This window comes from Xenopus laevis, chromosome 3L (assembly GCF_017654675.1).
Source record: "Xenopus laevis strain J_2021 chromosome 3L, Xenopus_laevis_v10.1, whole genome shotgun sequence".
Lineage (NCBI taxonomy): Eukaryota > Metazoa > Chordata > Amphibia > Anura > Pipidae > Xenopus > Xenopus laevis.
Window position 1 is genome coordinate 48,437,971 of NC_054375.1, and position 72,089 is coordinate 48,510,059.

Consider the following 72,089-nt stretch of genomic DNA (forward strand, 5'->3'; position numbering starts at 1 on the left):
GCAATTTTATACAGAAATGTATTTTTAAAAATAGTTTTGCTAACTTACTGTTGCTATTTAAAATTGTGTTGTTGTTCTTACATATAAACATTCTTAAAGGATCAGTATTGCAAAAAAAAAACAAAAAAAAAACCATATACACATATACATAGATTGTATTATGTACAGACATCAGACATCTGGAAAAAAGATTTCTTGGCATCAATAGATCTAAGAAAGTTATTTTTCCCAAGTGCTGTTATGGGAACCACAAATGACAAGTGATTCTTACTTGTCATTTGTGTTAATGTAATGAAAATGTTGTGTACTAAATAGTTTGCTTGTTATCTGCCCTGCATGGCTGCCTCCACTGCTACAACGAAGCGTATTTCTTTAAATGGTAGTAAAGGTTTAGTTTACCTTTATATTAATATTTAGTAGTGATGGGCGATTTTGCGCCATTTCGCTTCGCCGAAAAATTCCGAAATTCGCGAAACGGCGAAAAATTAGCGAATTGGCGCCGGCGTCTCGTTTTTGACGCCAGCGCCCGTTTTTTTGACGCCGGCGCCTGTTTTTGATGCCGGCGTCTGTTTTTCGAAAAAACTATTTTGACGCCAGCGAATATTTTGCCACAAATTTTCGCGGGCGTTTCGTGAATTTATTTGCTGGCGGCGAATCGCGCAAATTCGCCGTGAATTCGCGCCTGGCGAATAAATTCGCCCATCACTAATAATTAGTATAATGTCATATTGTCTTTATTTTTTGTGTGTATTTAGGCTTTGCTTAGCAGCTGTCCAGTTGGAAATTCAGCAGCTTCTGGTTGCTAGGGTGCAACCTAATATAGCAACCAGGCAGTGAAACTGTATAGGAAAGGGCCTGAACAGATAAATAAGTAATAAAAGGTAACTATAATGGTAAAACTGTAGCTTCATGAAACAATAGGTTTTTTTCAGCTGCAGGGTCCCCCATTTGTAAGCTGCAAAGAGTCAAAGGAGAATACAAATCATTCAAAAACTAAAATAAATTAATAATGAAGACAAATTTAAAAGTTGCTGACGTGTCAAATTTAACGTATATATAAAATGCATATAACGCATATAAAACTCCTGTAGCAAGAACAGTATTTTTACCAGTGTGAGATATTGTTTGTATTGTATGATAGTGTATGATATTTTCTTTCATTCTGCAAAAACAGATTTTGGGTGGAGATCCAGTGGATGCAGTACAGCTCCTATATGTGAAAAGCTTTTCCTTTATACAATGTTCTGTCTTAATTAGTTTTCATGCTTGTGAATATGAACACCAATTAAAGGAAACAAACTTGCAGGACATTTAATCAGGAGTTTCCTGAACAAAATCCACAGAGATCCTCAAATACTATAAATGAGCAGAAAATTTGTTTGTACAGGAGTTAAGTTCTCAAGGAAATTAGTCATAAATAACGTCATTGAGCCACCAACGGTAAGCAATATGGAACTTTTAAGAACCATTTACAACTGAATGAAATGAATTGCAGTAGAAAAACTTTCCAAATGGTTATAATAACCAGTGACCTATAATAATCCTGGTTATAATCCACCTCCTCTTTAGAACACAATGTATGTCTCACTAAGTGCACAACCAGTCCCATTACGTTAAAAACCATATGCCTTACATGAACTTTCTCATTGATAAATTTGCTGCTTTGCTGTTGCTATGGAAAAAATGGATCTATTTATCAAAATCTGAATTTTTCTGATGTTTTAAATAAAAAAAGTCTAAATAAAAAAAAGACCAAACTAGAATCCATGATTTGCCCTAGTTTTGGATTTGTGAAATCAGCCTGAAACGTTTGGATTATCGTATGAAACCCAGCGCAGACAGCAATATCTTTAAATTACAAATAGGACCTCTGCCATTGACTTCAACAGCACCTCGAAAGGTTGAAGATGGAGTATTTTCAAATTCTGACTTTTGGAATCATCGGGGTATAATAAATCTCGAAAAATTTGAGTTTATTTACCACTAAAAATTCTGATTTTATTTTATAAAAACTTAAACTCAGTTTTTATAATCCCGCTCTTGAACAGTTTGATCTGTGCAGACTCAGCCTATTGCATTCCCGTTAGGCATCACCCACTGGTCCATGATACCCTCTGTGTCATCATTGTGTACACATGGTACCAGATCTGGCAGCATAGGTGCAGGCGATCTTTTGGCCAGTTGGAGGCTACCGCAACCAACAATGTGAGGGCAGCTCTTGCTCAGCTGAGGGGAAATGAGGTCTTCCTCAAATCAGAACTTATGGCGAGGGATGCACCTTACTCCATCTTCTTCATAGAACATGCCCTCTTCTCAAGGCATTTACCACCTCTCTCTCTCTCTCTCTCTCTCTCTCTTTCTCTCTCTCTATCTCTCTCTCTCTCTCCCTCTCTCTCTCTCTCTCCCTCCTCTCTCTCTCTCTCTCTCTCTCTCTATATATATATAGGCTGGAGGAGCAGCTTTTATGTAGCCTGGGAGATTCTGCTAAGATTGGGAGAAAAATATGTGGATCTTTTTTATAGGCCATTTGTTGTGTTTTTGTTCGGGATGCAAACTCGAGGGGGTTGGGCCTGGAAAATACTTTTCTGGGGATGTTGGTTTGAGTTGGTGGTGGTGGGCAGGGCCGCCATTAAAAATCACGGGGGCCCCAAGCAACACAATTTTCAGCACTAAAAACGGTAAACCCCCCCACACATAAGTTAAAAAAATAGTTGGTGACCAGGGCCCCCCTATAAGTTAAAAAAAAAACATTGGCGCCAGGGCCCCCCATAAAGGTTTTTTTAAAAATCAGTGGTGGCCAGGACCTCCCATAAGTTAAAAATTTTGGCGCCAGGCCCCCCCCCCATAAAAGTTATTTAAAAAAAAATGACTCTTACAAGTTAAAAAAAATATTGGGGCCCCAGAGAATATTTAAAAAAAACCAATAGTGTCTAGGGGTTTAAAAAAAACACATTGGTGTTCAGTAGATATGAACTCGTGGCTTCAGAACTTTGGCTCCTTTCATGACTTTGGGTCTTTTCGCAGCTTTGTTTGGGACTTCAGCTTTTCGGCTCTTCATGACTCCAGGAAGAGACGACATGGCTTTGGTCAAGGGGGCACGGCTATTTAGAAAAGTGCAGCACAGCCAGGCCCCCCTTTAGACCCGGGCCCAGTACAGGAGTACTCCCTGTGCCCCCCCTAATGGCAGCCCTGGTATTGGGACTGTATAGCCAAAAACAGGTCTTTGCAAACCGGTCTTTGATTTGCTTTGATAGAAAGTTGCCAAAGGACAGAGGGATGGACTCTGCAGGCTGGAGGGTGTATAGGTGGGTTTGTGAGATGTTTGGTTATTTTTGTTTTGTTTCATGATTTATGAACTGTTTATGATATGTTGATTATTTCATGTGAAGTGATTTTATACATAAAAAAATCCTATTACAGAATGGCACTTGGGCACATTCATAAGGTGACCCTCTTTGTTTTAGGGCCAGCTCTGCTTCTAGCAGTAATTATCTTTTATTATGACAACATCATTCACTGTAGTTTCTTTTTCTGCCATAACTCAAAAGTTGAGCGAGCATCCCTCATCTGACCAACTGGCCTACGGGGAGTTTTTCATTTTGACTTAACAGTACTGATGTAATTTCCCCACACGGACTGACTAATAATAACAGGGCAGAGCTCTTCGAAATTTTTGGGCTGCAATCAAACAAGGACTGGGCCCCAGTTTAGCTCATAACAAGAGCAGTGGAAATGTAAGAGCAGTGTAAATAATGTGCCTCCAACATGTGCTCAATTGTGCCTGAATTATTGGCCATAGACCTATTTGAAGGATTTGTTTTCACAGAGCTAGTATATGAATTAATCCTATATATGGTCTATATGGCAAAACAGTGTTTTCTGTTCCCATAATAGTACTGTACACAGAGGTGTAACTACAGAGGAAGCAGACCAGGAGGTTTAGGGGCCCCATGAAGCCCTAATTCGTATACAATTTCAATAAATATCGGTAAAACAGGTCAATCTCTCGACATTTTGGGGGCCTGAAAAATTATTTGCTGTGGGGTCCAGTAATATCTAGTTATGCTATTGCCTGTACAAATTTTTCCTCTTCAATAGAAAACTCCATCTCACCATAATGAGCAGTAGAATATTGCGGATATGTTTTCTGTCTCCATGTTATCCTTTTAACAACACATGTTGATTAGCATGCCGTATAATATGCAACTAATGAGATTAATAATGTACTCACTGATATGATCTGTTTGGAGCAGCAGCGTATGCACTGCAATATCTCCATCACAGCTGAGCTATTTGTTGCATGTGTGCAATAACTATTTTCAGGTGCAATTCACAACATTTACTTTCTCCCACTATAGCTGTCCTAAAATCTTTGTAGCCTCATAGGTTTGTTCCTTTTGTTGCACCTCACAGAAATGAAATGTTGGGGTTTTTCTACGATGTACAGGTTTCGCTACATTGCCTCCTTTAAGCAGGCTTCTGAGAAACCGAAGACTCTAAGGGGCAGATATATCAAGGGTCGAATTTAGAGTTCATGGTACTTGAAATTCGACCAAAATTCGACCAACTGCAATTTTTTTTAAAAAAATTGAATTTTGCAAACTCAGATGAATGGGATCGACCCGCAAACTCAAATCGAATTCGAATCGAATGCGATTCAAGTTTTTTATCTGAAAGGAAGGCTGCAAGCAACTCCAAATCCCAGGACGACCACCATAGGCTAAAACAGCAATTCGGCAGATTTAAGGTGGCGAATAGTCTAATTTGAATTCTTAAAGGGCCAAACAAAATTCAAATCGAGTTTTTTTTTAAAAAATTTGAGTTTAAGTATTCCCTAGTTGGATTACACTAAAAAAACTCGAAAGTTCTAATTTCAGAATTTGAAATTCTAATTTTCTCTTTGACCCTTGATAAATCTTGATACTGACGTCTAGCTGATTTTGAGCAGTTTGAATTTCATTAGAGCTTTGCCTAAGAGATATGCCATTTAAAGTGTTAGTAAAGCTCAGATTTAAAAACACTTGTAGAGCATAGGTACTATGCAATTTCCCACTTACAATGGATCTTTGCATCTTACCTGTGACCCCCACTTACAGTCTACATTCCTTTAGTATGGCCCTCGTCCTCCTTCTATGTTCCGGGACATAGAGCAACTTGTCACTGGAGACTGACATTATGGATTATCCATTCTGTTGTACAGTACTTATGACAACAGGAGTAAATTTCCTCTAGGTGGCACATCAGAGCTTAAGCTGTCACAGGTTCTAAACTTGGATCTTTCTCAGCATTCAGCCATGCAGGCTGTGCTCCTTTATAGGCAATGTTCTAGCCTGTTCTGCAGAGTCTATTCACTGCCCGCAGCACCTGCATTGTACTTCAGGGGCCATTTATCTAAACAGCGCAGACTTTTATTGTCTCTGATATCTCAACTTGCTGTTTCCAAGGGGGAAGCTTTCCCAGAAAACAGTCACAGTTGAATTATTCATTGCTCAGAAACGGCTGTAAAACAAATCAAACCTCTGCGTGCATTTAACACACTATGAAGAGATGACCTTGCTGCAATCCCTACAACATGTTTTCTTGAACTGTTTTATTATTTTAATGGTTTCCACCGCTGCGGAGCGTTTTGTGCAACACGTAAATACCAGGAATCCCAGCAATTTTCCCGATACAAAGAATCTTACTTTTATTGCAGTGTTTTAATTAAAACATACTCTTTAAGTATTTTATTAAAGTCCCACTTATCTATCACCGGAAGTCTGTAGGTGGTGCAGGCACCAGCCTGATGTTTGTTTACTGCAGCGACACAGTGCAGTATATTGTACTCTGTGTGCCGGCAGCATCCAGTCTGTCTCATTCCCATTGCCACTAATGTGTGGCAATGGGTAATATGGTTTAAAATGCTTGTAGGGATTGTAATAGAGTCACAGTAGCCATGAGCTATATCAGCACTGTCCAAATTCCATGGGGTTTGAAAATTAAAACAGGTAGAAAGTGGAAGGGTCAATAATATATGAGGCTAAATAGGTAAAGGCAAAGCAAAGATCTGGGGTGTGTGACTACTGGACAAGGGAGCACATATGCCTCAATGGCAAAATCATAGTCCAGTAAAAGTCAGCTGCAGGCTGCACAGTTATTATAAGGATGGTATACCACCTGGGCTCCCCTGATCCCCCAATTCCCATCCCCAAGGACAACTTTTAAGATACCAGATATTGGTAGGTTATTCAGGAACATTTGTTCCTTTATAATGTAAAATTAAACAAAAAAGAATGCCACAGAACGCTTTCAGCTGAATATCTTGGGATACTCTTGTCAAGCAAGATATATATAGCAAATAAAATCTGATGGTGGCCCACTGCAAGCTGAGATGGTTATATAACAGAATATTGCCAAAAGACCATGCAACGCTGTGTTTAAAAGAAAACAGGATTAGAAAAGAATGTGATGATGATATATAACTATAACAACGATAATAGACTCATTGTTATAGAAACGTACCCATTCCTTGGTATAGTCTAATTGAGGTTTATAGCTAAATAGCCAGGTTGGAGCCTAGTTTGTATCTGTTTTCTTTCACACATGCAAGGCTGCTCAGTTCATTAACCTTCTATCCCTTCGTGTCTCAGTAACAAAATTGCTTTCATTTAGCTTAATGGCATATTTATTCTCCTCTAAGGAAAGGAAAAACAGTTGTGGCTCCTTATATTATATGCAGTAGTGCTACACTTTTTGGATAAATGTCAATTTAGTGCCACATCTATCTAATTTATGGTACGGCACTGTGCAACATGGTGCTTTGTAAATGTGCATTTATAGTAATAAGTATATAGGTTTTGTTTTTATGCTACAAATAACTCCTTGCACCACAGCATTAATACATGTGAGGATTCGGGTCTGCGTTCTTGCCGGCGCAGGCGCGGGCGCGTTAGCGCGCGTCGGCGCGTGACGCCGGGCGCTGGCGACGGTCGTGGAGGCGCCGGTCACCGACGCAAAGACGCGGACGCGAGCGCCTGAGATGGACGTGACGTCAGCACGGCGACGCCGGCAGAATGACGCCAGTTGGCACCAAATGGACATTATTTAAACCTGGTTCTGATAGAGATGCATTGCCTGGTTATTAGGTTATCTAACTGAAACCCTAGCATCTCTTCTCTTGTGATTTCCTGTTGTTGACCTTCGCCTGTTCCCGGATTACGATTTCTGCTGCCTGTCTCGACCCTTCGGCCTGTCTCTCCGTTTACGAACCTTGCTGCCTGCCTTTGACCTCGGACCTCCTGACCACGACTCTGCCTAATCCTCTTGTACCTTGCTAATCGTCTCATTGGCTACTCTCCACAACCCTGCTCCCTGTTCCACTCCAGGTGGGTAGCGGTTGTGTGAGACGCTTGTGGGTTCACTATCTACGGTTCAAGCTCCTTCTACGACTGGATTATACTGGTAAGCTTGACAGTATAACCAGGCCAAAGATGGATCCAGCTGAGGGAGCGTCTCCATTTGCCGTTTTGACCCAGCAGCTGTCCTCCCTTACGCAAGCAGTTCGGGAGTTGCAAAGTGGCTATTCACAGTTGCAGGAGCATATCAGAGCTCATCCGCCAGCTGTCCTTCCTTCCACGGCCGCTCCTCCTCCAGCTCCTACAGAGGTTCAGGTGATCACTTCGGAAATCTCCGAACCTAAAGTTGCCTTTCCGGAAAAGTTCGCTGGGGACCGGAAGGTGTTCCGGAACTTCAGGAGCAACTGTAAGTTATTATTTTCTCTAAAACCCCACACGTATCCCACTGAGCAAGTCCGGGTTGGGGTCATCATTTCTTTTCTCACCGGTGAACCACAGACCTGGGCGTTCCGCCTCATGGATCGCCAAAGTCCTGTGCTAACCTCGGTGGATTCCTTTTTTGATGCAATGGCGGTTATCTTCGACGATCCTCACAGAGCCACACTGCTGAGGCTGCCCTGCGCGCTCTGAAGCAAGGGGATCGTCCTGCGGAAGATTATACGCTGGAATTCCGGCAATGGGCGGATGATACGGAGTGGAACCCAGCTGCTTTAAAAAATCAGTTCCGTTTTGGACTTTCTTCTGAGCTAAAGAATGAGTTAGCTCGTACGGGCATCCCTGATAGCTTGGAAGATCTCATTCTCATCTCCATACAACTAGATCGAAGGCTCAGGGAACGCCGGGAAGAAGAAAAGGCTGAGAAAGCAGGTCTTCTTCCTCAGACTTGGTTGTTACCATCCGCTCCTCCTCCTGTCCGAATGCCCTCCATAAGTTCTCCGGTTGCTTCTTCGTCCACCTTCAACGTGGTTCCAGAGCCCATGCAGATTGGTGCTATCAGGTCTGCATTAACACCTGAGGAGCGCATTAGACGTCGCAGACTTAACCTCTGCCTCTATTGCGGACAAGCTGGTCATCTGCTTCGTGGTTGCCCGACCCGTCCAACGGGTAAGAGGATTTTTGAAAAAGACTTTTCTGGGTGTCATGTTCCTGTGCCTCTCCTGACTATCTCTTTGTCTTTACAGTGGGGAGACAAGAGGGTCGAACTCCAAGCAATCCTTGACTCTGGGGCAAGCGGTTGTTTCTTGGACAATAGAGTGGCGTTACAATTCCAGATTCCGCTCCAGTCTAAGAAGAACCCTATAGCTCTTCGTGTGGCAGATGGTTCTCTGATTACTTCTGGCCCTGTGGTGCAAGAGACTATCTCACTTTTCGTTTTGCTAAATAAAGGGCATGCTGAATTCATGAATTTCGATGTGGTTTCTTCTCCTTTGTTCCCTATCATCCTGGGATTACCGTGGTTGCAGAAACACAATCCGTCTATCAACTGGGCTACCGGTGAAGTAACTTTTCTTTCTAACTTTTGTCGTTCCCAATGCATCCTCCCTTCTAATGGTGTGTGCTCTTTATCTCCTGTATCCGAGACCCAAAATCTTCTTCCTCAGGCATATTGGGAATTTTTGGACGTCTTCAATAAAAAAGGGGCCGACAGGTTACCTCCTCATCGTATTTATGATTGTCCTATTAACCTTCTTCCAGGGGCTCAAATTCCTTTTGGACGAGTGTACCCATTATCTGAGTCTGAACTTTCGGAGCTTCATTCTTATTTGGATGAAAATTTGGCTAAAGGATTCATTAGGCAGTCTTCTTCTCCAGCAGGAGCTGGAATTTTCTTCGTTGAAAAGAAGGATCATTCTTTAAGGCAGTGTATTGACTACCGGGATCTGAACAAAATTACAGTCAAGAATCGGTACCCACTTCCTCTCATTCCAGAACTTTTCCAACGCCTGGATGAGGCTAAAATTTTTTCCAAATTGGATCTTCGGGGTGCATATAATCTAGTCAGAATAAGGGAAGGGGATGAATGGAAGACGGCCTTTTCGCACTCGTTACGGACACTTTGAATATTTGGTCATGCCCTTTGGTCTTTGTAACGCCCCTGCAACTTTTCAGCACTTCGTCAATGATGTCTTCAGGGACTTTCTTGATATTTTCGTCATTATTTATTTAGATGACATTCTCATTTTTTCTAATTCTTTGGAAGAGCACAGGGTACATTTGAAGAAGGTCCTGACTCGCCTACGCACTCATCAGCTTTATGCCAAGATCGAAAAATGTGTGTTTGAACAAACCTCTGTAGATTTTTTGGGTTTCTTCGTTTCTCCTCAGGGGATTCAGATGGACTCCAGGAAGATTTCTGCAATTCTTGATTGGCCGATTCCATCATCTAAAAAAGCTGTCCAACGTTTCATCGGTTTTGCAAATTTTTACAGGAAATTTATTAAGAACTTTTCTCAAGTCATTCTTCCAATCACTGAGCTGACTCGTAGTAATCAAAAGTTTTGTTGGTCATCTCAGGCTCAGGGGGCTTTTGAGGAACTGAAGAAACTTTTCACTTCTGGTCCAATTCTTCACCATCCAGATGTTTCTCTTCCTTTCACCTTGGAAGTTGACGCCTCGGAACTCGCAGTGGGTGCTGTCCTGTCACAGAGAACTGGGGTTCAAGACGATCTTCATCCTGTTGCTTTTTTTCCCCGTAAATTGGCCAAAAGCGAGTGTAACTATGATGTAGCTGACCGTGAATTACTTGCTATTAAGCTGGCGCTGGAAGAGTGGAGGTATCTTCTTGAAGGATCTAAACATCCGATTCTTATCTTTACAGATCATAGAAATCTGGAGTATCTACGCTCTGCTAAAAGGTTGAGACCTAGACAAGCAAGGTGGGCTTTGTTCTTCATGCGATTTAATTTTCATCTTACTTATCGACCTGGGTCAAAGAATGTTAAGGCAGATGCCTTATCCCGAATGTTCTCTCCTGAAGATGAGGTGCCTCTGGTTCCTGAGACGATTTTAAGCTCTGATAATTTCCTCTTGTTGCAGTCTACTTTGGTAGATGGAATTAAAGATGCATCTTTAACCGTTTCCGAATCGTCACTTGTTCTCAAGGATGGGTTTCTTCTTCATCAAGAAAGATTTTTGTTCCTGAACAAATGCGTCTAGAGGTCCTTAAGAACATTCATGACTCCAAGCTGGCGGGTCATCCAGGTGTCAAAAAGACTATCATTCTGGCCAAGAGATTGTTTTGGTGGCCTGGGATGGCTAAAGACTGTTTCAAGTTTGTCTCGTCATGTGAGGTTTGCACCAGATCCAAGGACTCTCATTCTAGACCTATTGGCCTTCTTCAACCTTTACCAGTGCCTTCTCGTCCGTGGGGGTCAGTTTCTTTGGACTTTATTTCAGAGTTACCATTATCATGTGATTGTTCCACCATTGCTGTTTTTGTTGACCGTCTAACCAAGATGGCTCATTTTAAGGCTTTACCAAGACTTCCTTCTGCCTCTGAGACTGCTGATACCTTTATTAAGGAAGTAGTAAGGCTCCATGGTCTTCCTGATGAGGTGGTGTCCGATCGAGGTCCACAGTTCACATCGCAGTTTTGGAAATCTTTGTGTGGAGCACTCAAGATTTCGGTGTCCCTGTCTTCCGCTTTTCATCCCCAATCCAATGGCCAGACCGAGCGAACCAACCAGACCCTGGAGCAGTATTTAAGATGTTATTCCTCGTACCTCCAAGATGACTGGGTTAATCTGCTTCCTCTTGCGGAGTTCGCTTACAACAATGCTCATCATTCTTCCATCCGACAATCCCCTTTCTTCGCAAACTATGGTCTTCATCCAGTCACCTTTCCCTCTGCCATTTTTTCTGATATTTTGGTTCCTGCAGTTAAGGACCGATTAACTTTCTTATCTAATAATTTTCAGAAACTTCAAGAGAACATGAAGCGGGCTCAACAAGGTTTCAAAGTTTATGCTGATCGAGGATGAAGAGGGGATCCAAAATTCAAGGTGGGTGACCTGGTGTGGTTGTCAACTATTAACCTCAAGCTTTCCTGTCCCAGTAGGAAGTTGGGTCAACGGTTCTTGGGCCCTTTTCCCATCATTCGTCAAATCAATGCCGTGGCGTTCCAGCTTAAACTTCCGGCATCCTGGCACATTCATCCAGTATTTCATACAGCACTTTTGAAACCGGCCTAAACGTTTCGATTTCCTGGACGTACGGCTCCTCCTCCGCTTCCTGTCGTGGTGGATGGTCAGGAAGAATTCGAGGTTGAAGAGATCCTGGATTCCAGGTTGAGAGGTAAACGTCTTCAGTACCTAGTTAAGTGGAAAGGCTTTGGTCCGGAAGAGAATTCGTGGGAACCAGTGTCTAACATTCACGCCTCTGATTTGTTGGAAAAATTCCATGGAACCTATCCTGGTAAACCTTCTGGTGGTCGCGTCCTGAGGCCGCTCCTTGATGGGGGGCAATGTGAGGATTCGGGTCTGCGTTCTTGCCGGCGCAGGCGCGGGCGCGTTAGTGCGCGTCGGTGCGTGACGCCGGGCGCTGGCGACGGTCGCGGACGCGGAGGCGCCGGTCGCCGACGCAAAGACGCGGACGCGAGCGCCTGAGATGGACGTGACGTCAGCACGGCGACGCCGGCGGAATGACGCCAGTTGGCGCCAAATGGACATTATTTAAACCTGGTTCTGATAGAGATGCATTGCCTGGTTATTAGGTTATCTAACTGAAACCCTAGCATCTCTTCTCTTGTGATTTCCTGTTGTTGACCTTCGCCTGTTCCCGGATTATGATTTCTGCTGCCTGTCTCGACCCTTCGGCCTGTCTCTCCGTTTACGAACCTTGCTGCCTGCCTTTGACCTCGGACCTCCTGACCACGAATCTGCCTAATCCTCTTGTACCTTGCTAATCGTCTCATTGGCTACTCTCCACAACCATGCTCCCTGTTCCACTCCAGGTGGGTAGCGGTTGTGTGAGGCGCTTGTGGGTTCACTATCTACGGTTCAAGCTCCTTCTACGACTGGATTATACTGGTAAGCTTGACAAATACATACATAACGTGTTATAGCCTAAAAAGGGAGAAAAAAAACCTTAAAAATTGGCCTGTCCTTTTAGCTCTTAATCTGAGACCTCCAACAATTGGCAGTAGCACTTGAACTGCATCTTTCACTTAGTGCTAATGACCTTTGACTATTACAGTTATACTATTTCCCCCACATATTTTGGTTGCAGGTTCTGCCATGCCAATACAATTGATCCACAGGTTACCAAAGTTGCGAACAAAGTTCAAGAGCAAATATCTCAGTTGGAAACTGATCATATATTGGGTCCCATAGAGAGATAATGGAAATGTTAAGGGCAACTTCCAGGCTGCAGTTCTTCAGGATCACACATTCGCCTTAAGTAAAATAAATAAGCAATGACCTTACATATAGATAGGATATGTATTCCCTTAGAGAGTAAAGAAAATGTTTTTTCTCTTCCTCTGCCTCTATAGTTTGTTTGGCTCTCTTAAGGCAGTTGGGTGAGTTACAGTTAAGGCAAAGTTAAACAGCAATAAACACTTCCTTTCCAGCTTCCTGAGGAAAGAATGCCCAGGGATGAAGGTGAATTGTGCCTGCGTGATATGAAAAGACACAGGCACTTCAAAGAATGCATATGATTCAAGGAGCAGGGACATGTTGATTGATATAAATGCATTTTGTGCTTGCTGCTAAGATCTTCTAGGGGGACTTTTACATCATGAAACTCATTTGTCTCAGACCTCACATAACACCTAACACCCTTTTTCCCTAATTATAATTATTCCCTAATGACATGTACATTTGAAATCAGTACAAGTTAATGGCATGAATCAGCACTAAAGATTTGTATAATGGCTTAAGATACTGTATGTTCATAAAAACTATGGCTCAGCTTTCATGTTTTTTTTTTTGCTTTGAAGCGATCAGTTTTGCCCCAATCCTCCAAAATATTTTCTGCCGGTTCATCTATTGTTCAACTGGCACAATTTTATTTCAATTTGCTTTTAATTTCTTTTTTTTTTCATATCCAAAGCTGTAGAGATATATGGAGAAATGTAGGAGGAGGAGATACATCAATCAGTGATAAATCTATGCAAACTTTACATAACCCTATATATCCTGTGTAACACAATAAACATTCCACTGTGAGTTTAAGGAATTCATTTCATATTTAGAATTGTGTTTTGATACTGAACTCCAGCATCTTAAATATTCAATAAACCGTCTCTGGTTGGAAACATCTGTCATTTTCTGTTTCTGTATGAATGCAAGGCAACTAACATATATGAATTTGACTATAGTTCATTTTATGTGATTTATATGTAATTATTATAAATGTGATTTTCTGGGAAATATCACAAGCATTCACTTATTTTATTTCGTAGTAAGATTGCCAGAGTTTGGTTTGCCCGTATCCTAACTGTGCTTTTTTTAAGAAAGTCTACACAGAGCTCATATAAATAGTTATTTAAAGGGGAACTCCACACAAACATAACAAGCCTTTTTTTGAAAAGTAAACATAAACAAACAACTTTACAATATACATCAATTTTAAAATATGCAGACTTTTCATGGTTTTTAATGGTTTGGAACAGTTCCAAAAGTCTAGACCCCTGCTCATCTGTCTGACTACTTTGCTGAGCTGGCTGACTACTATTACTTTGTATCAACAGCCACCTGTCCTTAGCCTGCATCCTCCAAACCCCACAATTCCCTGCACATGTGATTTCAATAAGGAATGGAACATCACTGTGCAATGTATTGTGGGTTATCTAGTTCCTGCATGCTGTCTGTAAGCTGTGGAAACAATTTGTAACATCAGTGTTTAGTCCATCCTTCCCTGCCAGGATTTTAAATGATACAGAAAGAGAAGAACTGTTAAACAGCTGGATTTCAGCATAGAAAATGTCATTTATTCATACTTTTTGAAGAAACAGGCAATTGTGATGAGTACATTAGGGGTTTCTGTGTTATGTGTGTAATTAAAAAATTATGGTTTGGAAGCCGGAGTTCCCCCTTTAAGCAACTGTGGCTCAAAATAATTGCTCTGACTCATCCAATTGGCCCATTTGGATCACTTGATGGAAGTACATGGAATGGAGGGGGGGTCTTTCATTTATAGTTTGGATGAAAATTCAATAAATACAACCCCCCCTATTTTTGTTTTCATTTTTTTGTTTTGTTTCCTTACTATTATGTCCTGGGGTTTCTTGCCTATATATTTCTTAGAAATAATCATTTTGCAGAAAAATACAAATCCAGACACCATAAGTTCAACTAGGTTTTTCATATAAGGAGGCTTTCTTTAAGGGCAGACTGTTCTAGAGACATTATATATTTCAGCTTGGGTTTCCAGCCTATCTATTTTTTATTTATTTATTTTTTTTTTTATTGTATTTATGAGCTAATCACTTAGCTCATAAGCTCTACTGGGCAAGGACCTTTTTCCTAATTCCCCTCTTATCACATGGCACTTTGGCTTTATGTCCTTACATAAGCTCTGTGTACTTTTTGCATTTTACTTTATTGCATTTTACTACTATTTCAGGATTCGGGCGAATCCCAAACCTTTATGAAAGATTAGGCCAAATACCACACCGAATCCAAACCCTATTTTGCATCTGTAAATTAGGGTAAAAGAGGGAAAAAGAACCACGTGTGCAGTGAGTGGGTAAACATTTGACTTTCTTGTGTGATGAAAAGTCATGTAATTTTTTGGATTCTGTTCAGCCAGGCACTTGGATTTGGCCAAATTCTGTTCAGAATCCAGGATTCTGTGCATCAATATTGCATTTATTATATTTCATGTCCTTTTATATATTGTATAACGCTGTGGGCCCATACAGTGCTTTACAAATAACGTTATACATACATACACACAAGACATTTCCATATATTTTGTCCAACTTTCCTGCCTGAAGAGCAATTACATGTTTCTTTTAGTTACAATTTTAACAGTCTCTTAGCCTCTCCATATTGATGCAGTCAAGCACTTCTGCTGTAGAGAGTAAGAATGTGACACAAAGCTGTACCTGTACTCCCCAGATTTATGTTTCTTTCCCTCATAAGCATTACAAGGCACTAAGTTGAGTATCCCATAGCAATAACATGTAGGTTTTTTGATAGGTGGCCAGTAAATGCAACCTGCTTGCTGGTTGCTATGGGCTACTGCACATGGACACATTTAGGGCCTTTATTAAATAACCCCTTGTGTCTCCCATATTCTTAAAAAACCTGCATTTGTATAAATCCAAATGAACTGGATAAAGCTAGATATTATAAATAAATATAATATTATGTGGAGCCATAGGATCTATTATCCAGAATGCTTGGTATGGAACCTAGAGCTTTCTGGATAAGGGATCTTTCTGTAATTTGGTTCACCATAATTGTCTGCTAAAAATAATTTAAACATAAAGTAAAAGGATTGTTTAGTTACCAGCAAGCACATGGTACTGTTTTATAAGTACAGGGAAAAAGGAAGTTATTTTTATAACGAAATTTTGAGTTTTTTTGAATAGCAGGTTTCCGGCTAAGGCTTCCCATACCTGTATTTAAAACAGCATTGTTTAAAGAGTTTGTCAGGGGAGCTCTGGCAAGGAGAGGGGTTAAACCTACATGAAGCATTCCACCAATTAATTGCTGGAGGAAGCTTTTTAGAGCCTCTGTTCTCTAGTTGCCTGAGCAGACAGGTTTTGTGTGTTAAAGTGGGGTGTTGTGGAAAGCTCATCTCAGTTTGTCAGTGCGTTCTCGCTATCAGTAATTTTTTGATCTTGGCCGGTCCAACTTTGATTGGTGCTGATCCTTGGATACTGTGTTATCTATCTTATTGGTTATGACCCGGCTCTGTTCTAGTTCTGCCTCTGTTTAATCCCTGGTACTCCGCTACCAGTTTCCCCATGTGCATGATCCAGCTAGCCTCCTGTCCCACTCCTTAAGGGCTCTTACTGACGATCGGTTGAAGCTGCGCTCCCCTGCGTTCCTTTTTTTCAGCGTTCAGCCGCAGGGGAGCGCAAGAATAGACGCATTTAGCTTTTTTCAATGGGGCTGTGCTCACACAGGCGCGTGTAGGCGCCGAACGCAGGTTGAGACGCAACATGCTGCATTTTTCCTGCGTTCGGAGCCTACACGCGCCTGTGTGAGTACAGCCCCATTGAAAAAAGCTAAATGCCTCTATTCCTGCGCTCCCCTGCGGCTGAACGTTGAAAAATGGAACGCAGGGGAGTGCAGCTTCAACCGCTCGTCAGTAAGAGCCCTAATACTGTGCCTCCCCCTTGTTTATGAACCTTTTCTCCACTCCCAGTATTCTCAGTAACGCCGCTCACTCCCTGCCTCTCTGGTTGTGGGTTATAATTCAGCATCCAGCTATACTCGCAAGCAATGAACTGGGGCTTGCTAATACAATTTCTGGCACTGTTGTAAGTTGTAGTTCAGCATCCAGCTATACTCACAAGCACAGAACTGGTGATGATTCATATAATTCCTGGTACTGTTGTGGGAATATAGTTCTAATAAGCACCTTGAGCCTCTAGAGTCTTACATTCTGTAATGGTATTACCAATTCAGCCACTGGGATTCAGCACTCTCTAACCCTTATAGAGTTACAGGCACCAAACCGATTTAATGTGTGGGATTTCTTGTTTACTTTGTAATGGTGTCCCTCATAATCGATGGTGACAAACTCTTTTGTTTCAGCTTTATAAATACAGGTATGGGACCTGTTATCCAGTTACAGGACCAGCTAAACTTTCCACCGTGTATAAATCTACTATTTGTGATACTGTTATCCAGAATGCTCGGGACCTGGGATTTTCCATATAATGGATCCTTCTGTAATTTGGTTCTTCATACCTTACGTCTACTAGAAACCCACATAAACATTAAATAAACCCAATAGGATGTTTTTGCTTCCAATAAGGATTCGTTATATAAAAGTAGGAATCAAGATACTGCTTTATTATTACAGAGAAAAAGGAAATTGGATTATGGATAAAATGGAGTCTATGGGTTACGGGTCCTCCCGTAATTTGGGGCTTTTTGGATAACGGGTTTCTGGATAACGTATCCCATACCTGTACTTGAATCCTGCAGATCTATGTGACCCTCCCTCAATCAGCACATATTTTGTTGAAAGCAGTACACTCCTGGGCCTTTTTAAAAATATTGCAAGTTTCCAGACCGTAAATAAAACCATTATTCTTTATTTAAACATCCGATTAATTAAAAACAGCGTCTGAGGTCTCTGGACTAAAATTCTTTCAATTGCAGCGGAACCCAGAAACGGTGCTGGCGATTTTTTGTGTAGTCTCCCTCAATCCAGGCCTAGACACCAGACCAGCAAAAAGAAGTTGCCTATTGATTTTAGCAAGTTATATGGGTTATGAGCTACATGAGTTGAACGATGCTGACCATGTTAGTTTCAGTAAAAAATGCTTATTGTAAACGATCCACTGGTTTAACAATAGTGTGTTTATTACAGAAAAGGTGGAAAGTGTTCTCTACCTCCCTGTTCTGCTTCCCCTTTAATATGTTGCAGCCACAGGTTTGAAGCAAAATACTTGCATATTCATTGCATCCTCCACTGGTAAAGCAGAGGAATAAATCCTGAATAAAAACATTACAACACATTTGATGTGAACTTCCATACCTTTTTAACATTCTGACCATTGAACTGTCATGTTTATATGTTAATTAATTGCTATCAGTGCATACCTCCCAAAATTTAGTAAATAAAAAGAGGGACAAAAACGTTGGCGTGACAATTTTGGACATGCCCATTTTGTGGCCACACCCCCTACTTACCATGTTCATTTTACAAAATTTGGCAGGTTATAAAAGTTTGAACATATTTCTGTGATTTTTTCAGTTATTACAGTTTTGCTAATGAAGGTGAACTGCCCTTTCAGCTGTGAGTCTAACTTTCCCAAGGGACCTGTTATCTTATATTGTTACAATTATTTATTTGCTTACCTAGAAATTGTTACAAAAGTATCTTATAATCAGCTGTGGCTGTTGTGAACTCTCAGCCAAAAGCCAATTACGTTAGAATCTTTGTTTCTTTTTCAGGCTGTTCAGTGCAGAGAAAAACAGGACTTTCCAGTACAAATGAGGGACTACAGGTTCAGCTGTCAAAAGAGGGACTGTCCCTCTAAAAACAGGACAGTTGGGAAGTATGCTGTCTGTGCATTCTTCAAACTGATTTTGTAGAAATATTCCAGTCATATGATCTGATAGAACTTCAAAACCTATTCCAGCAATGTAGACAGAAATGAGCAGCTAATATAGTGAAACCTCAATTTTATATCCCCTGATTTTAAGTTTTCACTCATTTCACATTGTTGTTTTGTGGTCCCACCTATATAATATGCATAATATATTTCCCTGATTTTACATTTTCCTGGATTTTAGACCATTTTTTTCTAGTCCCCTGAAAAATGTAAAATGGAGAATTGAGAAAGAGCATTAAAATAGTATAATGTTTTTGATGCACCTTAATTTTATACTGTTTTGATGATTATAGCATATTTGTTAGGTGAGCTGATACAGTTGGGTTTTTGTTTTTTTATTTCAATTGTTTTGCCAAAACCAAATGCTTCAGGGACCCATGGGAAATAACTGTTTATTCTAGTTGGAGAACAATTTCATTTACAGTTTCATTAAAATATCTGTTCATATTTTTCAATATGCTAAACCAAAAAGAGGAACATTAATTTCCTCTTTTAGCCCATACACTCTTTCTTATTCTATAGAAAATATTATTGCTATGCCTGGAGCGGAGAGCAAATCATAAGCTAAATTTTATGCTGTCATTCCAAAGTTTTCCCATTCAGGTATTTCTGTTTCTTGTGTAATGCTGGGCAGATTTAGGTTTCATTAAAGTACATAGTTTAAACCCACGTTACAGTTGTATTCCTTGCTTTTCTTACCCGAGTCTCTCTGCTAATTTATCGCTATATAATCTACAGTCTGGTCATTTCCCTATGGGACCAGACTGTAAATTATATCCTTATAAACGGCGCGTTCTTGCGTCAGAACGCGCCGTTTATAAACTAGAGAGAGAGCACTTGCCGCTGCTGCTCTTTTCCTCCACTCTGCCCCCCTTCCTTTTAATTCCCTGGCTCAGCTCTAGCTTAACACTGTCGCGCTGCTCTCACTAACTCTCGGCTGCTTCACTCTCAGGTCCTGCCCCCTCCGTGTCTCTTTAGTCTAGCTCCCCCCTCACATGATGGCTCAATGGGCTCCCTCATGTTTGCACAGTGACTCTCCGTCTCACTCTCAGTCCCCCTCCCTTCCACCCACCTTCTTAACATCCATTTTCATGCTCCTCCGTGTAACCTGTAACCGCGTCGGCTCCTTTAGCTCCCCTCACAATGCCATTTGTCTCCCTCACACAATCTCCGGTATTGCTCCGCCTCCACCCATCATTCTCCAGTCCTCTGACACTTCCCCTCCCTCACCTTCCCCCCTCCCCTGCAACTGACGTCACCCAGGGCAGGATTCAAGGCATATTGGGAAAAAAACATCGAATTCAAAAACAGGTACTTTCACACAAAAAAAGTAACTACGGGGATAAAATTAAGTGGGGGGCTGGGGTGGGGAAAGGAAAACAGCATTAAAAGTGTAATTTTACAGCACATAGGGCAAAGCCATTAAAAGACTACACATATATAGGAAGGAAGACACTGGACACAAAACTGTAGATTATAATACATAATGTACCCCCTACTTAAATTTATACAGATATTAGTAGTCACCTCGTAGTTATGTGACCTGTATAAAAGCACTCGGCCTGCGGCCTCGTGCTTTTATATGGTCACATAACTCCTCGGTGACTAATAATATCTTTATAAATTACAGTAGGGGGTACATTATCCACTATATTATGCACTGACCCTCATACTGGAGGGGAATGGGATAAGATAATTGGGTTGTAATGTCAGGGTGCTCTGCTGATCCAGACACTGGGAGCTGCTCTACAATTGAATTCATTTATTTATATAAGGAAACACTATTTGTTGGTAGCCTTATCTGGAGAAATGATACAGAGTTTTTCCTCTTGTTTTTCAGCTCTTAACTTATCACCCCTCTTGGCCCAGCATCCCTGCAACCACATGAGATTCTATTTACTGTGAGAGTTCAGTGATTACAGACTTGTTTCTAGAAATATAAAAGTACATGTAGGGAATTAGTGCAAAACCATTGCACTTATCCCTGTAAGAGATCAAGCACATAGCCTGTGTCTGTGTGCTGTAAGCTGTTACCTAGCAACCAGCTATTCAGTGATCTCAGTACACCAGGAAGTGACACAGCAGCTAGTGAGAGGCTGACAGGAAGAGGAAGTCACAGATTCTGGCAGAAGAGAAAAGCCTAGCAGAGAGAACCACATGGTGAGAGCTTAGAGGCTCCACCGAAAGCATTCATTTGGATCAGGCTGGCACAGGGAAACCAGGTACTGTGCTTGGAGGGACAAAGAGCATGAAAGAAAGCCAGATTGGAGAAACCAGCATCAGCAGGGGGTTTCCATCTGAGCATCCAAAGGGGCTGGTAGTCACACTGTATGCCTGAATGTGCTGGACTCGCCGGAAGAGAACTCTATAAAGCATCCAAAGAGGATTTGGAGTGAGTATCCTGTTTTAAAGGGACAGTGCCCTAAAGAAGTGCTCGAAGATGCAGAGACTTTTGTGGAAGGACATTAAAGGACTTTGCCTTCTTCAGTTAGGTAGATAGTCAGTGCAAGCAAATTAGTTAGTAAGGCCCTATTCCCATCTGGTTATGAGTGCTATTTGTACTAGCAGGCCAGTAAATAGATAGATAGATAGATAGAATTGTTCAGTGTAACAAATACTGTGTGTGTTTTATTACTGTATTCCTAGTGGGGCCATCTGTAGGTGCATTCCCGGATCCCACTAGGTGGAGGCACTGCGCTAGTAAGTACCAGGTACCCAGTCTCTCCCAATAGGTTTAGGTTTGTCCCGTGCCATCAGGTAAGCGACACACTTGTGGAGTGTAACACAGACAAAGGGGTGTCGAAAGGGTTACATACAGTTTTGCAGAATGGAGCTATGGATTGATGAAAGTTACCTTGTGGCCCTCTTGTCTGATCTTCTTCATATAGCACAGGGTCCCAAACTGTTTTGTACTGTGAGCCACATTCAAATGTAAAAAGTGTTGGGGAGCAACACAAGTGTGAAAAAGCCCCTGCGGGTGCCAAATAAGGGCTCTGAAAGGCTATCTGGTAGCCCCTATGTCAGCTGTCACACTACAGGAGGCTCAGTTTTGCAGTACCTCTTTTTATATGCAACCAAAACTTGCCTCCAAGCCATGAAAAAGATAAATTGTACCTGGCTTTAATATGTCTTTAATGGATAATGTTATCACGCAGTTACTCTTTTTTTCTATTTTTGTTTTGATAATTCATATTTAAGTCATAATAGCGTTTCAAATGTGCTATACTGGCATGCGATCTGTTATCCAGAATGCTTGGGAGTTGGTTTGGCATTTGTCTGTAAACAGTACCTTGTACTTGATCCAAAATAAGATATGATTAATCCTTATTGGAAGCAAAACCAGCCTATTCGTCTTACTTAATATGTACATGATTTTCTAGTAGACGTAAGGTACGAAGATCCAGATTACGGAAAGATCCATAATATGGAAAACCCCAGGTGCCAGGCATTAGGGATAACAGGTCCAATGCCTGTACTAACTGTTATATGGTTTTGCCATTATTAAGGCTTTATGATTTTTTCATAAATTAAAATCAAATCTATAAAAAATTAAGTGCAGAATTGCTTGCTTAAAGGAACAGTAACTTCAAAAAATAAGTGTTTTAAAGTAATAAAAATATAATGCAGTGTTGCCCTGCACTGGTAAAACTGCTGTGTTTGCTTCAGAAACACTACTATTGTTTATATAAATAAGCTGCTGTGTAGCAATGGGGGCAGCCATTCAAATGAGTAAGTAGTAAGCAGCTGTGCATATGAGGGGGATAAGGGCATTTTCTGGTTGACAAGTCTCACCACCCAGAGGTCCTACGTGACCAGTGGACTAATAATTGGGGATAGAGCCCTGCTAAATTCATAGTAATAGGCCCCATTATCACTGATGGTGGCCGAAGTATGGTCCATCTCATCCCAGCTACATTGACTGAACATGTATAAGTACAGCTGGGTGGCCGGCAGGGGGGAGGGCAAAAAATTAATTGTGCAGTTATTTGTTGCTAATTATAATGACACGTTATTATAGGGATGTCAGCATCACTTTAATCTGCATTGTGTGTCCTTCCCCTGGTCTCATGTCTAAACTGGGATTCAAAATAAGCCCTGGCATTTCTAGTACACAGAGGCCCAAACAGCCTCCCACCAGCTCAATAGATATTGACTGTCTATTAGCAGAGGGATGCAGTTACTTGGGGAAAAGGCACCTGTGATTGGTTAGCAGACAATCATCAGTGAATGGGAGGGTTTGAGATATACAGAACTACAATGTACTTATAGCACCAAATGTAAAATATAAAATTAAGGGGGGAAAAATCTTTATACAACTTGTTTTTATTTGACTTTAAAAACATATTTTACTGATAAACTTAAAATAATTAAAATAATTCAGAAACAGTGACTGGGATGAACACAAAGAGGAACGTGAATCTTTCTAACATTTATGTCACGCTAAATCTAGTCATTCTTGCCAAATCAAACAAATACATCTCTTTACAAGTTAGAAACAGCTGCCAGGCTGTCAAGCTAAAATAACACTGTCCTTAAATGCAGTCGATTTAAGATTTGTTCAAATCGGTCGCTTTATTTCTTTTCATCTTGACTTTGACCACCAGAATAAAGTAATTGATTGATATTAAAATTCCAGTTGAGGAATGCCCTGCAGCTGGGGTAAGTCCAGTTCTCAAAACTGTTCTATTATATCCCCTTTTCAGTCCATCTAGGAGCTGTCGCTCTTTTATCACGGAGCTCTGCCAATTCACGGCACTTTATTATTTTTTTTTTTCCAAATGTCCAGCCAATTTCTGACTGCAGTGAAGCTTGCAAATCCGAGATCAAAGTGATCTAGTACGGGTCAGATGTGGATTAGGTGTCCTGCCACTCCTTTTTTAGATATTAACGTCACAATTTCTAATAAAACCCCTTGTCAAAATTTACGCTTCCAGTGTTCTGTACTATGTAAGGGAAAAACTCAAAAATCTATCTCTTTGATAAAAATAGTTTACTAGCGTTGAATGTTATTTGAGTCAGTAAATGAATAATACACCACATTTTTTGCACTAAATTTTTTTTACATTCTAATTTAGGGATCACTGAGGCATATGTGACATAGGGAAAATAATATGGTGTCCGTTCTTACTTCCTAGGGTAGATGATGGATATCCTGTGGCGTCTAAAAAAAACATGAAATAGAAATATCTCACTTCCTGGACCTTTTAACTGGTAAGATTAATACATATGGTATATTATATGGTATTTTATGTTTGCATCTGCTATGTATTTTGCCATGTCTATTTGCAATGCTTTAGGCCTATCCCATGTGTGTCATTTTGACCACCTTGATACACTCGCGGCCTAAGGAAGGTATTGAGTTTTTACTGTGGTAGTTCTGAGAACCAAACTTGTAAAAGCTCTTCAAGTAACATTGCTTTAAAAATAGGGTGATGAACTTGGCAAAGAGGGGAAACATTCAATTCTACAGAACTTTCTTGTAGCTTCCTTAAGTTTGGCGGACAGCAGCCTTCCACATTTGTAGTAATATTATTGTTTAAGCATAATACACTGAAATGTAACCTTATCTAGATTTATCTGATTAATCTGTTGCTTTAGAGATGTTACCTTTTGGGAACATGCAGCGCTCTGTTATGCTCTGTAAATTGTTGTAGGTTCAGAGGTAGTAGGAACTTAGTTCTTTCTTTTTTTTTCAATATTCTTTTTTATTATAGATTTAAAAAAAATGACAAAATAACACAACATACATAAAACAAATTACATGTATAGAGCAACATGTACATTGGTATTACAATGGTTCTTTTGACGGGGCACAACCAAAAAATGTAAAGTAGAGATTTTCTTTCATTTTTACATCTCCAACATCGATCAGCTGTATTGTTATGAAGTTTGCTGAATTAAGTACTTTATAATACCATCTAGAGATACGTTTAAAATTCATCTCCTGTATTCTGCAACATCTAGCATCACATTGCCAACCTGTACCTCATCCAGCTGAACAGCCACTTCTCTGTTCCTTGCTTCAATATTAGCCGGCAGATTTTTAGACAAGTTCTGACAAAGAAGTTTATATATTTGAGAAATGTTTCAAAAGCAGCCAGTTTACCTCCCACAATTTCTGGTCCTCAAAATACTATAACATGACCTCTGAGGTAGGCTTTATTTGCACACCATAAGAGATCTGGTTTAACTTCTGTTGAAGAATTAAACTCAATATAGTAGTCAGACGTGAGGCTAGCAAGGTAATCAATATATTCTTTTTTAGACAGAATAGAATTATTCAAGTTTCCAAGATGAGAATGAAGATGGAATAGAGTCTAGAGTGAGTTTCAAACTGACCGGTGCATGATCGTACCAGGCAACCAAACCAATATAGACTTTTTTTAACATGTTGTAAGAGGTGTTTGTCTAAAAGAATTAAGTCAATGCGAGAATGTGAGAGATGGATTGGAGAAATGTAAGTAAAATCACACTAGGATGCCAAGCTCTCCAAGCATCATATAGATGAGAGAATTCTGGAAACTTTTAGACAGATTGACAGTAGTACACATGGAGGCACCTGTTAATACAGGGAACTATCTAAGTATGGGTCAAGAACCAGATTAAAATCGCCTACAATAATATAATGTAGTCTGTCAGCACCGCTAATAGGCAGTTGACGCAATGTTTTGTTTTGGAATTTAGCTTTTGTGAGTTTGGGGGATACAGATTAAGTAAAATGTAAGTCTTGGAGGCAACCTCAAAGTGTTTACTATACATGTCGCCCACACGTATTAAAAATAGACTTGAGAACTTTAATCTGTACATATTCCTGCGACTTTACATCAGGTACTTTCTTGGGCTAGGCCTGTGTTAGGGGAAGGCAGTGGGTCTTGGTGGTAGTTAGATGACCCAGGAGTTGTAAACCCTGTTCATATTTATAGGCAGAAAGAAGAGCTTGTTCCCAGGCCTTCAACTGGACTATAGTGACTTGAAGTGAAGACTCTGGATGTTCCTGTGCAAGATGAGAAAGTTGAGCAAGCAGAGCAGAAAGCTACAATGTTTGATCTCAGGGAGACGGTGGACCTCCTGTACATGAACATGTTGGGATTGTAAGGATGAGGGGCATTCTTGATATTTATTTTCGAGTGAAAGTGAATGAACTGGGGGATTATTGTCAAGACTATATTAATGCATAAAACTTCTTTATTATAATGTTTCACTTCTGTACCACTACTTGTTATCTACTATCTCATTGTTGGACAACTGTTTTACAAGGGCCACGTCCTTCTACCTGTAAATAGTTTTTATAAGCATTTCACTCAAGATTGGCTACTCCAAAACAAACACTTCAAATATACATCTAGATTTACAGGCCCCTAAATGTCATAGTGTGTGATTATCAAACAACTTCCTGTTGTATGTTACTTAGGTAACCTTGTATTCAAGCAATATATATATATATATATACTGTTGAGCACAATGTAGGGACAAATGGCATGCACATAAATTGTTCTAATGCAACTTCAAACAAATATATTGCAGCATACCTTTTCCTTGACTTCCAGATTGCACATGTTAGAAGAACACACTTAGATTTCACAGCCCCATTCATTAAATTTGAGAGAACCATATGACGACCCATGATGTGCTTTGCAGCCAGGAAAACATTCGATTTTGAAGGTTATAAGAAAGAGAAGGAGCTAATCTATCTATCTATCTATCTATCTATCTATCTATCTATCTATCTATCTATCTATCTATCTATCTATCTATCAGCATCTATCTATCATCATCTATCTTATATCTATATATATATATCTTCTATCTATCTATCTATCTATCTATCTATCTATCTATCTATCTATCTATCTATCTATCTATCTATCTATCTATCTATCTATCATCTATTTATCTATCTATCATGGAATCTACCACTGTTAACATGTATCCAGTTTTTTGGTGGTACTCAGTTGACTAGTAATAAAGGTCTTTAGCACTATGGTGTTGTTAGTAAATTAAGAGACATAAACTTTTCTGAAGATGTGAATACTGCCATGCAGAGATCAGGATTGCAGCGAACGTTAGCCATACCGGGTTGGACTGGAGCTTTGGGGGCCCACAGGGGCTGCAAAATGAAAGGCCCTCCCGGCAGTCCGCTGGTGCCCCATCTGAACCGCCAAACTCTCATCCTGGCGTGTGAATGCTGTGGTGGTGCAAGAGCCGGTGTTTCTGGGGCAGCTGGGGCCCATGAGGGCCAGGCCCACTGTTTTTTTTTGTTGCCCAGGCTGACCCTGTAGTCATACAAGGCAACATCCACTTGTTTGAGAAGGTGATTAGCCAAATGTTGTTCCAAAGACTAATATGATTGTTTGCCGCCAGGTCAATGAAAGAATCATAATAGGGACTTTTCATCAGACCTGTTTGGAGAGGACCTCATTAAAGGCCCAAGGCAGACTTCTCCCACTTTACACTGTTTGGAAGATGTATTGTCAATAGTCCAGATATTAGTCAGGCATCTGTTGCTCCATACACAACAACAAACTACTGATTGGTCTTGAGGGGCCAAGTGGGCAGCAAAAATTGGACGTTGTAAGCTGAGTTTAATTCAAACATGGTGACTCCACAGCACATGCTTCCATCACCTATACAGCAGTATTAAAAAAGGCTCCTACTGGTTCTTCGCCAAGCAACTAATCACAATGTGTCTTGCCATGGTGGGACTAGCTCATAGGCAGAACAGACAAATTGTACTAGTTTTTTTATATATATGGCAAGCTACGAGAAAACATTCACTATATTTTTATGACTCCTGTAGAACAGGTTCCCTGCCTTCTATTTTAGAACTTCTGTAAAACATAATAGTGATTTATTCTATAGTATAAACTATTTCCATTTGTGTACTTATTTTTAGCTTGCATTCATCTGTTTGGGTGATATGAATATAAATCACCTTCTGTGGTCAAAATGCCTGTAGTGAGTTGATAAGGATGTCAGGCATTGCAACATACAGTAGACTTAATAGTACTACTTTATGTACAAACAGAATTGCTCCACAATCCATATTAAACTCATTCCCTATTAAAGTGTTCTCCTTCCTCCTTTATCAGGTTATGGTATGATACAATTCAGCTGAATTTAGCACACATTCATTCTCTTCTGTATCATCCACCTTTGTGTTGAATTATCCCCTGTTTGCCATCTACAATATCTAATCCAATGCGAATTGTATTGGTTTTTGTCTTCAGTGCTGATCTAAAAGAGTAAAACAATTCTGCAGAACTGACAAATATGTCAAGTCATTAACATTTTCCTGAGAAGTGGTAAATCATAAAACAAATCAAACTGAAGGGAATCCCCTGTCCAGTCTAATATAAATCAGCCCCTCAAGTTATTTGTATCTAGTTGGTATAAGAATATTTACCAGTCACATAGGGAAATTTAAATCAACCACTTACAGTTATTTCTATGCCAGAATTTTTGTTATGATATAATACATGACTATCCCAGGCTTTGTGCTGATTCACTTATATTCTCAACAGTTTGGATGGGTTGTGATAAGTGGACTCCAGCTACTTTATAATGTACGAATGCTGAATAGTCTCATCTTCCCAAGAGCAACAAAACTGGTAGACACAATTTTTTGTGCAAGACCTTAAATATATTCCAGTGCTGCAATCCATGTAGAGCCACCTTATGACATGAGTGAGATGCACAAACATGGACACGAAATAGCATCCCTTATTGTAGTAAAGACCACGATGATGTTGAGATAGACTAGGGCTGTCCAAGTAGAAGCCAAGTTTGCTAAAGTGCTCCTTATGTCTTCTTTGCATTATGATTAGTACAGGTAAAGACAAAAGCTGTCATTGTGAAGATCAGGAATGCCTCAGGAAGAACATATGGGGCTTGTCTTAATTGCATGAAAAGAAACAGAAAGAAAGGGCATGTCATTCCTGATTTATCAGGATATTTAGGAAGTAAAAAGCCGGTATAAATTTCCATTGAATCAAGTTCACTAAAATGAAAGATAATGAAGTGCAAACTTATATTTTCTATATTGCAGCTTCCTAATATAGTCACAGCTGTTCCTATTTCATCAGTTCCTATTATTCACTTTTACACAATCTGATAATGTTCCAGAGTTTCCACCACGTAACTATGGTGATAAAGATGTTATGGTTGTGAAGAAAATATATGCATTGCTTAAAGTAAACATAAAGGGAATACACTTCTTCTTTGTTTGAGCATTGTCAGGCCTTGAAGGCCAATTACAGGAAAAGTCCTTTAAAGCTTAAACCTCCCATAAATCACTAGAGGTACACAATGAACTGATCAACATGCAATGAACCATTCTGCAATGTATTGCAAACAAACAACAGGTAGGAACCTGGATATCCTCATTCCTAATAAGTGATGGAAAACCCTGTGGCTGCAGGGGGGCCCAGGAGGTATAAGGACCCCATAAAGCCCTAATTCATATACAATTTCAATAAATATTGGTAAAACAGGATCAGGGGGCCTGGAAAATTATTTGTTGTGAAGTCCAGTAATGTCTAGTTACACTAACGGCAGGTAACTTGTCTCCTACACACAATATATAGAAGAGGCACGCATCCAAATGCTGATATTATTAATATTATCATTTATTTATACAGATCTAACATACAGCTCTAACACATTTCTTGTAAAGATATCATAGTCTTCCCAGAATAGCAACACAAATTCCCCTAAATATACTTCAGGAATGATAGACATTATAAAGATAAGAAGAGCCTTGCGCTATAGGCAGAATACTAACATGTAGCACGTAACAGAAATGAAGAAACTGATAATAACATGTTTGTTTAATTGGTGAATGCAGTTGGATTACTTTAACTTTCATCCTTCTAAATTAGTCCAATTTTAAAAATCCAAGAGATTATTGTTATTTGTTTAAGAAGCAATTAAATAGTAAAACGTGCTTTGGGTAATTTCACAATAGTTAGGGAAAAGATCCCTGATGGGGTTGTAAAGACCTGGAAAAAATGTCATAAATATGGGTTCCTTTCCCAGACCCAAGATGGATCTTCTTGTGTTTGTTTTAAATCAAACCATGTTTTATTAAATGCATGGGTTGCCTTCATAGGCAATATTGACCTACAGTACTTTGAGCCCCTTGCCTGTTTTAAAGTGAGTCCTAGATACAGGTCATATGTTGGAAGGCTGTATAAATATAAAGGTAACCTCACCATTTAACACAGTTGTTTCCTTTTGGGAAGCCTTCCTAACTTTTCATTATTCTCCACCTTTGCCTAGATATCAGCATTATGTACTTAACAATTAGCCTTATGAAGGGTGAAAGTGATCCTTAAGTACTTCAGTTGCAACGCAGTTATACGTAGACTAAAAAGAGCAATAACAGAGTGGTGGTTCTGTACATAATATAAGGGGAAACTGAGTACGGAGATAGTCGGTGTATTATGAGTTTTGCATATGTTAGGAGAACTTCCCTTGCAGCTGGTGTTTTCCAGTCCTGTGAGTGTCTGGGAAATGTGAATCGTGTAAAAAAGGGTGAAATGCTTTAGATAAAATGATGAAGGAAATATAGAGGCCAACAAAGACAAATATGTTGACTTACTAGGAAATGTCTCATAATGTTGACCAGTGAGTGACATTCCCAGTGCACAGTTCTCATGAGACATAGTGTTATGGATGGCTGCTTTGTAGGATTCCTAGAATTTTATAGGCCGAACTGTATTCAATGGCTGTTTAATGAACTGCATAAGCATGCTGAATATTAATGTTAATAGCAAATGTGCTTTTCTCCCTTACCCTGCTTCTATTCACCTTGTGCCTTATACACAGGGCAAAATACAATCCACTACAGCATAATTATTGGGACATTGTCCAGCTCTTTTGTTATATATTGTTCCTCAATGATTCAGGTGAATGATCCTGTCAATCAGTGTCTTCATTACTGTGAGAGATTTAATGGTAGCTCTCTCCGCTCAGTATTTATTACCCATTAGAGAGGAGAAGGGCAAGCACATATCTGATCATTACTTGCTTACATTAGGAAGTAAGTAACGGACATGAGGAGCATAAAATAATGGAATTCAACCATGTTTTATTTCTGGTGAAGATAACTCTCTTCGGTGCTTGGTGTTGAACCATTTTAAAAGATTTTAAGCATATAAGCCAGTCTGTGCCCATGCTTTTATTAGGGTTTTGACAGTAGATAAACAATGCCATAAATCCATATTGTTTGGGAACAGGCTTTAAAGCCAAGTGTATATAAGAATAATGTTCCCCTGCTTTAACATATAAGGCTAATAGAAGTGAGTTGTTCCTTGACCATAAAGGTAAAAAGCCACAGGCAGAGAGCTTTAAACAGGCTATTGAACACATATAGCCATGTATGTTAAAAGTACATTATATATATATATATATATATATATATATATATATATATATATATATATATATATATATATATATATATATATATATATATATATATTTATATATATATATATATATATTTATATATATATGTTTCATGTAACCCAAGAGCCATCACTAACTGACGACATTTTAAAAGCATATTTTACAGGCTATTCAAGGCTCTCTTTAATTAAATCAAAGCATATATCATATGCCTTGTTACCACCACTCCCACAACACTATCCCATACTTAGCAGCTCTTCACAGCTCACTGTGATTATTTGAGCCCCTTCTTACTCTCTATGAAGCATACTTTAAATCTGTATAGAAGGGCTGTCAAATATCTCAAAATATCTCCAAATGCTTACTTTTCCAAAGTGTTTATACAGCTGTGTTATGATTGTATGCATAAGTGTAACATTTTGGTGTAAAATAAACCTGGTAAAAATCTTTATACACAACTACAGGTAAGCGACCTGTTATCCAGCATTCTCGAGACCTGAGGTTTTCGGAATAATGGATCTTTCCATAATTTTAATCTGCATACCCATAAGCAGGCCCAGACTGCCAATCTGTGGGTTCTGGAAAATGCCAGAGGGGCTGCTAAAAGGTCCCATAGAAAGTCAGTATTTAGTGGGCTGGTAGAGACTGTTTGGGCCTTTATGTGGGCTGTTTGGGCCTCTGTGTCCCTGAAATGCCAGGGCCTATTTTCATTCTCAGTCCGGACCTGTCCTTAAGTTTGTTAGAAAGTCATGTAAACATTAAATAAACCCAATAGGCTGGTTTTGCTTCCAATGAGGATTAATAATATCTTAGTTTGGATCATGTACAAGGTACTGTTTCATTATTACAGAGAAAAAGGTAATCATTTTTTTAAAAAAAATTGGATTATTTGGATAAAACGGAGTCTATGGGAGACGACCTTTCTGGATAACGGGTTTCTCAATACCTGTATTTGTACTTTTTTTGCTGCCTGCATTTTTCCTATTTACCAATGGGTTGTGCCAGGTCTGAGGTGGTGTAAAATATATCATAGTCACAGTATCAGTTTGATATAACTGGCATTGAGCTTTGAGAGATCTCCCCTAAAAAAACAACACTGGTGGGAGGATCTTAGGACTAATAAAATATTTTTTTTCTATATTAACTCAATGTAAATTGATATGATAAATCAGCCATTAATTTTATGTGTGCAGAGAAATTTAAATTTTCATCTCCATTATTCTTCAATTCACTGGTCCTGTTTGAGAGAAATCTCTGCACACTGCACTCACCACTCACATTTGTATAATTAAGAGTGCTCTGTACGTCACATATTTAGTGAGCACTAAGTATGCCCAGCTGCAGTAACCTACATATACATATACATTTGAATGATGTGCAATATTTGTTAAGACCCATGGATTTATTATAAGAGGGAAATAATAGCTTAGTCCATAAGGGAAGCAAAAAACAACTGTCTGTAAAGCTGCCTGTTGTAGCAAGTCCCCTGTCTGACAAAATGATGTAGGATATGCCCTGAATTCAGCTATAGGGCTTTGGAGAGGTCACTCTTTATACAAATCATTAGTGAAGTTAAAGTGAAAAGTCACTGTCATCTGTTTCAGTTTATTTTTGGAGAGGTGTATGTGGTAACACAGGCCATTGTGGTAATATTATTATTATTTTCTTGCATACACTTTGCATATTTGTGCAGCTGAGCCATAGCTGTGAATAAGGGATTTTGCACATACAGAAGAAATGCAGCTGTGCTGTCTTAACTGAATGTCCACTACACTCTTGTCGCCATGGGTTTAACCATATCCCACTGCAAATGAACAACATTCATGGCATAGCACTTCCATAATTTAGTACATGCTGCTCTCCATGACAGTCCATGCTGGCTGCAGTAAAAGCAAACAAGACCAGGTTTTTTTATGGAACAGCTGCACAGACAAGGAAAACAAAAGTCAAAGTCAAAAATGTATTCTGATGCATACATGGATTACTGTACTCATCCGGGAGAAATTGAAGAATATTGCCAAATTAACCGAATTGGCACCTCAAACCTTCTGGGAGCAGGGAGCCCACTGACCGTTAATGGAAGGGAAGCAGGACATGACAACAGAGTTGCCAACTTTGGGCCGAATTCAGTGAGAAAAAGTTATCTCATGGTCTATTACATGAGTGCTTATACTTTACTAATGCGAGGGCTACTTTTAGCAATGTTGTCCCATTATGAGCTACATCCATAAAAGCATTGTTAGTATTCTGTTCCATGGAAAATATTACTTAAATATTATATTGATTTATTTTGCTATATTTAACTATTTCTGTAACCTTAACATAATAAATATCTGAATGAAAAGCATGAATAGGAGGGTGATTTAGATACGTTGTTTGTTGACCGTGTCTTGAGATCTACTGATCACCAGCTAGAGGTCTACTGGTAGATCCCAATATACCTTTTGGGCACCCCTGGTCTATCACATGAAAAGTCTTGGACAAGATTCAGTTGGAGGAGAAAAAATTCAGTTCAAGTCTTTTCCCATAGACTTCATTTGAGTTTTCACAATATAAACCCTGAGACAAGTTTTTCTTATTTGAATTGCGTCTCAAATTGAATCTTGTCTATGACTTTTCACATGACAAACCCTTTTCTTGTTTAATTGAATCTGGCCCTTTGATTGATGGACCTTCCAGACAAGTAGTGGAGCTGGTGATGTTGGTGACGGAATGATGATCTTTAGGGATGGGTCGTGATGTCAAGCATGCTGGCAATACAAAGGGGTGGGTTTATGATATGTCAATCATGGCAGAGACTAGTCTAGTATTTAAAATTCGGAAATCTGGACAGGGGGTTTTGAACCATAAAAAACACAATGTCCAGTTCAAATTCAGACAGGGGTCAGCCTTAAATAAAGATGCTAGGAGGACTGGCCCCCTTCCTCTGAGAAGGAAATGGCTGGGGGGTGCTTGTGTTTGGGGGTTTATGACTGGAGTGTTACCTGGGTAGTTGACTTTTAGCAGATGGAGGACCATGAGCATAGCAGGATCCCTCTTTACTGATGTGTTTAGAGAAGTAGCTTTTCTTTGCAGTTGGTGGGTTGTGCCTTGACTCTGAGATTTGAGATGACAACTGGGGAGGCCTGGGGGCTTGAGTTGGTGAATGGCTCTGGTTAGGTACTTTGAGAGGAGGCAGGAAAATGTGGCTTTGTTACAATAAGTTACTTCTGAATGTTCAGTATTAATGTTAATAAACAATTGCAGTCTTCTCTTCCTAATTATGTTCATGTGCCAGTTCTTTGATGGGGGAGAAAAGACGAGGATGAAAGGGGAAGGCAGACCTTGATGCTGCATTTGTCAAGGTTTTTGTGGAAATTTTCCTCAAAGCCACACAAAGAATACTTGTTCTTGACAAAGGATCTGTTGGCCAGGATGGGGTCAGGGAAAGCATGGGGGTCAGAGTGAAAAGGAAACCAGAGGAAAGGGGAAATTATAGAGAAAAGCAAAGGAAACAAGATAAACAGATAAATAAACAAACAGGAGTGTTGGGGGAAGGGGGCAAGAGAAAGCAACATCTGAATGACAAGAGCAGCTTAATTTATTATTGCAATCCCCCTCCATGGATTCAGCCTTTCTGGACTGTCATGCAGCAAGATCAGGGGTTGCCACATGCTATTGGACTTAGATATTTGTTACACCTTAAGCAGAGGTCAAACCTTAGTTTGAGGAAACAACAAGAAGCTGTAACATTCCCATATTGTCTAATGTGATTGCAAGTGATAAACCCAACTATTACTTGGCCCAAGGAGCAATAACATGCTTGTAAATTTCTGTATTATATATAGTCAGGGTTAAGAGTCAACAGTGTAAACCATTGCACCACCATGCTAAATGATGTACAAGGGATATGTTGGCACTATATGAATTATTTCTAATAATAATAATGGCTGTAGTCATATCCTAAAATGCCTGGCTTCTATAATTACCCATTGCTATTCTTCTCCAAGTGAATTTGAGACAAACAAGACTAAGAGGTGAGGAATTAATATGTTATTATGCTGATAAGTGCAGGAAACAGCTCATAAACATGAATTATTGGTATTATTAAGTATTATTAATATATATATATATATTAATTTGTGTTTATATAGTAATATGTTTCTTAGTTGTAACATCCACTTGAAGAACAGCATACATTTTAAAGCGCAAGTAGTTAAGGTTGTCAATGAAATGTTCAGACTCTAAAGGTACATTTGTGCATGGCACATGGCACTGTACAAAAGCACTTGACAGAAATAGAAATGCAGAGGAAATGTGATACAGACTGGTTCAACAGAATAGGATTAGTTTGTCAGCAATAACGTAAATAAGGCAGCTGCTGTGGGTTCACCACAGTCCAGACCCGGAATATGAAACCTGGAGCCTTATAGCTGGTGCTGAACCAAAGCCTGGAATCCTCAGGCAACTGTCATTAATATGGTCTAAATAATTAAAGCATTGAATGAGAATTTGAGGAGTTTTGGTTGGTTCACTGTTGAACCAGCACAGGCTAATGCTTGTGCAAACTAGTGGGCATTAACACCTCTATCGTTGCAGAAGAGCTTTGCATCGCCTCTGGTGCACAATGGTGCCACTTTAGTGCCAAGCATCTTTAAAATCTTTTAACATGGCCTGACCTTTGCCTGGACATCCGATATGAATCTTATTGCCTGCCCTGAGACTTGGTCTGTTACACAGATGTAGTCACCTGCTCTGAACCCCTGCCCTGTACTTTATAGCTCTGTTGTCTTCAATGGCGTTTTTACACCCAAGCTGGTTACACCACCTGTAGGTGCTGCAGAAAAACAGCCCCAAAGAGGTGTCAGTAACTGTCAATTGTGGAGATGCTCAACATGAAAATGCATTCTACCCATTATTTTAACTGAAAAATGGAACTTGTTTTATTTCTCTCTGAACACCCCCCAACCCACATTAAACTTCTGTAAACCCCTCCTTTTCCTAAGCTGCAGCTTTTGTTATGCATTGAGATACGGAGCAATTCATTATACAGAGGGCTCATCTATAGATTGATCATTTCTTTTACTATCTACACCCCATTATATTAACTTGGCAGAACCAGAATGCTAGAAAGTGAAAATGGTTTAAATGTCATGGTTAGTGCAAGAAATAACAAGAAAAATACCAGTATATATTTCTTAATTGAAATAACAGTCCAACACAAGCCCTATTTATTTATCTCAAAAATATACTGCCTCTTTAACATTTTGAATGTATTCCTTGAAAACAAGAAACACAATATAAATTCATGGTCACACAGACAGTACCAGTGATCCTGTCTCTTAACTGTATTCATAAATAATCCTTTCTCTTTTAATAACACTTGTATTATATGCTGTTTGTTTTCACATTCTCAGCTTGTTGGGTCCCATTCTATCCTACAGGATAAGAGATTTTCTAAACAAGTTCAGTTTCTTCATTAGAGATGTCGCGAACTGTTCGCCGGCGAACTTGTTCGCGCGAACATCGGGTGTTCGCGCTCGCCGGAAGTTCGCGGAACGTCGCGCGGACGTTCGCCATTTTGGGTTCGCCATTGTTGGCGCTTTTTTTGCCCTCTCACCCCAGACCAGCAGGTACATGGCAGCCAATCAGGAAGCTCTCCCCTGGACCACTCCCCTTCCCTATAAAAACCGAAGCCCTGCAGCGTTTTTTCACTCTGCCTGTGTGTGCTGAAGAGATAGTGTAGGGAGAGAGCTGCTGCCTGTTAGTGATTTCAGGGACAGTTGAAAGTTTGCTGGCTAGTAATCGTTTTGATACTGCTCTGTTATTGGAGGGACAGAAGTCTGCAGGGGTTTGAGGGACATTTAAGCTTAGGTAGCTTTGCTGGCTAGTAATCTACCTTCTACTGCAGTGCTCTGTATGTAGCTGCAGTGGGCAGCTGTCCTGCTTCTGATCTCATCTGCTGACTGCTGCAATAACAGTAGTCCTTGTAAGGACTGCTTTTATTTATTTTTTTGTTGTTTTACTACTACTACTACTACTACTACTACTATAAGAGCCCAGTGCTATTAGTCTAGCAGTGTTGGGGAGTGGGACTGGTGTGCTAATCTGCTGCTCCTAGTAGTTCAGCAGCACCAACTTTAATTTTTTTTTTTAATATTCATTTTTTTTTATTTTACTTTTTTTATTTACTACCGCTTGTAGTAGTGTATAAGTTGACCTTTTAGGCATTATTTGCCCTGTAGGCATTATTTGCACACTGTTTTCTTCAACCCGCCATCGAGCTGTGTGACCTTGTTCACATTCTGTCTAAATATCCATAATATTACCGTCTCCAGAAAAAACACCGGAGTCACTTTTTTCAAGCAGCCATAATATATTTTACGTAATCCGTATCCACCGCTGTAGTAGTGTATACGTTGGCCTTGTAGGCATTATTTGCACACTGTTTTCTTCAACCCGCCATCGAGCTGTGTGACCTTGTTCCCATTCTGTCTAAATATCCATAATATTACCGTCTCCAGAAAAAACACCGGAGTCACTTTTTTCAAGCAGCATTCATATATTTTACGTAATCCGTATCCACCGCTGTAGTAGTGTATACGTTGGCCTTGTAGGCATTATTTGCACACTGTTTTCTTCAACCCGCCATCGAGCTGTGTGACCTTGTTCCCATTCTGTCTAAATATCCATAATATTACCGTCTCCAGAAAAAACACCAAACAATGCCTACAAGGTCAACGTATGGCAGTTGTTTAAAGAGAACAGTAGATTACTAGCCAGCAAAGCTACCTAAGCTAAAATGTCCCTCAAATCCCTGCAGACTTCTGTCCCTCCAATACAGAGCAGTATCAAGCAGATTACTAGCCAGCAAACTTACTATCATCTGTCCCTGAAATCACTAACAGCTCTCCCCCTACACTATCTCTTCCAAGCACACACAGGCAGATTTTTCAGATACATTTTTGCCCTTGATCCCCCTCTGGCATGCCACTGTCCAGGTCGTTGCACCCTTTAAACAACTTTAAAATCATTTTTCTGGCCAGAAATGTCTTTTCTAGATGTTAAAGTTCGCCTTCCCATTGAAGTCTATGGGGTTCGCGAACCGTTCGCGAACCGCTCGCGTTTTTGCGCAAGTTCGCGAATATGTTCGCGAACTTTTTTTCCGACGTTCGCTACATCCCTATTCTTCATCTGATTTGACACTAACACAGCTAAAACAGCTTCTTGTTAGACCAGGGAATGTAGACCTTGATATGTTTTCAAGATGGAAAAAATAAACAAGTTGCAATATGATATTTACTTTTGTTGCTGGAGTTTTTTAATCTTACAAGGAACTTCCAGTGCAGAATTGTACAATCAAATATTTTTGTAAGTTTATTTCAGTGAAGCATATCCAGGGAACAGTAGCGGCTACTTGTAGCTGGTTACAAATTATTTATTCCCATACATGAAAAATGAAACCTATTTGGAACAATCTACGAGTATCACATAGGCCTTAGTTACATTTATAGTAATGGGAAGACCTAGTTCTCTAAATGCCCTTGGGTCCTTCATATATTCCAAGATCGAATATATATATACCCCCAGAGGGGATATGTATAGGAAGCGGTCAGCGCCTGTGGCAACAGAAATAAAAAACAGGCATAGCGCAATATGTTTAAAATATAAAATATCACCCTGTGCGTGCACTAGGATGTTGAATAGGTGTATTTTCCCCTTCTCCTTCGTGAAGCTACTAGTGAGGGTATGAAATGACAATACAGGTGAGAGGAAAAGAGGTAAGTGCTTTCCCTGTATGGATGAGAAAATCTTTCCCAAGGATAAAGTGCCTCCACCTTCTGTACAAAATGCCTACTTACAAACCACTGCCGTGGTATGGTGCATGTAACATGAAAACCCTTCTGGTCACTCCCTCTGAATTCGCTGCTCCTTCCGAGTTCCCAAACAGGAGTAAAAGCGATAATAGTGTAAAACCATTTATTTAAAACTACTAAAAACAATTAAAAAATCACACTCACATTTACCCTCACGGGTTTTTTGCGTATTGAGTCCCAATATACAGTTTTTCTGGGGTTCCCAGAGGCAGTCCTATCAGCTCGCTCCAAAATACTGTCAGCTCACTCCAGGTGCCTTGCTTCTAGGTTGGTGTGTCCCCAAAAGTGTGCCTAACGCGTTTCGCTGGGTGTTACCAGCTTCCTCAGAGGCGTCTATACCATGCTGTTTTGTGTCCTTCCTTTTAAAGTCCATTTCGGCGTGTCCGTTTAGGTTCCGCCTCCACTTCCGGTTTATGCGTTCCAACTGATGCGTTCCAGCATCCTCACTTCCTCTTTGGCGCAAAAAATGCTCAGTTCGCTCCACATTGTGCCAAAGGCAGCGTTTTTCTCTCCCATACTTATATTACATCGTTTCCTGGCTCTGACACCTTGCCTATCCATCAATGCACAGATAAATCAACTCTGGGCATATATACAAAAATGCATACTCTCTAGCCACATGTAAAAATAACGATCAAGGGGGATCATGGGAAATGTAGTTCTCCCTGTTTTTTTGCAGATCCAAAGTTTTTTCATTGTACATGTATATGTATGCAGGAGTACATATTTTATAATAAAAAACAAGTATAAAAAAGAGGAATAATAAAATAATAATGAAAAACAAGTATAAAAAGGGGAAGAACATCAGAAATATAATTCTTTTTCATTTTTTCATATTTTTTCAAAAGCCTTCATTTCGTGTGTTTTTTGAAAATAAGGAGAAAACTACAAGAATATTCTCATATTTTGATTGTGTATTTCTCAATTTTTTTTTTTTCAATCTTTTATTTATTATAAAAAAGCTCTTAAATTTATATCTGCATTTAACCCTTGTGGTATGAAGGTATGCATTTTATAGATCCATTTACTTTCTTCTTGCAGTGTTTTCCTTACCAAATCTCCCCCTCTCCAATCTCTTTGTACTATACTTACACCCCAAAATTTTAAATCTTTAGCTTTCTGATTGTGACACTCTTTAAAGTGTTTTGACACACTATGGGTTGTAACTCCCTTCTCTATATTCAACGAACATGTAAGGAATATAGAGAAGGGAGTTACAACCCATAGTGTGTCAAAACACTTTAAAGAGTGTCACAATCAGAAAGCTAAAGATTTAAAATTTTGGGGTGTAAGTATAGTACAAAGAGATTGGAGAGGGGGAGATTTGGTAAGGAAAACACTGCAAGAAGAAAGTAAATGGATCTATAAAATGCATACCTTCATACCACAAGGGTTAAATGCAGATATAAATTTAAGAGCTTTTTTATAATAAATAAAAGATTGAAAAAAAAAAAATTGAGAAATACACAATCAAAATATGAGAATATTCTTGTAGTGTTCTCCTTATTTTCAAAAAACACACGAAATGAAGGCTTTTGAAAAAATATGAAAAAATGAAAAAGAATTATATTTCTGATGTTCTTCCCCTTTTTATACTTGTTTTTCATTATTATTTTATTATTCCTCTTTTTATACTTGTTTTTTATTATAAAATATGTACTCCTGCATACATATACATGTACAATGAAAAAACTTTGGATCTGCAAAAAAACAGGGAGAACTACATTTCCCATGATCCCCCTTGATCGTTATTTTTACATGTGGCTAGAGAGTATGCATTTTTGTATATATGCCCAGAGTTGATTTATCTGTGCATTGATGGATAGGCAAGGTGTCAGAGCCAGGAAACGATGTAATATAAGTATGGGAGAGAAAAACGCTGCCTTTGGCACAATGTGGAGCGAACTGAGCATTTTTTGCGCCAAAGAGGAAGTGAGGATGCTGGAACGCATCAGTTGGAACGCATAAACCGGAAGTGGAGGCGGAACCTAAACGGACACGCCGAAATGGACTTTAAAAGGAAGGACACAAAACAGCATGGTATAGACGCCTCTGAGGAAGCTGGTAACACCCAGCGAAACGCGTTAGGCACACTTTTGGGGACACACCAACCTAGAAGCAAGGCACCTGGAGTGAGCTGACAGTATTTTGGAGCAAGCTGATAGGACTGCCTCTGGGAACCCCAGAAAAACTGTATATTGGGACTCAATACGCAAAAAACCCGTGAGGGTAAATGTGAGTGTGATTTTTTAATTGTTTTTAGTAGTTTTAAATAAATGGTTTTACACTATTATCGCTTTTACTCCTGTTTGGGAACTCGGAAGGAGCAGCGAATTCAGAGGGAGTGACCAGAAGGGTTTTCATGTTACATGCACCATACCACGGCAGTGGTTTGTAAGTAGGCATTTTGTACAGAAGGTGGAGGCACTTTATCCTTGGGAAAGATTTTCTCATCCATACAGGGAAAGCACTTACCTCTTTTCCTCTCACCTGTATTGTCATTTCATACCCTCACTAGTAGCTTCACGAAGGAGAAGGGGAAAATACACCTATTCAACATCCTAGTGCACGCACAGGGTGATATTTTATATTTTAAACATATTGCGCTATGCCTGTTTTTTATTTCTGTTGCCACAGGCGCTGACCGCTTCCTATACATATCCCCTCTGGGGGTATATATATATTCGATTGTGGATTCATATACAGTTGAGAGACTGTGAAAGGGGTCGGCAAGAAATATTCTAAGAGACTGACATTTTTTTCATTTTGCTGCATTTTTGTAAGCTATATATTGTTGTTATTGATATATTCCAAGATACAGTAATTCAGCTACTAATAACTGCTTTTTTTGGATCCCATAGTTTTTGAGGTTGCTTACTGTTGCTGCAATGAGCTCATATATTATAATGACATCATTGTTTAGCAGTCATTTCTGTCACGGTTGGCACGCTAATTTCAGAACCGATGCCAAGCACCCTGGTCTCGGCTCGTGCTTCTGCCTGTAGCAGCCGCCTTTGGCCTCGGGAGGATCAGGCCGGGTCAGGGCAGGCAGAGTACAAACGAAGTCAGGCAGGCAAGGGTCAAACCAGGAAGTCAATCGGAAGGGTTAAGCAGAATTGAAGTTGGATATCAAGCAAGAACCAGGATACAGAGGTCAGAATTGTCAGGAACAGGCAGGGGTCACAACAGCTAGTCAAAATCAGGATCAAGATCAGAATAGCAATAGCTAACAGCACCAGGAACAAATCCTATGATGGGCACCATATCACCAGCCCAATTGCGCCTTATATAGCATTTGAATTTCACACCAATACGCGCCACTGCGCCTAGAAATTACACAGAGGCGCACAGTGGCGATCCTAGAGGGGGGCGGGTCCTGGTGCGTGACGCGCAGCCGGGCCCCGCCCCCCTCTGTACGGCCGCATATGCCAGCATTCAAAGCAGGGGGGCCCTGAGGGGGTGCGGGCCCTGGCCCGCTCGCACTCCCTGCTCCCCCGGTAGTTCCGCCACTGGAGGCGCACCACGTACACACCTTAAGGAACCGGCGTCTGCGGTCTAATGACCGAGTGACGTGGTGGGCGTCCCCACCGAGGGGGCGGCAGGCATCCCTGCCGTCCCCCCCACTAGACCACCAGGTAAAGTTGTTACAATTTCATTATCACCAGTATATACAGGTTTCATATTGAACAAAATACCTTTTATCATGAAATGTGCCATTTTAAATTGTGTCATATATACAAATAAATGGTGTTATTAAAGGGAATGTGATCCCAAAAAAACAGGGGTGTAACTACACAGGAAGCAGACCCTGCAGCTGCAGGGGGGCCAGGAAGTATAGGGGCCTCATGAGGCCCTAATTCATATACAATTTCAAATGTATTCCATATACAGTATTCTTATCTGTACCTCCTAATTATCAGCATCGGGAGCATCTATCATTTTTACTGACTGCCAGTCATTGCTTTTCTTTAAAGTGATTCATCAGTGAAGTCTTTTAATCTTTCTGTTTACAGTTTCATACCTGTACTTTTTCATTCTAACTTTTCATTTCCGGTCCCCTTTGAGGTCCATGATTTGGTCAGAACGCCCTTAGTGTGTAATATTTTTTTCAGTTTAGTTGGTTTCAGATAGTTCAACAGAAATAAAGCCTTTGTTCAATTACTTTCTATTGTGTATTTGTGACCATTTTTCAATATTGTCTCATTTTCGCATTCTTATGTCTTTCTAAAGCAGCTCTGGGAAGGTGGCCAAATCTGTAACTGTTTTAAATTTATACATTTTATTCATACATTTGTTATCTTTGTCCCTGCGGAGCAGAATCCCTAGGGTTTATTAAAGACAGCTGTTAGAATTGATACAATAACTGCTCATATTCCACAGATGATGCTGAGAAAGAATTTTATCAACTAATGGAGCAAATTGTAAAAATTCAGAATCTGCACCTGAATTAATGAGCTGCCAGACTGAAACACCAGAGCGAAGAACATTGAATTTTAATTTTAGACAAATGGTCTAAAAAGTCTTGGTAAACATTATAAAAACAACTCAACTGAAAAAGTGTTTTAAAGGTGAACAACCCCTTTAAAGTGTGATTTCATATAGTCAAGTCTGTGTAGCCCTTGAGCAGACTGGGGGACATAAAAATCCTTTTGAGGGCCACGACTGGCCTCCAGTCGGACAGCCCTGATCTAGAGAAGAGAATAAAACCTAAATATTACCCACATAGTCATTTTATAAAAATAGCTCAGAAGCAGAAGCTATAATTGTCTAGTCTTCTAGTTAATGCAAGCTTTTCTTACCCCATACTTATGCCGATCTTGGAATTTACCAGACTAAGGGGTTAAAATTGCTTTCTTGGAGTGCTGGGGGTCTGGGTATTGATTCCAACCAGAGCATTATCTGCACAGAGTTTCTATGTTCTCCCGAAGCCTGCCTGGGATTCCTCCTAAAACAAGAAACGTTGAATGGCATCTAATGAAACTGACAATATTATTTTTTATATACAGTAATTGAAGTGTAAAGGAATTTGTTAAAAACTCTAACATAATTTATCTAAATAAGCACATAGGTTCTTTTCAGAATGCATACTGCCAAGGGTTCAGATGAATCAAAGGTTAAGAAGGCTGAACATACACTGTACATAGCTACAGCAATAAATAAATATGAAGGGTGATTTGGCAACGGTTAAAAGATAATATCAAAACACATTTTATTTTATGGCATTTTATGGGTGCATAGATAAGATTTTGTTTTTAGTCCATGAACATACATCTACAAATCCTACTGCAAATTAAAAACCATGGCATGTGTATATATATATATCTATATATCTATATATATATATATATATATATATATATATATATATATATATATATATATATATATATATATACACAAAGATTTACTGCAATACTTAGTACATGTTACTGTGTAATCAGTGTTGCTCTGACCATCTTTATAATGCAATTCTATTACATATTTTAAGATATTACAGGTGCCCCCCCCCTAACCTGCCCACACTCGCGACAATTCGATTTGCGAAATCGCCCGAAGTTTCCTCGTGAGCCAACTTTCGGAAATTGAAGCGTCGCAAGTGCATTGCGCTGGCGTTTTCTCATTCAAGCAGGTGAAAGGCAGGAAGAAGGCAGTTCTGCGACTAAATCTCCCTGAATCTGCTCATCTGCGTTTAGCCTTACACTGCATTAGGAAGGGGAGAAAAGTAAAGACAAGCTGGAAGCTAACTAATATTCATTTTGTGATTTAGCTGAGCAAATAAAGAATGGTGAGTAAAGAAGGAGAATGACACCGCAGACAATAAAATTAAACATTTTAGGAAGGGGAAGGTTAAAGAACAAAGGAATTAAAGAAAAATAATTTGGTTTGTATGGGGTTAATTTGCTACAGATATAGGATCCGTTATCTGGAAACCCGTTATCCTGAAAGTTCTGAATTACGGTAAAGGCCATCCCCCATAGACTCCGTTTTATTCTAATAATCCACATTTTTAAAACTGATTTCCTTTTTCTCTGTAATAATAAAACAGTACCTTGTACTTGATCCAAAGCGAACTGAGAATTAAAATAGGCCCTGGCATTTCAGGTACACAGAGGCCCAATCAGCCCACATAGAGGCCCAAACAGCCCCCACTAGCCCACTAAATACTGACTTTCTATGGGACCTTATAGCATTTGCCAGAACCCACAGATTGCCAGTCCGGGCCTGATCCAAACTAAGATTCCTTATTGGAAGCAAAACCAGCCTATTGGGTTTATTTAACGTTTACATAATTTTCTAGTAGACTTACGGTAGGGAGATCCAAATTACGGAAAGATCCGTTATCTGGAAGACCCCAGGTCACAAGCAAGGTCCCATACCTGTACTCTAAATCTCCTCTTTGCAAAGATCTTGCTGGCATGTGTGTTAATGAAAGTTTCCAAATTTTCTTCTGTGATTTTACTGACATGTCTAGGTTATTCAGTGCCCATTATGAATAGCGAAAGTGTCAAATAGGTGGGGGCCACATGTTAAAGAGGACCCCTCCTGCCCCATTATTTAGTTGAGGTGACCCTGCCATTTGGAACAGTCTCTACCTACTACACTTTATAATCTGCATTCTGCTGCAGCATTACCAAGCAACCAGCAAGTGGGCTCACATGAAAATGCGGGGACCTTGGAGTCAAATCCTCTGGTGGAACCTAGGTACCCAGTCTGGCAATGTTAAAATATACAGTATAACAGTAAATGGATAAGCAGTGCGACTGCACCATAACTGTAGGGAAGTGGAATGATTAATAGCTCAATGTTATTTTGTTTCAGGTACAAAGAATACATTTCAGGTAGTTGTTTGTAAGAAATACATCAATTGCTAAGAGAGTTTATATCTAATTGCACTAAGCTAGACATTCACGTAGCATTAAACGACAAAAAACTGAACAACCTGTGGTATTATCTCGGGTCTCGGCACTATAAAGCAGCCGAATGTTCTGTAGAAAAGTGAAATCCCAGTGTAAGGAATTAATATTACCACTGCCATAACAACAGGATTAGACACAAATTACTTCCATGCGTTGTTTTAAAGACCTTGGGGAACAGGAGTTAACTGTGCCTTTTAATTAACAACTTCTTTATTCAATTAACAGCAATATTTTGTTTTTTTATTTGTGCATCCACTATATTAAATTCTTCTTCCAGGAGGCTTTGTTCTTTTACTTGCCGTATCGCTTGATTGATCAATGGCTGTAAACAGCCATAGGCTACAAATGAATGTGTTACAGATGACTTAAAGGGGAAGCAGCACCAAAAATAAATCAAGAATAAATAAAGTATATTTAATGTCCAAATATGTCACTGTTTCATTGATGTGCACTGATGTAACTGGTAGCATTACTAACAAAGTACTTGATGTATGAGTAGATGGATAGTGTGGGCAAGGTGTTAAAGGACAATTGTTACTTATGGCTATAAAATCAATACAGGTATGGGATCTGTTATATGGATTTTTCTATCTCTAATATAATAGTAAAACAGAACCATCTACATGATCCCAACTAAGATATAATAAATCCCTATTGGAGACAAAACAATTCTATTGGCTTTATTTAAATGTTTAAATTATTCTTTAGTAGACTTAGGGGCACATTTACTTAGCTCGAGTGAAGGAATAGAATAAAAAAAACTTTAAATTTCGAATGATTTTTTTGGCTACTTCGACCATCGAATTGGCTACTTCGACCTTCAACTACGACTAAAAATCGTTCGACTATTCGACCATTCGATTCGAAGTACTGTCTCTTTAAAAAAACTTCGACCCCCTACTTCGGCAAGAAAAACCTACCGAACCTCAATGTTATGGAAGGTCCCCATAGGCTTTCTAACAAATATTTGGTCGAAGGAAAATCGTTCGATCGATGGATTAAACTCCTTCGAAACGTTCGAACGATTTTTCATTCGATTGAACGAATTGCGGTAAATCCTTCGACTTCGATATTCGCAGTCGAAGGATTTAACTTCGACAGTCGAATACCGAGGGTTAATTAACCCTCGATATTCGACCCTAAGTAAATGTGCCCCTTAAAGTACGGGCATGGAAATTATGGAAAGATCCCTTATCCGGAAACCCAGGTCCCCAGCATTCTGGATAACAGGTCCTATACCTGTATTTTCATTTTGGCAATCCTCTGAACCCCCCAATGGAATACATAAGAGGACCCCCCATTAATAACCTTTTGTCTCCAGTCTGTTTTGCTAATTATTACAGACAGACACAAATATAAACAAAGGTCTATCTATCTATCTATCTATCTATCTATCTATCATATATCTATCTATCATCTATCTATCTATCCATCAATCATCTATCTATCTATCTATCTATCTATCTATCTATCTATCATCTATCTATCTATCTATCTATCCATCAATCATCTATCTAGCTATCTATCATCTATCTATCTATCTATCTATCTATCTATCTATCTATCTATCTATCTATCAATCATCTATCTATCTATCTATCTATCATCTTTCTATCTATCTATTATCTATCTATCTATCTATCTATCTATCTATTATCTATCTATCATATATCTATCTATCATCTATCTATCTATCTATCTATTTATCTATCCATCAATCATCTATCTATCTATCTATCTATCTATCTATCTATCTATCTATCTATCTATCTATCAATCATCTATCTATCTATCTATCTATCTATCTATCATCTATCTATCTATCTATCTATCATCTTTCTATCTATCTATCTATCTATCTATCTATCTATCTATCTATCTATTATCTATCTATCTATCTATCTATCTATCTATCTATCATCTATCATCTATCATCTATCTATCTATCTATCTATCTATCTATCTATCTATCTATCTTCTATCTTCTATCTTCTATCTTCTATCTTCTATCTTCTATCTTCTATCATCTATCATCTATCATCTATCATCTATCATCTATCATCTATCATCTATCATCTATCATCTATCATCTATCATCTATCATCTATCATCTATCATCTATCATCTATCATCTATCATCTATCTATCTATCTATCATCTATCTATTATCTATCTATCTATCTATCTATCTATCTATCTATCTATCTATCTATCTATCTATCTATCTCTGTCTGTCTATCATCTATTTATCATCTATGTCCTGTAATATCTAGCTATAATATCTCTATGTAATCTCTCTCTCTGTCTCTCTCTCTCACTCTCTCTATCACACTCTATCATCTCTGCCTATAAGTAATTCCTTTTTTTTCTGTTTTTGTACTCAGAAGAGAGAACAGAATGCTAAACTTACATATGAAATTGAAGGGAATGCAAGAAAATGAAAGCGCTGAAGTGTCAGACTGGGTGGTGGGTGAAGTAGAAAAAACCTGTATAGGAGACATATCATCTCAAATCCAAAGAAATGTAAGTGGATATTGCAGGAATATATTTTTTATACTTTTAGGTCTATACAATTGTATAATTATTACTTGTGAGTCACGTCTGGCAGTGGCATAGGTTGGCAGTCTTATAAAGTATATATATAGAGAGGTTTATAGTGTTTAGAATCAAGCTAGCTTAGCTATCAATCCATGTGAATGTATACTGCCATAAAAAAACAAGGTTTTTTGTTGACCTGAAACACTGTTTAATGTTAAGTAGATTAGAGTAGTTATGGTGGAGCATAATGTAAACGCTACATACATATATAGCACATTAATTACACCACCATGGTCGTCAGTCCTATCTGAAAACCTCTGTTTACATCACTGCATAATTTTGAGCCCTAAAGCTTCATGTACTGAGATGCACTCATTTGGTGAGGTTACAAAACTAGCAGATTTCTGGCACCCAAGCACTGCGTCTACAGAGACCCATCTGACAAGAACTGAATAAATATTACAACAGGATTTTTAAACCCATAGATATCTGGGTAATTCTGACCAGAGATCAGTCAGTCCCATACACAGGCCGATAAGCTGATGACACAGGCCAGCGGGGCAGAGTCGCTAGCTCATATTGGTCCATGTATGGCCAACTTAAACAGGATAAAATAGCTGGGTCAGATAAAAAAGCTTAGTAAGACAAAGTAAACAACCACAAAGCAGAAATATAACCATTTATGAGCAACTTTCCAACAAGTGGTGTAACTAGATATTACTGGGCCCACAGCAAATTATTTTTCAGGCCCTCAAATATCTAGAGACCTGTTTTACCAATATTTATTGACATTGTATATGAATTAGGGCCTCACGGGCCCCTATACCTCCTGGGACCCCCTATTGACTTGATTCCAGATAATTATACTAATATTACTTACAGCAGTACAACAATCCTAACAGCTTTGATTAATGTTTAAACTATTTTTTTTAGCAGATTTAGGGGGTTATTTATGAAAGGTCGAATTTTAGAGCTATGAGGTTTTTTTTTATACCTCAAATTAACTCACATCTCAAATTTTTTCCATTTTAAGAAAAAACTCAATATGGAAAAAAACTTGAATCAGTGAATTTGAGGTGAACAACCTGAAAACTCAAATTGATTTGAGTTTTCCATGCAAAACCTCGAATCGCTCGAATTGAAAAATGAAAATCGCTTGAATTGAAAAAACTCGAAAAAAAAATCTATTTAACCAGAAAATTCAATTTTTTAAATACCCTTGAAAAACACGATTTTTTGGGGTTAAATACATCTTGACCTTTAATTAATAAACGTATGGAGATCCAAATTACGGAAAGGCCCCTTATCTGATTAATGGGTTCCGTGCCTGTACTCACTTGCAATTCTAGAGCTGTAGCTATGTAAGAATAACACATCTGTAAATTTACTGTGCAGTGATAGCCTTTTGTTTTGCTTTCATTACTGTAATAAAATGACTCCTGCTTCGTGAGTGAATAATTAAATATAACCAATATATGGCATAACACTCTATCTAACTCTTTAATTCCCAAGGCTCCGTTGGGAAGCAATATGGCTAAAACAGGCAGCCGCTAGTGCCTTAAAAGCAAAGAAGCATTGGCTACAAGTCTAAGGAAATAAACTATCCAAAGCAATGAGATGTGCTTAGAGCATAAGAACTGGCTTGGACTGATACAGGACCAGTTATAACTGTTAGGGCTGTAGTGATAAATAGGCCAAGTCATTACTCATAATGTCCATAATGTTAATGATATACTACATATAATATGTTACGGTTGTCCCACTCCTGCCTTCCTAGAGTTATCTTCTGGGCTCAACTGCAGTTAATTGTTGAAACACATAATCTATAGTTTGCGTGAGAAAACCTATTTACTTAAGATTTGAGTCCCCATTTTTGTGGAAGTGGTTATATTTGTAGCAACTGCAATCTAAGACGATGTGATTGGGCCAGTGTCCAAGTACCGTACAGTAGTAGTATAAAAACAACTCATGGATAACAAGAGAACGGAACAGAAGATAGAGCTGTACAAGTGGAAATAAAAACAACTCCCCTCCCCATGCACAACAGCTAAGAAGAATAAGAAATGACAAAAAGCTCATAGGACACAATGTCACCCACATCCGACTTCTTTCACACTACAGGGTTTCCTCAGGAAGAGAAGGATGATAATATACAGCAAGAACACATAAACACGATTTAACCATTCCAACAGCTCAACTGATGCTAATGTATGGGAAAAAAATCTATAATAATATGATAACAAGTCATTTATTAAAACTTCCAATAACAAAATAATTGTTATAAGACTCACGTCATCACGAGACCTTGAAAATTAATCAAACCCAATCTTTTATCCAGAAAGGGAAATTTTATATATACCTAAATGGATATATTCTGTTATACTGTCACTACTGTCAGTGGTAATGTACAATGTGCTACCAATTAGCATCTGGACAAAATGGCCCATATCTTGGTTATATTAATAAAACATTATGCAATCCTAGTCCAATGTCCTGCTTAACTAAAGCAAGAGTTTTGAAGAAGCTGCACATATACAAAATGATGCAGGAGTGGAACTTATCCTTTTTATTATGGCCCCCAGTGCCGGCAATCACACTGACACAATTCTATATTTCTTATGAGATTAAAAAGATACCAGATTAAACGATACCAGATCTCTTCATATTTAATTTCCTAAAACTGTAGCTATTTTGGATGCATACCCCTAAACAAAAGATAGAAGCTAATATATATATATATATATATATAAGGGCCACCAACCTTTCACACTTGAACACCTTTTTGGTCCTACACTTGGTTCACAATTTAAAACCCCATCAACCTTCATTTTGTAAAACAGCCTGAAGAAGAGAGCTCATAACCCAGAAATTCTAGGCACATAATGGGGGTTGCATATACAATTTGGTGTTATTTTTTTTGGGCCTGCAAAGGACCATTTTTTTGAAATTATAATATTGTTTAAACAATATAGTAGATAGGGCTTTCTAGCTTGCAAGGTTGTGATAAAAACAAGATGCGCCAGTTCAATGAGAAACAGAACAACGCGTTATATAGGATGTGTGTTCTAACAGCAATGTCCTTTCCATGCTATATAATTTATATATTTGCTATATATTTATACTCTTGCAATCCAGTGCCCCTATCTGTGAGACACTAATAACTTTGCATAGCTCATTGTCCTACACTTCCCTAAACTTTATGTTAGAACTTGATGTCCTATTCAGTTTAGTCACTTCCCCTTTAAGGTGAAGCATTTGCATCTTTCAATATCCTACAAATACATATAAAGATGCTATAATCAGTTCATAGAAAAATTAGAGCAGTGTCAGTACCTACAACAGCAGTATTTTTAAACTTCCAACATATTCCTTAGCGATGTACAGTCGAATGACTTACAGCTTATGTTTTTTAATATAGATCATGACAAATATCTGTACACTAATGGAGTGGAATTCCTTCTGTGAAAAATAGCTTTCAGAGGAGAATGTATCACAGACACTCAAAAATTGATTAGGAAAAGAAAAGGCGGCTTCCCCAAGGCCCAGGGCAATGAAACCGCAGCAAATGATATTTCCACATGAGAAACTATGAGACAGCTTCACTAGCTTGTAATAAATGAATTGCCCGGGCTTGCAATAGTCATAAGTACTAGTAATATATCATTATTTTCCCTTTAAGGGATAACACTATTCCATGTTAAATACAACTACAAACAGACCAGACCAAATAAGCTTGGGTTTGTGCCTTTCACTGGGTTTAAATTTAGAGGTGATGCTTCAACAAAATACTGTCCAGATACAGCAAACAAGTCATTGACAACGTCCAGTCTATGAGGCTTAAATGTGATTGGCAAAACCAATGTGCACCTGTATCCATAGGTTTATAGATGGGACGCAGTGAGAGGAGTCCCAGGAATTCCCTACTTTATTTTAATGGAGCAAGACTAATGGGGCATCAAATAGTTAATTCTCAAATCTCACAGTATCTAATCCAATGGCCTTTCAGTCCTATAAATGCCAGACTGGTCTGTTGAGGGTCCAAGTGATGACATGGGACATATACTTGCACCTGCCTATTAGAACATCTGTTGCACCCCTATAACCGCAGTTGAATAGTCCTTTCACAAGAGTTATGGCAAAATATTAGCTTTACCGATTCCAAAACTCACATTTTCGTGAACCAGAACTTCCTCATCTTTACTTTTGAACATGTTAGGAATTAAAGTGAGTCCGTACAAAGGTACATGTGGCTGGTTAGGTGCTTATGTGACATGTTCATGGGAAGGCAGGCCAGGGAGGTGGGCACTTAACTAGAACGTTCTGATGTTCTTTTTCTGGGTGTTGGGGAGGAGTTGTAAATAGTTAATAACTGGAAAAGACTGTGGGGGCCTTAGTCTCTTTGCATAGCTTTGCATAGCGCTTTACAAATAGATAGTTACAACGGTTCTGTGCACTACAACAAGCAATTACATTTTAGGTTTTTAGATGTTTTCAGTAATTGGATGGGTGTTTGTATTTTTTAAGCACCATGCTTTTCACACTTTGCCTAATTCAAATATATTTCTTGTGCTTTGAGGTGCACCAGTACATACAGCATTGGTGCCACATGGTCTGGAACACCTTAACTTGTGTGCCTTTCAGAATCCAAAATCCAGGGAGCCCTGGGGAACTGAAGTTGCTAGACATTTTAGGAATTAAGGAATTGTTCAGTGTAAAAATAAAAACTGGATAGATAGCCTGTGGAGTGGATGGATGTTTAACATAATAGCCAGAAAACTACTTCCTGCTCTGCAGCTCTCTTGCTTTCCACTGATTGGTTACCAGGCAGTAACCAATCAGTGATTTGAGGGGGGCACATGGGTCATAAGTGTTTGCTTTTAAATCTGAGCTGAATGCTAAGGATCAATTGCAAACTCACTGACCAGTTATGTCCCATGTGGACCCCTTCAAGTCACTGACTTGAAGTTATATAGCTGAAAAGCAGGACGTAGTGTTCTGTTATGTTTGTCATCCAGTCACTCCAGCCTTTATACATTACATTTTTGGCTAACTAACTATATTAAAACATGTTTTATTTTGCACAGCCTATCTATTTACCCAGTTTTCATCTGTAAACTGAACTGTTCCTTTAACAGCTGCTTATGTATGGGATTTACTTGCACCTATGTTATCTGGGATCCCCAGCTTGCAATTGCAAGTAATGCCTATGTCCCACCTGCATGCAAGGTTTCAAGTGCAACAAGCTTATCTGCACCTGTCATAGGTTCAAGCTCAAATGTTCCATTCATGGGCCATGTTCCATAGGTAAAATAGCCCTTCCAAGTGAGTTTCTAACTTGCATTTTGTTTTAAATGATCTTGTTTTATTTGCTCATCTGCTGTGCAACTAAAGCAAACCCCCTGAGGGAAATGTCCTCCTAACCAAATTCAAAGAATCTAATTCTTTGAATTATTTTTAAGAAAACTTCCTCCTAGATTGCTGCTCCCTGAATTATGTTACTAAAATAATTATGCATGGATACATTAGCTGACCTTTGTATTACACCCCGTCAGCAGTATATATGAATAACATCATTAAGCTGACCATTGCATTAATGAAGACAAACTGCTGCCCTGTAACGTAACTGGCGCTCTTGCCTAATGTAAAGACTCCCATGCTGCAAAACCTTGTTTATCAACAGTAATGTGTTCAGCCACTCAGACAGCAGACACATCCAGCAGGTCTGACAGAAGTCAGGGCCTGGGGCAGAGCATGCCGGATCAGTCAGTATTAGAAATTAAAAAGCAGGAGCGAGAGGGTGTGTTAGCATGGAACTCTGCCTGTCAGGCTCATCCAGTCTTGTTTGAGTGAGAAGTTGAATGGGCAGTGTCTAATTGAACCAAAACATGTTGTCGGAAGTAAACGTTTAAAAGGGTTAATCAATATGATATCCATGTTTAATATTCTAAATCATTCAATGTCGGTGTATAAACATGGGAGAGGCTTGATTATCATTGTAAACAGTCAGCGTTTACACAGACTCTGCACAGTACAAATGTGTCTTCTATCTCCCTAATCCACAGTTTCTCTGTTGCTCTTTTGGGTTGAACCAAAAGTGGGTCAAAATTGAAAAATGTGCAAGCTGCAAAATGTAGAAATCTGTACAATCCACCATGGGGCGTTTTTCACTTTATTTTCCTGCCTGTTTGGGTGTGTCACATTTCTACTTGTTATGACCTCCAAAATACATCTGTAGCAAGGTATATGCAGGCATGCTAGTTGCAACAAGAAGGCAATTAAAGGTAATTGCATTGTGCAAATACTCCAAATTTAGCATTTGTCCACATCTAATGTCACACCTGGCTTCATCCACCAATAGGAAGACAAATTATAAAAGACAGAGACAGAGGGAGAGAGACATTGGAAAGATTCACAAATACAGGTATGGGTAATGTTATCCAAAATGCTTGCGACCTGGGGTTTTCTGTATAAAGATTATTTTTGTAATTTGGATCTCCGTACCTTAAATCCACTAAAAAATCATTTAAACAGTCATAAAACCCAACTGGATTTTTTTGCTTCCTATAAGGATTAATTATATCTTAGTTGGGATCAAGTACAATGTACTGTTTTATTATTACAGAGAAAAAAGAAATCATGTTTTAAAAAATGTGAATTATTTTATTAAAATGGAGTCTATGGGAGACGACCTTCCCGTAATTCAGAGTTTTCGGGATAACGGGTTTCCAGATAATGTATCCCATACCTGTATATATGTAAATGTTTCAGTTTAACAGAACTAAATATTAAAGATTAAACTTAGTTTGTTCAGATATTTATTATAACATCCACAAAGTTCATAGGTTCACTTAAAGGAACAGTAACACCAAAAAAGTGTTTTAAAGTAATGAAAATATCATGTAGTGTTGTCCTGCACTGGTAAAACTGATCTGTTTGCTTCAGAAACACTACTTTAGTTCATATAAAAAAGCTGCTGTGGAGCAATGGCGGAAATCGAAAAATGGCTATATGGCACAGGTTAACTAATGGATAACAGATAACACCATTAGACAGACAGAGCTTATTTGGTATCTGCTGTGTAACCTGAGCCTTTTTCTCCTTTGAATGGCTGCCCCCATTGCTACACAGCAGCTTATTTATATAAACTATAGTAGTGTTTCTTAAGCAAACACACCAGTTTTCCAGTGCAGGACAACACTGCATTATATTTTCATTACTTTAAAACACTTTTATTTTTTGACGTTACTGTTCCTTTAAGAGCAAACAACAAGGCTACTTTCTTCCTTAAATAAAAGTTCTTTCTATGGGACTAGAAGTGCTTTATCTGGTAACGTTTGCTGCTTGATGTTCCAAGTCTGAAGCCGGAACAATATGAAGGCTCTGAGAAGGTTACACTGAGCCTGAATTATTTCATTAATAGGCTAGACATATTATTATCCATAAAGTATTGGTCATGGAGGAGCACACTTTGCAATTTAATTATTATTATTATCATCATTTTTACATTTTCTTGGGCTCACCATCTGGATGTGTTCGGTAATTCAGCCATTCCTTTCATCCTAACTGAAAATTAATTATCTCCACATTTTCACCATAAATGGTTCACAGCTTTGAGAAAGCTGTTGACAAAGTAGTCGCTTCTAGCTTGACCATCGTTTTTCTTTTGGCCCTTAAGGAATACACAGATTTAACAAAGTAATATTTTAGAGGCTTATTTATTGAACCTCAATTTTTTCTGGTCAAGTTTTTAAAGGAAAAAAAACTCAAACTTTTAGAGATTTATTATACCCAAAAGCTGCTAAAAATGTGAAAATACTCCATCTTAAACCTGTCGAGGTTATGTAGAAGTCAATGGCAGATGGTGCCTTTAATAATTGGAGCATGTTTTTTACCTTCAGGATTCTCAAGAGTTTCAGGCTGTTTGCACTCGTTTTATAAACTCCCATAAACTCTAAATTCGACCCTTGAAAAATCTGCCCCTTAGTGTCTGTTTAGCTACAGTAACCAGGGTAGTAATTACACAATGCCTTGTTAAGCCCTTTCACACCTGTAACAAAAGATGCAGTATTATAAACCTGCCCTCTTGACCCGGTTTCTACTCTCCTTCCTTAAATTGCAGCAGTATCACCAACTTTGTCAGGCTTTTCCCTGCCTGCAGCATAATACCTTTAGGGTAGAGACACACGCTGCTATTTCTGGAGATTAGTTGCCCAGCGACAAATACTTCTTTTTCGGGCGACTAATCTCCCCGTAAAGCCTTCCTGCCGGCTAGAATCTAAATCGCCGGCGGTGTGGCACTTGGAGTGCTTCATTTTCGGAAGTCGCCCAAAGTTGCCTCATAAGGAAACTTCGGGCGACTTCGGAAACGAAAAGATCCGAGTACTATCCCGCCAGCGATTTAGATTCTAGCCGGCAGGAAGGCTTGTCTGGGAGATTAGTCACCCGGGTGACTAAATCACCCCAAATCTTTGCGTGTGTCTCTGCCCTAAAATGCATAATTGTCATACCACAACTCATGACTCCCTTCCCTTAGATCCATCTTAAGCTCCTTTAAAGTATATATTGCCTAAAGTAGTTTCTTCCCTTTCAAACTGCTCCATTACATATATAAGATATATATATATATTTCCCCTGAGGCACAATACATCCTCCTTGCTGCCACTCTTTGTGGAACCGCATTATATTAGCCTGGTCTTCATGTCATCAAAACCAAAATCTTCTCCTGGTCTCACTTTTACCCTTTGACATCTGTAACCAGCAAGCTGTCAGCCTTAACATGATTTCTGCTACATGAGTAGTCTACTTACAATCTTAACCTCTATTTTATTCCTTACATTTTCAAAGTCCCTCTAATGGTTTTCACCTTTCCGACATCTCTAGAATGTTTCTTTTCCATACAATGTTATTTTCAACTCATTGATCATATAAAACCCACTTTACATCAAAGCATATGGACTGTCTTTGTCATCCACATGCTGCTTCCATCATAATGTTCAGTGACAGCTTTATTATGTACATAAGTAGGAGCATCTGAGGCTTCCATCATGCTCCTCAATGTTTAATTTGTTGGCATGTGGAAGTTATCACAAGGGATTTTGGTAAGTCCTTTTTGTAACTTAATGTTGCAGATTTGGCACTCCCTCAGAGCTAAACAATGCTGCAAGAAAAGACAACTGTTTATCCCTACCAGAATGCGGGCTTTGTTAGAAAATAACAATTACTTTAAGAGAAGCAGCCCTGGGACAAACTATAGATACACTGTCTGGGTCTGTATTCATCTAGTTTGTACCTATGAACTTACACTCATAATTATATGCTCTTAGAGGCCTAATAATGCAGAAATATTGGCATTCTAGTTTTCTAAGTAACATTTTGTAGAATTTAAGACCAAAATAATGAAAAAACTGCACTAGGAACCATAGAGTTGTCATTAGTTGTAGGGAATGGAATGTTCACAGGGGGTCATTATTCTTGTCCTTGGGGTTGGTATGGTATTTAACTGGCTTAGTAACAGGTTGCTCAGTAATTATTAGACTATAGCTGCATTAAAGTGATCCTGGCCTCTACACGGTACACCCAAATAGCTGGTTCACAAAAGAGACAAATGGAATAGATTATTAATGTCAGTGTTACATGATAATGAGCAACTTATTACGGTATATTGCCAATGCATTCTTTTCTATTGTAATGATTGAAGTGTAAGGATAGTATACAGCTATTACATGGCAAAGAACACTCTTTACCTGAGTGTAGCACTGCGGGTGCAAAATATTGCATTTATTATCATCATCAGCTGCTTTGGGTTGCTTACCTTTTATTACACCGCAGGCGAAAATGGTTTTCATAACTTTTTCATTCGTTTTACTGAAATGCAGGTATTTACCATAGACTTGCATTGTGATGCATTCCCTATAGCTGGAAAACCTTGTCACGTCATTTCAGCCAACCAAAAAGCAAACAGTTCAAACCCATTTTATTTGATGGGCCCCACACTTCCAAGCTGGAGAACATTTTCTGGAAAAAAGTGAGGAAATATTTTGGAAAAACAACTCCATCTGTATATTCATAAACGAATAAGAAACTTGGCCAGCAATAAAAACAAAAGCAACATTTTTACCAGTAAAAATAATTCACTGTAATACAGTAAATCTACCGTTAAATTCACTGCATGTAAAAAAATACATGACCATGATTTACTGTATATTTACTGGGACATTAAATGGAAATTAAATATCTCTTAGTATATATATTATAACTATGGTTACAAAGATAAAGAAGCTGGTATGACAGAAAATTCACAGTTCATTGGGATGCTAATGGTGCTTAAATAGTGAAATATATGTCAATGCCAAGACAAATTTGTTAAACAAATAAAAACAAAATAAACCTTTAGATCACAATTGAAGAACCATTGAAGATTCACATACACTGCTTCAAATTAAAGTTCTGTTCCGCTAGTCTAAAGTGTTGGCTTCTGCTTCTCAGATCTTTTCTGTGGGAGAAAAGTCCCCTGCTAATCTGTCTATAATGTCCTCTAATACTATTGTAAAGCGTAATTGTCTCCCATCACAAGCACCTCCTCCAAAAAAAGCCAACACCAACCCTGACAGTCTTTCCTCATAGTTGAATTCTTCCATACCCATGACCAGTTTAGTTGCATGTCTCTGTGGGTACTGTTATATTATTACACAGAAAAAGGAAATAAAATTGAGAATTATTTGACTAAAATGTAGTCTTTGGGGTATAGCCTTCTAGTAATTTGGAGCTTTGTGGATAATGGGTTTTTGTATAACAGATTCCATACTAAAATCAGAATAATGTAGGTTTCATTGAAAATGACCTTGTCTGCTTTGGTGCTAGTTTGCTGCTGATTTGTGCCAACAATTTTCAGCCAGGCAGCTGATTAGCTCCGCTCTATCATGTTCATTCTAATTATATCGAAAAAGGGGAACTTCTTTCTGCTATCTGCTCTAAAGGGCGTATAATGTGCTCTATTACTGCTTTTTTGCATTTTTGAAAAAGATGTAGATAGACACCCAAACTGACAAGATAGTAAGTAAACTGCATTATCAGCTGGATTTCAGTTAATAACCTGAACAGAAAAAAAACAGTAACCCATTATACTTTAGAAGTAGGGAAAAGTGAGAATTCACAGGATATTAAAACTGCAAATTCATCAATATATATGCAGGCAGTTCATTCAACAACATACAGTGCTCAGGGGAAATTTAATATGGAACCCCTTCTCAACACCGCTGATGTGTTTTCTCATTCCCTTTGCTGTTCGGCTGTTTGAAACATGGAATAGTGTGTTTAATGCATGTGACAGTGTTTATTTGACTGAAAAGACATTAATTCATCAAGTTCAATCCTTCAATCCCAGAACCAATTGGTACTGTCAAGGAAGGCAAATAATCCCACTTGTTTCTCTTCCCAATTTTGCCTCAAGGGAAAAACATTATTTCCTGACCCAAAATGGAAAAGTGGAAATTCTCCCTGCATAAACACGTTTCATATTATTTCAGCAGAGATATTCTGATTATCCATATAAATACCCACAATGATACTGATGTGTGTTTTCTCTGGAAAGTATCCAAGGAAGAGCAAAAAGTGCTATTAATAAAAGCTTTGATTGTTAAACACCCCACCCCAGTCAGTTTCTATGAAATGAATTTGGGAAAAGTCTGGAATGATAGGATATCATGACAACTAAATTATACAGGGAAAGGCGTGCCATCTTTTCCTTGTGGACTGCTATCCATGTAGCTAGATTCCACAGGCTGGCTGTTTACAGAAAGAACTGATTAATTTGATTAATGAGATTTATTCTTCTGGAAGGCAATTTACAAGGCAGGAACAGAAAATAGAGGACAACAGGAGAATTTTGTACTGAGCCTTATTTTGGGAGAAAAATTGCCATACAGGCTCTCTCTATGGCTTCAGGCAACATCGGCCATGGTAAGAATGTTCCTGTAGAATAAGGGGGCATTAAGTTGTTGCTGTGAGAATGCAAATCTGACATCATGTAGCTTTGATTTCTTGCACCCCATTGAGCTTGTTATGAAAAATGTGCATTTTAAAGGCATTCATGTGAAACCTTACTAAGTACAAAAAGGTCAGTTGAGATGACACTGAGATTCTGGTAATGGATTATGCAAATCAATAGCTTCCACGCAGGATGTTTCCACTTTGCAGCATTAACTGCAAAAATCCCACAAGGTACAATTCATACTCAAGGTTATGCATTTGCAAAAAATAACATAAATGTTCTTCATACACTAAATGGAATTGTGCCAGTTGTGAAGGATTTGAGGGTTTTTGAAATTTTAGGAAAGTCGGTCAGGACCTGCTAATAAAGTTCTTTTTGAATCTAAAGGGGCATTGATTCAGATAGTTAAAACATCATATATACAGATTCTTGCTAAAAAAAAAAAATCACCTTGACTGTGCAGTTCAGTTTTGGGCACCAGTCCATCTGCGGGATATGCATGAGCTGGGAAAAATGCAGAGATGTGCAATTAATCTGGAAAATGGAATGGAACAATTAAATTATCAGGAAATGGGTTTGTTTTCTGTGGACAAAAGGTGCTGGTGCTATGGGGGCAGATATATTCTTCATGAATATTTAGAGGTCCAAGGAACAACACAATGGAAAGGCATTATTGAAGCAATGCAAATAGTCACCTTAGGTGGAATATTCCACCTGGCGATGGTGAAAGAAGGTGGCACAGTCAGTAATAGTGTTGAGCAGTAGAGATAAAATGTATTAGATTTACAAGATCAGAGGTCTCAAAGACATTGTCCAGTGTTCTTTATCTCTGTGATTTTTCTCAGCAAAATTCATTAACAAATATATTGTCATGTAGGTGGGGGGGGGGGGTGCAAAAGTACTTTTGGCCTTGGTCTGAATGCTGAACCACCATGCATGTCAGGAGCTGGACTAAAGGCGACAACACATTGGTAGATGTTTTGATTATTTGACTAATTGACTCAAAGGTCAAAAGGTTGTATATTGGAAAATGCATCCATACATGCAGGATATTGGGAGAAATTGGCCAATAAGTTGCAATCTGTTAGGTGTCCACGACAGTGAGCTTAATTACATAGAAACAGCCGCAGGGCTCAAATCAGCCAAGCTGCCTAACTATGTCCATAATATATAAGGCTACAATTAAACAGTAGAACAGTAGGGACTCATGTGGAACTTTCTATAATAATGTTTGCTATAAATATTTGAAGAAATATGTTTTACCAAAGACTAGATGTGCAACCCCAAAATGAATGGAGAACTATGCAAGTGTTTAATAACAATAAACTCAGCTAGTGTAATGGGCCAGATGGTTCTTGTTTTCCATTAATATGATTTTTCTAATTGTGATTCCAAAATATGTTGCTGAGAACCAAATTTTGCATATGAGGGGATTTTTCATCTTTTCTCATCTTTTTCATCTTTATTTTAGCACTTTATGTTACATGTGAATAAAGGAGGAAGTTAAGCCTTAACTCAACCAATGTCACTCTTAACCCCATTCATGCAAATCCCATAGTTTTTGCACATCCCCTTCCATATCAGAGTGACTTTGCTCTGTTGTGTTGTGGAGGGCAGAAGATTCTATTTTTCTTTAAAAAAAAAAAAAATCCTTTCTCCCCATAAAACCTTATTATAATTATTCCTTCAAAACCTTATTATAATTCTTATACACAAATGACTACCCATGGTAGTTTCATCATATTAACAATACGGCTAGTGCCTGGGCTTATATAACATTATATCATTGTAGATATAATATTCAAGATGCAATAAACAAGAATAAAAATGTAGGATTTGCTGTCTTATCCACAAGCATCTTCACTCGGCTGAACAGAACACTTCATCTGTCAGGCTTACCTTACTGGTAGATAGGATGAGTCTGATGAACCAGGCCTTCCCTGAGCCTCCCATTGGTAACCAAGGGATGGGATGAGAACAGGGTGAGCCCAGATGAGGAGTAGGAGAGGTATTAGTAATATAAACCACCGCAGATCAGGTAATCAGAGCCAAATCTTCCAAAGGCAGAGAGGTCAAATAAGTTGGCAGGCAACATGCTGGAAGGTAAATAATGATAGTCAAGATCAAAACAAGAAATCCGTCAGAAGAGTGGTCAAGGAGAGCCGAAGTTAATTCTGGGAATCAATCAGAAGTGTAGTCAGGAACAAGCCAATCAAATCAGAGAATCACAGAACAAAGGAAAGCTCCGTGACAGCCAGGAAGGACAATCACCTTTCAGTGAGCTGAAGGCCTCGAAGTCTAATTACGTGATGTGAGCATTGGTTGATTTGCGCGCACGAAGACGAAGTAGTATCAAAAGCACACACTTGTTGGCAATACTGCATGTGGATGATGCTTATTCGCCAAGACATGTGCTCAGGTGTGCTGCAAACATTCAAATTTTAGGATGCCTGACATTATCCAATGTAAAGAATGGACTACTGCCAGGCCTTACCTTGGGTAGGTGACTTAATAATTGTTGGCCTGCTAGGGGGTGTTCCTGTACCCTTGCACAGTTTCTCCCTTTCTTTACCTGGAACAGTGGTATAGTTTATGCAGAAACAGTGCAGTACAGTAGCACAAGTGGCACTACTGTATTCAGCATTGCATTTTCAATTTGTTTATTGCAAACAATAAAAGGAAAGTACCAGACCCACATGCAAAGTGGAAAGAAACAAATGGGTTCTTTCCACTTATCAAACTGCATTGTAAAAATAAAAGTCCAACATGTACCTGTAGAGTTAATTTACCTAAGTTAGAACATTACCTGTTGGCTTGTTGCCAGTGATTCATAAACAGCCAAATAAACTCACAGGAAATGAAATTAAAATCCAAAGATGATGTCAGGGTTTAAAACAGTATTTTCCCTGCTTACTTTTTTGTTTATTTATTCTTTGATAGTAACTACAATCAAACTCCCATTTAAGTTTCGCCACATTATACAGCATTTTTTTGTGGTTGCTCCAATTTGTAATCTATTTGAATGGGTGTTACTCCCAAATTTAACACCAAAATGTTGGCCTGGTCATTGAGGTCTTGCACATGCTGTCCCATAGTGTTGGACTGCTTATACCAGGGGGCCACAACCTTTTTTACCCATGAGCCATATTCATATGAAAACAAACAAGGGCTGTGATTGGCTATTTAATAGCCCCCCCCCCCATGGCAACTGGCAGCCTACAGGAATATCTGTTTGGCAGTACACCTGGTTTTTGTGACACCAAAACTTGCCTTCAAGCCTAGAATTCAAAGATAAGCACCTGCTTTGAGGCCACTGAGAGCAACATCCAAGGGGTTGGTGCTCACAAGCCACTGGTTGGGGATCACTGGCTTATACATTGTCTTTACAAAGTAACATGTTGAATACCAAAGAAAAGCTTGAGCTGATTTAACACATTTCCCTGAGTTTAAATTTATGCAGATTTTATGGTCCCCTGAAAAATATAAAATGGATGTTCTACTTTTATTAAAATTAAAACTTCATAAAATTTCATGTATCACCATGTCCACTGACTTGAGAATATCTGGGCATACTCAGGGACAGATTTCTATTAAGAATGCCCAATAGATGCCCAAAAGCTCATCAGTATGGAACCACTGTAATCAGATTCAGGGGCGTAACTATAGAGGAAGCAGACCCTGCGGCTGCAGGGGGCCCAGGAGGTATAGGGGCCCCATGAGGCCCTAATTCATATACAATTTCAATAAATATTGGAGAAACAAGTCAACCTCTAAACATTTTGGGGGCCTGAAAAATAATTTGCTTTGGGGCCCAGTAATATCTAGTTACGCCACTGATCAGACTGATATATTAATAGCTTGGAAGGTGGAGTTAGAACTACTCAAATGATCCCCAATTACCTCTATGGCAAGTGTTGACTCAGATCTGTACAATGTACTCTCGTGCCCAGGCGATGACCATTGTATCCACCAGAATCGCTGCATGTACTGTTGCCCTAAGGCCCACTTCCTGAGACATCTTTGACCTTGTATATCAAAAAAAATTTGCCCTAAGCTTACATTTTGCTACTTTGTAAAACATCAAGTGCACCTTCTTATAACAGAGAAAATTAGTGTTCCAGGTCAGTTCACTTTTGTAGTCTGACGTCATGAACTGATCTATTTTTCTAGGAAATATTCTACCAATTTTCCCTTCAGGGGGCTTTACTTGTTTTGCCAGTTGTGTCTCCAACGAGTCTCACGTCATAAAGTTCCGTAAATATTTTTTTTTTTTTGTAACTTACATTTTTATTTTTTACAGGATTTTACAGGAAAGGAAAAACAGTTATGAGTACACAAGTCGTAGCCAAACAATGTATCAATAGTACATGCTTAGTAAATTCAACAATAATGCAAAATATAAACAGTACTTCATTGGTTCCCTACCTTTTTGTTTGTTTTGTTTTTTTTCCTCTCCCAATACCGTTATATCAGCATGTTAACAGTTTCAGATATTTAATGATAAACATTAACCCTGTCCATGATCCTTATCACTAAACCTTAGCTTAGAAGAGCATCAAGAAAAGGTATAGACTTATTCATGAAAAATTCCTGTTCAGTTATAAGAGACCTCAGTGCAGTATCAATAATTGAACTGTAACAATAACAAGATTAACTTTAAAAAAAAAACATATTGAAAAAAGGAGGAGAAAAAGAAAATATTGGACATGAGAGAAATTAAAAAATAAATAAAAAAAAAATTAAAAAATGTTGTGACCAAGCTATACAGTTGCTTTAATAGTTAATCACGTATTCGTAAATTATTTTTCTTCCTTCTTTCTGAAAAGATACACACAGACCAATTGTTTTATGTGAAACTAAACTCCTTAATTGGCTTGAAATGTGTTGAAATGATACAAACAACTAAATGTGATTGGATCGGATTACTGTGTGTATAATGGGAGGATGTGGACAATGACACTTTTTGCAGATTTTATGAGCATGCTCCATTCTACAAAATGAGAAATTTGCTGTACTTAGACCACACAGTGTGCAACATAATATGTGCCAGATGAAAGTGCTGTCCAGAAAGATCAAGAGAGACAAATTATTTATTCTGTCCTATCTGATCCCTTTGAATCCACATGCACAAACAGTGAGACCCAAACACGTACAAACATATAAGCACATATGGTCTCTTGCTGTTTGTGTCTTCCAGAAGAAGATAAAATGCTGTCCCAGATATCTAGAGATGTTTCCTGCCTCTCTTACAAATGATTGTAACTTCTGTATCCAAAAATATAATGGTCTACATTCATTTTAAGGGAAAAAAAATCATCCTGTGGTTTATCTATTGAAGACTCCATTGAAGTGTATGGCATTTATTGTTACTGTAAATATCAGCACCCAACCCCAAGCAATTTTGAAACTATAATATACCTTGCTGTGGAATAGGAAAGCATTTTAGGCGATGGAATGCAAGGTATTCTATGCAGCTGTAAATTGCAGACAATCAGCGCATTGTCTCATTTCGATTAATTAATAATAAATAAACGATTATCATCTGAAACCATGGATGGAATTCAAGCTATGGTTAAGAGACGAGGGCTAATGCATCATATGTCTTTGTATGTGAATGGACCTGTGGCAAATTCCAAGATGAAAGCATAACAAGTTCCATATTCCTTATACCCAGCGAGAGATCCAGTAAACCCCCTTCAAGGTTATAGGTAAATATTATATATATATATATATATATATATATATATATATATATATATATATATATATATATATATATATATATATATATATATATATATATATATATATATATATATATAGGTTTACAGTGCACCCAGTCCTAGGCCATTTAAAAGGGGCAGTATGCACATATTCTCAACATTTATTCAATGTATACTGTAGAGCTTGTGCTCAACATACTTTTTGTAAATTTTTAAATTAAAGGGATCCTGTCATCGGAAAACATGTTTTTTTCCCCCAAAAAAGCATCAGTTAATAGTGCTACTCCAGCAGATAAATGCTTTCTGGCAGGCTGCTGTTTTTCCTTCTCAATGTAACTGAATGTGTCTCAGTGGGACATGGGTTTTTACTATTGAGTGTTGTTCTTAGATCTACCAGGCAGCTGTTATCTTGTGTTAGGGAGCTGTTATCTGGTTACCTTCCCATTGTTCTTTTGTTTGGCTGCTGGGGGGGAAGGGAGGGGGGTGATATCACTCCAATTTGCAGTACAGCAGTAAAGAGTGATTGAAGTTTATCAGAGCACAAGTCACATGACTTGGGGCAGCTGGGAAATTGACAATATGTCTAGCCCCATGACAGATTTCAAAATTGAATATAAAAAAATCTGTTTGCTCTTCTGAGAAATGGATTTCAGCGCAGAATTCTGCTGGAGCAGCACTATTAACCGATTAATTTTGAAAAAAATGTTTTTTCCCATGACAGTATCCCTTTAAGAAATGTGTATGGCTTTTGTTCATTCTTCCACTAAACAAGGCTAATTCAGAAACTAAATCTGAATTCACATTTTAATATCTGTTCATACAAATAGAATGGAAATCGGAAGCCTTCTGTATAAACAAACCCTTCCCCCAGCCACATCCTGTTAGACTTTCAGATAAGGAGCAGCTCATTTCACATAGGGCTTCTCAGTGGACTGCTGATTTGTGTTGATTGTGCTAGTATGAACAGGAATTAGAATGTGACTTCAAATTTGAGATTTTGGCCTGTTACTGCAAGAAGCATAACAAAAATACTCTTTAGTTGAAACATAGGGCAGAATGTAGCTTTATTTGTTACACTAAAAGGTGGCAAACTGCCCCTTTAATTTAGTGTAGGATGCTACACTTAGGGGCATATTTATTATCCTGTGTAAAATGAAATTCGCTGGAAAAAAAACAGTGTAAAAAGCTGTGTAAAATAAATGGAGAATTTATCAAGGTGTGTGTAATTTTACTCTATGCGGAAGTCACTCTTAAGAAAAAAACGCATAAATATTTTACACCATTTTTTAAATGGCGAAGCCTGGTGATGTGTGGTGTATTATCCCATGTTTTTTACACAGCATAATAAATATGCCTATAATTGTCAAGCTTTTGAACTCATAGGAATTGGCATGAACACATCAAAGCAACTCTGTAGGAGATCAGTTAGGACTAAACTAGTTTTTAACACTAGGGGTTACCACGTATCTTCTATCACATGCACTCAATTGTTTCAACCAGGGTAAACAAACTAACTCTGCCATGGGAAACAGTTATACAGAATAGAAAATCTTAAAGGAACTTCCAATTCTCAGACATTAAAGGCTTATTTCACAACAAATACAGTCTGGCACTATGCAATTTGCGCAAAAACCCTCTGCAATGCCAAGACTCATTGTTTGTACATTAATAGAAGTTAATCAACCTTCTTGCCATATTTGCAGTGAGAGTGAAAGGTGATCAGTTATTGTTGGTATTCACTGGATGCAAGCAGCATCACAGCAGTTATTGTTTATACACAGTTTTCTGTTTTAATATTGGTGTTTTTAGATCTAATTGTGGTTGTTTAATAGTTCAGTTGTTAGGAAACCCCAAACTATCCCCCAACCATAACCCTCTTTTCAATAAGCCCACAGCCTCCTGGGTTATCAGTTTCATTCACAAAGTGCTCCCTAGCAGAATCCAGGGGCAGATTAAAGCACAGGCTGCCCTAGACTATAGCCTAGGGGCCCAGAGTGATCAGGGGCCCATTTCTATTTTCTTTTAATATTTCTTTTTATTTGCACTGCTGGGTCTTGCCAGGCGCTTGGATGCATGCCTGGATCTGCAGCAGGTCCGGACTGAGAATTAAAATAGGCCCTGGCATTTGAGGTACACAGAGGCCCAATCAGCCCACATAGAGGCCCAAACAGCCCCCACCAGCCCACTAAATACTGACTTTCTATGGGACCTTAAAGCAGCCTCTCTGGCATTTGCCAGAACCCACAGATTGCCAGTCCGGGCCTGATCTGCAGGCATCTGGACCCAGCAGTAGCTTAAAAGGGGCCCCTTTGTGGGTGTAACCTAGGGTCCCCACATTCCATTCCCATAAGGTAGGACTCTTTGGGAAGAAGCATGACTCATAAGCAGTTAAAAAATCTAAAATTTATTCGAATAACATATTAAAAGTAGGACATACTGACATACTTACCCTTATTGTGTATATATATATATATATATATATATATATATATATATATATATATATATATATACATACATACATACATACATACATACATACATACATACATACATATATATATATATATATATATATACAAATTCATTAGGTTTAAGCACTCCCATGCGAATATCCATCAGACCCAGGTGCTATTCCTCGCCAGTTGTATAGAATTGTTTGAATATAGGAATGCACACTGGGATTTAAGTAAAATCTTCTTTATTTATTCAAACATTTAAAAGAAACAGGTCAACGTTTCGGTCCCCTGCTTGGACCTTTATCAAGACCATATATATATATATATATATATATATATATATATATATATATATATATATATATATATATATATATATATATATAACACACAAGGGAAAGTTGTGCTTACCACTAATTTTTAATTAGGCAGGGGTGCAATGAGGCTGTGACCACAAAATACATATAGACAAATACAAGAGTCCTCTGCACTCAACCCATTATCAATATATTTAAGACAGAGACATTTTGTGCATACTGCTACAAAAAAATGCCTTACCCTTTAAACAAAACAGGGATTGTTTGTCCATATATTGCAATATATTTAAGCTGGCCAACTACGTCAAAGTCATCCCATATCTGGCCAGTCCTACGCTTAATTTTCATCTGATTCATTATGAATTCAATTGCTTCATTATACATTTTACAAAAGGGACTCGTTTTACCTGCAACTTACTAGCTGCTTTCAAAGTAAAACTCCCAAGCTTGGCTGCCCTTTTATTAGACACCAGTGGGATCCCCTGACTATAGCTGGGAAGGGTGGGAGCTACAACATGGAGCTGGTCACTGCTCCTGTATACCTATAACAAACAAGGGAAAGTTGTGCTCACCACTAATTTTTAAAACAATTAGGAGGGGGTGCAATGAGGCTGTGACCACAAAATACATATAAGATACATACAAGAGTCCTCTGCACTCAACCCATTACCATGAATCAGATGAAAATTGAGCATAGGACTGGCCAGATATGGGATGACTTTGACGTAGTTGGCCAGCTTAAATATATTGCAATATATGGACAAACAATCCCTGTGTTGTTTAAAGGGTAAGGCATTTTTCAGTAGCAGTATGCACAAAATGTCGCTGTCTTAAATATATTGATAATGGGTTGAGTGCAGAGGACTCTTGTATGTGTCTATATATATATATGCATCAATGGCCATTTTTTCTCACGCCAAATGTATTGGAGCCAATAGGTGTTTTTTTTCTCACTTTTTTTTCCTGCACAAAAGAAAATATGGTGAAATTCTAGTGAACATTTTTAACACTTTCAGAAACATAAATTTTTGCCTCAAATCTTTATCAGGGGAAAGTTTTTCTCATCCCTTCTCATGCATACAGTGCCAACAAATACAGGCAGTCCTGTATTCATCAGGGAAGAGCAGGTATGGAGCAAAATGACGTGCATCTCTGTAAAAACATAGTGGTTTATGTGTGTAGCTTAAAGGGCCAGTTCATCTTAATGAAGCTGTACCTTGTACATAGTATTACCTAGAGCACATCTGCAGCTGGCATTCATTTTCTGTTTTTACTCTTATGTTTTAAATTAAATGAATTGACTTATTTGACTTTCCAATTTGCCTCTTTCAATCTGGAATTAAAAATCTGATTCGGTTGGGTCGGTGACCTTAACAGTTGAAAAGGAGATTGATTGTGGGGCTGTCATTACCTTTATTACCTATCACTTCATTCTGGCCCTCTCCTATTATCTTTCCCATCTGTCATTCAACCATTGCTCAATAGCGGAGATCCATGACCTTAAAATCAGACACCTAGTGCCAGACTGTTGATCTGTTAACCAACAATATTGAAATATTTAAAATAAGAAAACAAATTGTTTTCAACATATTTTAATTTAAAGCTACATTTTTGCTTTGTATAACTGTGGACAAAATTAAGAACATACAACTGAACTTCCACTATTCTACCAGTATCAGGCCAGCTTATCTGCCTTGTATGGGCTCTCTCTGACTGTCACATAGAAATCATCAGGATACCTATCTGGGAGGTTTGATTGGATGAGGATTGCATCATTACATTGATGTTGTCCATTCCTCACAGGTCTTCATAGGCCTCCATTGTGTTGACCCGGTGCCTGAATCAGCCTGATTTAGCCCAGCATGTAGGTGGTCAATTTGGCCAGAAATCTGCTCGCCTCAACAAACAAGTGGATATTCATGTGTATGGTAAGATTTATTCTAAAGGCTTTGCCAATGCATCACAGATGTGAACAGGTACTGTTGATTTGTTTTATATTTAATAAGATCACTCACATTGTTTTATTTAGCCTTGCCCTTCTGCTTTCCAGCACTTAAATATTCAGCCCTATTTGTTTTAGGCTCAAGTTTACAAGCAGACGAGATAGTCACTGTAGTCATTAGGCTGCCAATGAAGCTACACACATGAAAGAGAAGGATTTCTGTCTCTGGCTTAATTAGAAACCACTCCTTTGGGTGAGAACATTTCCCAATATGTTAGCAGTAAGACTGACAGAATCAGTAATCTTATATTGCTTGTTCGGTTTATAGCTTGTGCTGTAGTAAATTAGCATGACTGTACCCATCCTAATTTATTGCGCTTACCGCATCAGGGAAATATGTACTAAAAATACAGAGAGCCCCAAGCTGCTAAACTGCAAAAGAAAGTTGCCAATAGCATCCAGTGTGAGTTCTTAGCTGGGATAATTATAGTTAAGTATTTTTGAACAAATATGTATACATAACGTGGCCATCTACTACTTACTTTTTTTTTTTTTTTGGTTTTAAAAGTTTTATTGGGTTTTACAAAAACAAGCAAGATCTAACATTGGTCCATTGGAGGACTATAACACAAACTTATACAGCTTAGAGAGTTAGGTGTCCTAGAAGAATTTGATGATGGAGAATACACCTAAGCTGTTGTAAGAGCTAAGTAAGAAAACAAAAGTAAAACAAAACATATTAACCTAATAATGCTCAGCTAATCTTGAAAGTTGAACAAGAAAGATATTATTAAGGATATGCTGCAACATATAAGTGACTACAAACACATCACAAATGTAAATAAACATTTTGAAATGAGTTTACAATCCACAATTATAAATGTAGCAGTCCAAGTGAAAGGAGTTTGTTAGTAGAGTCAAAAAAGTCCCAATATAACGACCAATTATTAATGAAATCTTGTTTAAGGTGAGGATCAGTCTTAATCCTTATCGCTTCTTGCCAGCATAAGTGATTTAACAGGGACAAGATATCCTTTAGTGAAGATGTAGATACAGATAACAAGTTTAAGAATAACAATTTCTTTGTAGCTGCTGTCAACAATATAATAACGTTGTTAAGATTATTGAATAAAGATTTTGGGTGTGGCTTCAAAGATGAATCAGTCTACTACTTACTCTCTAAAAGCTATAAATATTTACTATTGCAAACTACTGCTATTATTTTTGGTCGCAATTACCCCAAAGTTTGTATTAATTATTCTAATGCCATGAAGAGTTAATTCTTGGGTACAAAGCACCATTAAAGGAGAACAAAATACTTTGTTCTGAATTCACAAAGAGGGTTATTTACTAAATTCCGA

General features: G+C 38.6%; 1 long non-coding RNA gene across 1 annotated transcript; it reads left to right on the forward strand.

Moving 5' to 3' along the window:
• Window positions 1-20,638: 20,638 nt before the first annotated feature.
• Window positions 20,639-26,353, forward strand: LOC108710944. The gene is made up of 3 exons (XR_001934831.2): window positions 20,639-20,971; window positions 23,715-23,790; window positions 25,503-26,353. It is a non-coding gene; the product is annotated as an uncharacterized LOC108710944 (long non-coding RNA).
• Window positions 26,354-72,089: the final 45,736 nt, after the last annotated feature.